Source organism: Dufourea novaeangliae, unplaced genomic scaffold, assembly GCF_001272555.1.
Source record: "Dufourea novaeangliae isolate 0120121106 unplaced genomic scaffold, ASM127255v1 scaffold21, whole genome shotgun sequence".
Taxonomy (NCBI): domain Eukaryota; kingdom Metazoa; phylum Arthropoda; class Insecta; order Hymenoptera; family Halictidae; genus Dufourea; species Dufourea novaeangliae.
In genome coordinates this window covers 85,329-157,417 of record NW_015373910.1, presented here as the reverse complement: position 1 = coordinate 157,417, position 72,089 = coordinate 85,329, and the positions used below count along the sequence as shown (strand labels likewise).

The 72,089-nt window shown below is 35.3% G+C and overlaps 2 protein-coding genes across 2 annotated transcripts in view; both read right to left on the bottom strand.

Moving 5' to 3' along the window:
- Nucleotides 1-44,269: 44,269 nt before the first annotated feature.
- LOC107194110 (allatostatin-A receptor-like) lies at nucleotides 44,270-55,821 on the bottom strand. Its single transcript, XM_015583677.1, has 4 exons — nucleotides 55,382-55,821; nucleotides 52,703-52,832; nucleotides 48,580-48,840; nucleotides 44,270-44,518 (listed from the first exon to the last, which is right to left on the bottom strand). The coding sequence occupies exons 1-4, from the start codon at nucleotides 55,819-55,821 to the stop codon at nucleotides 44,270-44,272; spliced, it is 1,080 nt and encodes a 359-aa protein (XP_015439163.1).
- Nucleotides 55,822-65,844: 10,023 nt separating this feature from the next.
- The window catches only part of LOC107193888 (calcium-binding protein P), a 19,341-nt gene continuing 13,096 nt past the window's right edge, over nucleotides 65,845-72,089 (bottom strand). The window contains exons 5-7 of the mRNA XM_015583424.1: nucleotides 71,280-71,862; nucleotides 68,629-68,891; nucleotides 65,845-66,970 (exon numbers count right to left, since the gene is read on the bottom strand). Coding sequence (XP_015438910.1) covers nucleotides 66,003-66,970; nucleotides 68,629-68,891; nucleotides 71,280-71,862 — 1,814 coding nt within the window. The 3' untranslated portion in view covers nucleotides 65,845-66,002. The remainder of the gene's footprint in view (nucleotides 66,971-68,628; nucleotides 68,892-71,279; nucleotides 71,863-72,089) is intronic.

Below are 72,089 nucleotides of genomic sequence, written 5' to 3'. Positions count from 1 at the left end.
CACTTATCTTTATTTCGAGGTACTTGATGTTTTGCACTTTATCGTAGTTAAAAATATCATTAATCGCTAATAAGCTTGATTAATGGTTTTAAGACTCCAGATATATTTAATTTTATCATGTGACTTTTTGTTAACTGTAAATGTACGCGTACCGCTTTCAAAAATAATGAATTGTCGAAAACGTGAATAATACCAAATTTTAATTTATACATCAAGTGCCGTAAACTTTTCTGAATTGTAAAATATAAGTAATAATAATTATAATAAAAACAATAAAAACATATTATTGAATATAAAAATATATTCCTTTGGTATACATTTTTGAGAATTTTACTATAATAGGTTCAATAAAAGAATAATCTGAAGAAAAATAAAAGTACAATCGTAAGGATAGATAATATTAATAACTTTTCCTATTATTTGGTTTGTGTTATTTCGGAGAATGTGTTTAATGAATTTAATCATTGTTACAAATGGACTCATACAAGTTTAAAAAAAAACATTGATGCAATTCTATTTAACAGCCAACATTTTTTTTTCTTAATTTATGAGAATATTGTACTGTATTAACTTTGTAAATATAAAAAGAAGCTATCCCATTTGTAGCTGAAACTAGGATTAACTTAGTTTTTTCATAAATGGACATACCACTTTTAAATAACGGCTCAGATGCAACTTCATAAATAGTTGAACGTGATATACGTACAGGACCGAGAGATTTTGCAAGATAAATATGTAATTACTTCGTGTAATCGCAATAAAATTTCGTTGCGAGCAACTCTGTTATCTGTTTAAATTACGGTGTACCCATAGTTCATACGTAAAGTAGACCGAAAATCGTGATGTAATCAGAAAATATAACTTAAAATAAACTGAAAAGAAAAAAGGTAAGGAAATGTGAAATTTCATATTAATAGAAAATGTTTTGAATTACCTTGAGCTGCGATTTGAAACAGCGAAACTACAAAGTTCAGTCTGAATAATCCGAGGATTGAAATATACATGTATTTATGGAATGAATGCTTTGTAATCTTCAATAGACTATGACGAAGCTGAACAAAATATTGCTTGAAATATAAATGGAATAAACTGTGCTTAATCCGTGATACTTTTCATTCGTCTAATACGAAGTTCCCAAGCCCAATTTAATTCAAAGAAAAACTAACAAACTGTCTTAAGCTTCTAGTTTATGTTACCTTTAAAAAATCAGCTCGTTGAAGTTAGTGTGCTGAGAACATTTTTGTTCTAGGAGAGCATTATTTGTGTAACTCTCCGTGCTAATTTTGGACGATTACTTGTTTATACAAGGTGCCCCACCTAACCTCAGCACCTTCAATATCCCACTTGTTTTTCAAGATACAAAAAAAATACAAGTGATAAACAAAATTTTTTCTGAACGTCATATTTTACGAAATTTCAAAGTCATTGTTGTTTTTTTAACGGGATTATGTATTTTTATCAGTGTGGCGTAATAATAATCTAATGACCTAAATAGTGTGACCTTCATGTGACCTTGAGTACGCAAAATCCACAAATATATGAGAGTAAATTTAAATAATAAAATCACTACGATAGGTGGATTAGTGCAAAAATGTATCAAAGTTGTTGGACATGATTATGAGCACTTATTAAAATAAATTTTCTGAAAATTCACTTAATAATAATACAAACGTCCTATACAATAACTTAATAACAATAATATAAACAAAATATAAAATAATAAATAATCATATAAGCAATAATAAGTAAGTAATTGGTGAACACATTACTACCTAACAAGCATTTTTGTGAAAATTGAATTGTATTTTTCTAATTAAGTACACTTAATAAAATTCTGTTAACTTATTTATTTGTATGATGTCTGACCTATCATAACATCCTTGACGCACTTTTAGAACATGTAAATATTAGCAGTTAACAGAAGAATTCTAAAATCATCACGTCCTTACCACAGATTCCCTTACATTTATTCAAAAAGCAAAATTGTATTCCATTCGTTATATTGTTCCAATTCAAAGTACTATTATAACTATACCGCGGATTTTTATGCAAACTAAAAGTTTCTAAAGTAATTTATAAAGACAGGAACAATCGTAGAAATGTATTTTTCCTATTAACTATCTTATTGGGTTCAGAATAAAATAGAAAACTCGTTAGATCCAATGAAAGTTTTGTTTTTACAAATGCATAAAATCCGCAGTCTAATTATAACAGAATTGATAAGATCGTTACCATATTTTCATGAATGAAACGTTCCTTTCTAGAAAAGGAGCACTCCTTTTCATCCCCAAACAGATTCTCCAGAAATTGAGAATACACGTGTTTTCGGCTATACTAAATTTTACGAGCAAACATAAAATTGCCTCTCAGAATCGTATTTGTCGCAGCATCGAGAAAAAAGTTTCTTCTGAATTATACCAAGGGGAACATTTTGCTTCGATACCAAACAATTTTAATCAAGCCGCGAATGGAGAGATCAGACCAGATCTGATTCAGACGGAACCTTAAAATTTTGCCGACATTTACGAGCAAAAAAAGGGTAGGAAAAAGTATAAAACAAGAATGTAGGCGGACTTCTCGTGTACAGCCAATTCATCGTTTCCAACAGGCGCGGAAAATCTGTCGTGGCATATCGGCGGTGGCGTTAATATTCAGTGGCCGTGATGCATACTCAATCGTACATTATGTTTTCCTCGCTATGACTGTACAAAGCACAGCGACCAGCAATAACTTGGCTTAACTGTCTGGGTGGCGATCGAACCGCTATCCCACCCCGTTCACGTGCCGAACAATGGACTGAAAAGCTGGGACGCTGAGGATTAACCGACTAATGACGTTTTTCTGAACACGTATTTGCTTGATTAAGGTGATTATTCGAAGATCGTACTTAATACCAGACCTGGGCACTTTTCAAATGATATTATTTGAATATTATTTCAAATAACATGTTATTTTATTTTCTAATAATTTGAAATAATTGTTAGAAATAATTGTGAAATTGTTTTTGGAAATTGTATCAGATGACTAGGTCTCAGTTTGATTTATTGACATTTTTTTGAAAAGCAGCCCCCTCTTCCATCTTTCACATCAATGGAACAATTATTTCCTTTCACGGCAATGTTAGATGGACCCAAGCAAAAATCTCTCACGGATGAGCTTTTTGAAGAGCAGGTTCTGCTTAAAGCAAATTGCTATAAAGGTTTCTTAACAGAAAAGCTTTCTGTTGCATGTGATTTTGAATATTAATTCTTTTGTCAAAGATGAAATACAACAATAAGAAAATAATTCATTATTTGAAATTGCTATTATTTCAAATGAATCGATAATAGTTTTATTTGCAAATAACAGTATTGAAGATGAAGGTCCGAAATAAATCACTTCAAATAATTATTTCTTATTTTCATTTCAAATAAAATTTGACCAGGTCTGCTTAAGACCTGTCTGGAAGTAATTCTACATATGGAAAATATAGAATAAAATGTTTTCCAAATTATGCTTTGGTTTTGAGAAGTTAAAGTAAAAACTTCTCGAGGACATGTGTTTTCGCGTACGGCTGATTAATGTGTCTGTTTACTACTTACTGATTCTACTTACAACCAAATGCAAATGTTATTGACTCTGTCTCAATGATCCATTAATCTTCTGTCAACTTATATCAATGTATTATTAAAAGTTAATACCACTATTCCTATAGAAAGTATTATAAACATTAAGATTGAAGCTGAATTAAATTTTTACAAAAATAAAGTTTCATGCGAAAAACTTTTCTGCCACCTTCTCGATTTATTTTGTCGTGTAAAATGTCCTTTGTCTGACTGTGCTGTTCATCCTTCACCATCTTCAGAATTTCTGTATAATTCAGTTTTATCTACAAGAAAAACTCATTTTAATAATTATTTAACATACGAGAGGAGATTCAAAATTTTTACTTTCACGAAAATTGAATTCATGAAATAAATACGAAATTAAATATGGAATATATGAAATAATGTTTTCACGAAATCAAAGTATTGTAAAAAATATTATTAATAAAAGTAATGTATCTGTATTTAATATAGATTAAAATAAATCAAAAGTTCCCACCGAAAATTCTCTGTAAAATCCTGAGCATTTTTGCAAATAATAATAATTTAACGGTAAGTTCCACGTGCAATAATGAATCGTGTGCAGTTGTAAAAAAAAGTCCCCCTGCAATATTAAGTTAAAACGACAATGCTATTCCTTGAACCGCGCTGAAATGAAGGTGTCGTTCGTAGTTAAGAGTCCATTTCGCTGACCTCACTGGTGCAACTATGATGTGCAATAAAACGTACCTCTCATGCTTTATTCCAGTCGCTTCTCCGGTGAACTCCCTTGATATGTAAATTCTGAAATTAAAAGTGTCTTTCCTGTTAAAAGTTTACAGTGTCATTTACTGACAACGAAAGACCGACATTCTGATGAAATCCTGCAACACAAAAGGAAATATGTATTTCCATTTGTCTTTAAATTAATCGATTACGCATTCAATGAAAGAAATAAAACAGTTTCTCTAATATGAAACAGATAAAAAATCAGCGAATTAAATAAAACTGAATTATCACTGAAATAGTTACGCCCATTTACAATATTTTTTATTTTTATCATAAACGATTATGAAGTAAGTAAATGTCAGTTAGTATATTTTACTGTAAAATAAACGCAAGCATGCTGTATCATATAAAGATCACAAGAAAGAAAACATGATAAGTCGCATTTTCCAAGTTTTATAGGAAAGCAATTTGAAAGTTTAGCCCTTTCGGTGCAGCAATACTTTTGACGAATGGCGCACGTGTGCGCGGAATATTCTACTGTTTATGGCGCTACTACTATTCGTGAAACATGTATATGTACATGTCCATAGCGCTCGTAGCGGCCAATCCATGGAACGTGTTCATACGCTCATAGCACCGAAAGGGTTAAAACGTTTTCAATCAATACCATATTACCAAAACTGTTTTTATTTCGTTTTCAATTAATCACCTTCTCGAACATGTCAACAATATTTTCATAATATTAATTACGCCCGTGGTTTTACAATTATTTTTTTAAACTAATCATTTTTAGGGTAACCTTAAATTGTCATTTAACTTTCTGTATTGAGTTTTTAATATTGATATTTAAATTCGATTTTTTCCAAATTATTCCTCAATTTCACTTGGACTTATCATGTTATTTCCTTATACAATAGGCAGTATACCTACTTTTAACCCTCAGATTCTACACTAGTGCGAATTTGCACTAGCGAAACATCGTTTTCTCTGTTCGTGTTAAAATTTACCATTTCTTCGTAACAAATTTTCATAGTTAAAAAATTATTTCTGAGCATATTTGACTTTGAGAAGTATGTTATGGATTCAATTTACTTTTATTCTTTTCAAGTTCTCGAGTATCAAACATTCAAGATTCCAATTCGCGCTAGTGCGGTATTAACTTATGCCGAGATAGGGTATGGATTCTGAGGGTTAAAACGTTTATACATACTTTTGAACCTGATGTTCCTCTTTACAACTGTCATATGAAACTACTCCGTTGCAGCTACCAGGCATAAAATTCAGAAAATCAACACAAATTGGACTTACCCTTTTCCGTCGTGGTCTTCATATAGTATACTAAAGTAGAAATTATAAATACAGGGTGTCCCACCTGACGTAAGCACCTTAAATATCTCACTTGTTTTTGATGGTAGACAAAAATGTGAAAGGAAACTATTATTTACATGAAAGGGGCCAATACTGTGATAACCAAACAAATTTTCTTGGAATCATATTTTTCGAAATTTAAAAGTCATCGATGTTTCTTTTTAAATGGAACTACATGTTATCATCATGGCGTAATAGTTGAGGTCAAGACTAATCCAATGACCTATAATAGTATGTGAACTTGAGTAAGAAAAATCTAGAAATACATTTGAGTAGATTTAAATAATGATACAACTACAATAGTGGGATTAGTGCAGAAAATTAATTTTAATAAATGCTTGTTGTGATGTCCATCAATTTCAATATATTTTTGTAGACGATAAATTAGTTTTCATACTCAATATAGAGATAATAATAATAGATGATAATGGATTTTGTGTACTCAAGGTTACGTGAAGGTCATATTATAGATCATTGGATTGGTCTTGGTCTGGACCATTACGATACAATGATAGAAACATGCAGTCCTATTAAAGAAAAAACCATCGATGACCTTGAAGTTTGGGAAAATATTGTAACCCGATAGATAGCACGTATTGTATAATGTTAAAGCGAGAGACTTCAGGTTAGACTCCTCTTTAAATAAATAATTTTTCTTTTAATAAACATTGCCTTTATTTATTGGAGATCACGCCGCGCTCATGCAACAATATAACCTTGTGCAAAATATTTTGTCATTATAATATTCGCCCCTCCTCAGATTTTCTTCCATCTTCAAAAACAATAGAAATATTGAAGATGCACATATTAAGTACAACACCCTGTACAGTAAAGAATTCAAAGTACTTTGAAATTAAACATTGTGGTGGAATTAAAGAACGAGTTAAAAATCGTTCAGAAACAAAAACAAGTTACAGAAATAATGCCGAGACACGAATCATATTAGCGTCTTTATTGACATACGTACTTTACAATTTACATTTGTACGATCCTCCAAGGAATCTCATAATTCGTTAGACCTTACAACCCTTAAACCTATGTCGATCCACCGGAGAAAAAAAAACAAACTCTTACCTCGCGAATAGAATTACTTTCGAAAACGTGTACATTTCCCCTATTCCAAACAGCCACGGAAAGCGCAGGGGCTCATCTGCCACGATCCGTGGAAACTCTCGGTGATCTCCGTCGAAATTACACTAGCGTCGGGGATGTAAATTGAAAGATTAAATCGTTTCTCGATCGGCGATAAGCTCTTTCGTTTCGTTTTACTTTACAATCGCTGAACAAACAATAAGCCGACTCTCGCTCGTACCTAAATGCCTAGATTAGTAACCACACTTTTCAACCTATCTAGTTGCTTTGGTTTAATCCTATGGTTGTAACATAAGTCCGTAGCGTTTTTTTAAAATAAAGTATTTCTTATAATGAAATTGTTTTTGCTTGAATTCTGTATACTGTATTGGTATACAGAATCAAACTAATCTGACAGCTCATTTCTTCCTTTACAAAATTATTTTCTTACAATTACATTTATTAATTTATATGAAAATTTCGGTTAAACGACTAAAGAACACCTTCAATTTGGAATTCTGAGTTTTGAATTTTGAATTCTGAATTTTAAATTTTTAATTTGGAGTTTTGAATTGTAAATTTTGAATACTGGATTCTGAATTTTAAATTTTGCAGTTTTAATGTTGAATTCTCAATTTTCAATTTTCAATTTTCAATTTCATTTCAGACCTTCGCTTTCAGTCAAGGTTTAAACGCTGCTAAAGCCGCTGTGAATTGAAGCAATGAAATTCAAAGACGTTCTATGTTGGTACACACCTTGGCGAATGACGTTCGAGTAGCGAAGCTAAGGCAGTGATACGTTGAATTTTGTTATTGGCGCTCATAGTTAATGGAGCATCCAAGATCCGAGTTTTTGCATCTTCTTTACCGAGTCTAAGTGTTGTCAGGCGATTGTCACGTAACTCATATGAATTTTATCAGCGAAATCACGAGTATCATACAGGTCAAAGTAGCCTTTTTTTTTCAATCATTTCTATAGACCGCCCGAATATTCGCAAGTATATTTACCAGCGTTTAAACGTTGATTCGACGCAAAGAGCAGAAGGTGTCGGGAATGTTCGTTTTTGTTCAACTTTGCATTCCACCCTTCTTTCCGTCATTTAACCGAACGTTTAACAAAAATTAATAAACCGAAAGAAATAATTTTGTAAAGAAAGAAACGAATTATCAAATGGTACATATCAATTAAACATAAACACAATGCCATTGTAAGAAAAACTTTAGATGTTACAACCTAATATTTCGTCGGTTTCCGGATATTCTTATTTCCGCCATACACGCGTTATGTACATACACACACAGCCTTTCTCTTTACAGTGTAAGTCCCACCACGACTGTACAAAAATTCACACAGCACACTTTTACAATTAACACCATTCTGATTCATTCGAGCACTTCGTCGCGTCCGATTGCTCCGAAAATCGTGCGATTCCACCGGTCGAATTAATTACCGTGGCCCGCATTTGTTAATTAGGAAGATGAAACGCGCGTCACCATAAACGTTTCGAGAAACGATGGCCACGCTCATTATCGAATGGCAAAGGTAGATATACGTTCGAGATTGCTGTCGAACCGTCTCGTTGTACGGTTGACTACCCAAGATAAGGGAGACCGAGATAGACAGTAACAGTATTTGGTTTTCATGAAATAAAAAAGTCTATATTTTAGCTCGAGATTTAATGTTAATTCATACAGGTAGGTTGGAGATTCAAAATTAGTTATATAGCAATGAAATGTTTATAAATTAATTGTTGAAAATATTAGGACCGTGAAAATTGACCGATCCGGATTGTTACTTTTTGCCCCACCTTGGAGGTAAAAATAACAACGCTGGGGTACAGTTATACCTCAAATAGATTAAGCAGAATTATGCATAGTGAAAGACAAGAAATAATTAAAACTATCTAATAATTACAAAGAATCAACATTGCATTATAGTTTTCTCTTTAATTGGCTTAATATGTACAATATTATTTCTTAATCAATAGGTACTCAACATAACATAAATTGTCTTTTAATTAATAATTATCATAATTCATTGATTATTTATTATCATAGCGCTGTATCTTTTATTTAAAAAGTTACAAGCCCTGTTACTTTCAACTCCGGTCTCCTCTACCCTTTAATTTACTCCGTGAAATTAGCACGACGTGATTTATTTGGACGAATTTTGCCGTCGAAGGATTCGTAACCTGAAACAATAAACAGATGACAACCAATGGGGGAAGTGAACCAACCCAGAAACGACACGATTTTATTTTCACGAAATATTTTAATGTCCTGTGAATCGTTAATTCTTGCGACTAAACGATGAATAGAAATGTTTATGAACTCTCGTTGCCATTAAGAGTTCATACACTATTTTATAAATTACGAGAACGACGAAAATTCGATGTTTCTAGGTTTAGTGAAGTGTTTTTGATGCGAATATTTTCTGGGTTCGATAGTGGCTGCGCGGTGTCGTTTTAGGGTCAATATTCGAATATCCAACATTCAAACGATTCTATTATTAATCTTATTTTAGCGTCACATGCATGCAACAGAATTGTTAATAATCACTATGATTTACGGACATTACAGGCTTCTGTTTTCAGAGAACTGAAATAAATTAAATTATAAATAATTCTTGTATATCACTACGAACTGTGCATAATCTTTCCTACTAACATTTCGATTTAAATATTAACAACAGGAATATTTATGCATTATACAAAGTTTTTGAAAAGTATATTGAAAAGTAGGTTGTGTAAAAGTCTCATTTTCAGTGCCCGTATTTGAGGTTTAACGAGGAATGTGATTTCACTTGAATGACTCATCTGAATGCAAAATCCTGATAAATGAGCACTCTCTCTCAAAATCTACAAGGTGAAATTCGCTCATAAAGATCGCAGAACTCTGAAAAATTTGATTATATATTAGAGAATTATTTCAAAAAAATGTACAGAGATGATATTTGTTATATAACTTCGCCAATTTTTATTAAAACTTTTCACTAAAATTTCGCCCTGTAAAGTTTGAATCAGAAAATACTCATTTGCAACGACTTTGTTTTCTGTCATTCAACTGGAATTATATTCACCACTTGAACACGGACATGGTATATTTCACTTAATTTTTAATATTTTGAAGGTTTTTTAATTATAAGATACGCGTCATATTCGCGGTATAGAGTTGTAAAGCGTGCAAATGCTTTGAATTATTAGTCGCTCTTCAATCTAACCCAAAAGAAATCGTTCATTTCAGCCATCTAATATCTATACATCCGTTTAATACAAAATTAGGACACGTTTGTGTGGCAGGAAATATAGGGCAAAAATATTGCAGAGCGACTCGTAAACCTGGAAAAAGCTTCACCTGCTTCTCTATTAACGGAAATTTCAGATTAATTACCGAATTCCGTAAACGTTTCCATTAAATTATTCTCGAGTGCGTCTCAGTTTAAAGAGTCGCTCCAATTTTCGAGTTTCGTCCAATTTAAATGGGAAATTCACGAAACAAGGAATCTCGAATTAAAAGGAAATTACGTAGTGACGCAAATTACTGAAACGCACCGCACATGTTGAATCTCCTTCCTCATGCGACAAAGTAGAACCTAATCTGCTCAGCTTTCACGTTCTTCGAGATCAGATAGGAATTGGAAAATAGTACCTCCATGAGTTACTACTGCAATGACAGAGACCACGAAAAGGGAATGAAAAATAATCTGAAAAGTAACTGTTAGGACGTAGCATAAATCTCTTTTGAATCACGGAGCTGTACTTCAAAGAATCATCATATAAAATGGTACACATTCGTTTCATGTACTACAAAGTGCTTGCGGATTTTATGCATTTATAGCAAATACGGTTGTTTAAAATTTAGTAGAGCAAAAGCTTTCCTTCGTATTACGTACGTTACTTAAACCTCGTATAACGAATGCAGGGTTATTTGGATAAATCTCTAGCTATTGTCGCATTTTCTGTAGTCACAGTAAATCTTCGATGAGTGTTCGAAGGCTCCCCGGCACTGACAAGGAGAGATCCCCAGATGTAACGCTAACTTTTTAATGAGATTCAGCGCAGTGGTAGAACTTATGAAATATTTAATATTCAGTGTCGAAGAGCCTTCGAACCCTCATTGGAGATTTTCTGTATATGTAAATATGATACACGATCTATCCCAAATGTTTTTAAACTGAAATTAAAACGGCACTTGTCTGCAAAATGACGATGTTATTCATCATCAAATATTAAAAACAGTATTCTTTTAAAGAAACACACAGTTCACAATAACTATACAAACTCTGTAAATGGGGTCCGATAATTCTTGTTCAAGTTGGTGGAAAGGACGACAGTCGAAACTTTAGGCTTCACAAGTCGTAAGTTTACATAAAATTTTGGTCTGAAACTGTTTCTCACAGTTTGAATATCTACTGTAATCGTCTAATCCAACCAGACCAAATTAATTCAATTCCTATCCAATTGGATACGAATACCCAAATTGGAAACGAAGTAAAAAAAAGAGAGAATCTAAAATCATTCTGACATTCTCAGGGCTTTGATGACTCCTTTATCGGCCATCTTGAAAAAGACTTACCAGATTTTGAATGTTTTCAGTGTATATATAATTATCATGACAGTTGGAAACTACTTTCAATAATTACTCTTTTAAATCCAATTCGGAAACTTTTACGACAAACCGTGTATTATGAGTTTGAAAATGCACATGAATAAAACGTAATGCACAATTCGTTCTTGAAGCTGCGTACAATGGAAATTCTACTACGGATTAAAATGATCCCCCATTCGTCTGCTGCGGCCGACCCGGAGTATCCGCTTTCCGAGGGTTAATTACATAGACATCTAACAGAAACCCAACAGTGGAGTAAACGAATCCATGTTAAATTCTAAATTCTGTAAATTAGTCGAAGGCCTGAGATAAATTTACTTGCTGAAATTTCATCTAAAAAACACAAATGAAAATTTTGCATCCTTCTATACACCTAGCGGCAGACATTGTTGACAACGCGCTTCATGGCGAACGCATGCAGCGACAAAAACGCGACGCTGAAACGTATGTGGACGCACGTCCATTCTTTAACATTGGTCGCTACATGGAAGCGTTCTGGAAGCGTCAAATATCTATAAAGCGTCTATGATGAAACGCTTTAGTAGACAGTAGGTCTTACTGACGAGTCCACTAGCAGGCCCTATCACTTCCTTTTCACATTTCCAGTCATCAGATTTTCGCCAAACTACTATGAAGTAATAAATGTCGCCTAAAATATATAATTTTTATGAAACATATTTTTTTCATACAGACCAGATGTTCTATACTTAGGTGTGCGTCACCCACTGTGCAAGCGGAAAATAATTCTGACCAACAGGATACCCATGAGTACAGCTATTACGACGAGAAAGAGTTAATAAGGTACGGTGTCAGGCAACCCTGCTAGATTTCGGGCCTTTTCCCACCGACAATCGCGACGCCGCCCGAAATAAGGATTGCTACAAGACCCAGGGTGTCACGTTGCCTATACCGACCCTTCTTCGCCACTCAAGATAAGGGTTCCCGCCAGACTTCGGATACAAGGATGTCCAGCCAAAGTTTCAGTTATGTGACGCAAGAAAATCGACATCTGGTTCCCGCCAACATCTGGACAGCATCAAGGGTATAAAACCCTAACGCAAGGGCAAATTTGCGTCCGAAACACGACCAAATACAAGTCCGTATAGTAGGTTATAATTCCGTGAACTCATTTGTACGTATCTTCACTCTCACTTTGTCATAGTTTACCCCATTTTCAACATGTTAGCGCCCATTGTCACTAACACAAGGACAACCGAGAGAACTTGCGTCCAAACCACGACCAAATACAAGTCCCTATAGTAGGTTATAATTCCGTGAACTCATTTGTACGTATCTTCACTCACACTTTGTGATACTCTACTCCATTTTCAACATGTTAGCGCCCATTGTCGCACATCTGTATCACAAACGGGAACTTAAGCTATGGGTTTCTCTATGTGTAAAGGTGTGGATCGAAGGTGATTCATTGAGAAGAGACGTCGTTACTTCCTCAGAAAAATCCTAGAATGTCGCGATATGAAATAATCAATCACAGACAGAGTTACCCCAGTTCCGTTCCTAGGGCCTGCGCACCAGACACAACCAGGGGTATCAAGCCAAAATAAAAAAATCGAGCGCTGGTAACCTATATCGGTCGTATGTCACCTCTGACGTGACGTTGCAATTTTACCGTGTGAGTCGTATGTTACGTGGCAGGTGATAAGACTGAGTAAAAGTTGTAACTCCGATCCAGCGGCAAGTTACGAAACGAACAGGTAACCTCCGATGAGGGTTAATAAACTTTGTCGCTCCGGAAGAACACGAGTGTTTTCTTCACCGCGTAACAAAGGCAACTGATGGAAATTTTTCAAAGGCCATCACGAAAGTAGTCGGTAAGTGCCGGGGAAAGTAGGTAGGCCCAATGATGGGTACACAGATCGATGGCCGGAAAGCGCTAGAAAGATAACCCCAACCAAGAGGGACTAAAGACTCGAGAAGAGTGAAAGCCGTGGATACGATGCGACAGACACGAGGGGGATAGAAAGGGGGTGCGCGCGGCCCTTTTACTCACTGAGCGAACTTTTCTGCCGGTTTCACGGCTCGGCCCACTTCGATGAGCCACCTAACCCAGAACCACACAATGGTGAAAAACGTCGTGAATCGATGATGACGACACGACGGTGCGCGTACGAGGCCTTCAGCATAGCCATTTCTAAATTGATTCGGGACGCGGGGACATTTCGGTGAAACGATCGCGCCGTGAAATAAAGACGTCGGGGTATGCTTCAATTTTAAGTCAGTCTCGAATACACACGATACAGCCAACGTACACGGTAGGGAAAATTGAAGAGCCATTCGGGGAACGCTTTGGCCTCCCGTCTGTTGATATACGGCGTTGTTCGGGCAAATATTTTAAGGGTAAATGAAGGGTGTGTAATTAAAGCGGTCAAGTAGTTTCGCCCCCTATCGACGGATATAAACGTGGTGCACGTAAGCCGTAGAACATTTAATATTGCCGCGTATCGAACGGTAATTTGGTGCGGTAATACGCTTGAAATACGAGGATTTAAATACAGTGGAGGACAAAAATATTCGTACAACCTTTAAAACGGAACAACTTTTTTCAAATTGCTCCGAGTGACTTGAGGTCTTCTGTGAAGTTAGGATCATTAGTTTAATAAATGATGTGTGAAAAAAATTTGAAAAAGTTGCAATTGGTCAGAATTGCAAAGGAAATAGTAAAGGTTGCTTTTTATAACTTTCTTATTCGAGGCTGTAAGGAAAATTCAATACATATCGAAGGTTTATGTTAGTTATGTACATGTTGAAAATTTCATCAAAATTGGTTAACGTTTTTCGCGACTTTCAACCTATAACTGTGGTAAATTTAACAATTCTTACATTTTTTTATGCCTGTCGCTCGTTTCTGTATCAACCGATTTCAATGAAAGTTTCAGTATGTATATAACTAACATAAATCTTCGACATGTATTTATTAATATTTCATTACAGTCTCAAATAAAAACGTTGTAAAAAGCAACCTTTACTATTTTCTTCGTGATTCGGAACAATTGCAACTTTTTCAATCTATTTTTTACACATCATTTAGTAAACTAATGTCCCTAACTTCACAAAAGAACTCAAGTCATTTGGATCAATTTTAAAAAAGTACTTTTTAAACATTATTTTTTAACGCAATCATTCAAGATGACCTGCCTTTTTATATGACCTAATATGACGAACACCTTAGCTTAAATTTGATTTACAAATTGATGAATTAAATGAAGCCTCTAAAAACTCGGGTCCAAATGGACCCAGGAATCGCCGTTCGAGAGTTAAATACATATACAGGGTGTCTTAACTAACTTGATCACCTCGAATAATGACGTAACGGTGCACTTTATGAAAATTTTGCGACGTGGAACTTAAATAGCATCAAGGGACACATCTTATAAGGTACGTGCTTATTTTGTGGGTGAAGGCATTTCAGAGACTTTTAAGTCACCTTGATTTTTGTTAACGAAATGACCTATTTTTTGTACCATAGATCGATCGAGTATCAAATTCTGAATAAAAACGTGTCGACATTCATACGTCTTAAACCTATGGAAACCTATACGTAATAAAGCCTACAATAAGGAAAATGAATTTCTCTTCGATGGATCTTCCTGAAACTTTACGTTTGAAAATGTAAATTTTGTGGTAGCCTAGCTATCACAAAATTAAACGAACCATTTTCAAGGATTTATTGTAATTAATGACGAATTATTACGTTTATAGATATAGAACGTGATGAAAACTGCCCGCTGAGACTATAATTGAATAGGAGATTGAGTTTTATAAAAATAAAGAATAAACCGAGGTTCTGGAGCTAATTCGACTGGAACTTACAAAAAACAAACCAAGGCGAACGTCTAATCTATCTTTAGTTATGGCCGATGACTCATTCCATATCCGAGCGAAGTACAAGCACTTTCCATTAAGCGTCACCCTGCTTTTCCCATTCGGCGTTAATTCCTTCTGAATTCGTTTACTATTTCCAAGAGGGCCGCCATCTAAGTTCCGCTCCCTTTCGGCTGACTCTGTTCAACCCCACCCAGAGTCGCTTTCACGGATGAAATCGTACGCTGATTAAGGAGCAACACGACGGAATTCGAGACGATTCAATATTGGAACGGTGTCAGATTTTAGCACTCCTACGTCCTGCTCTGAAACGGCACTGCTCATATGTTCACTTCCTTTCCAAAATTCGGGGAATGCCAGTTCTCTACCCCAACCCCCTCTTTTATGTAAAACAAATTTACTTGGGATCTTGAGAACAATGTCAATGATCGCTGAGTGTACTTTATGGAACAAGAAACCATTGTACAACTTTTTACATTACATTTTTATTGTGTCTAGAACAAATTATATAACGTGAAACTAGCAAATATTAATCTTCGGATATGAACTGATGATTAATCTACGATTTTTAAACATTTAATTCTATTATGTTTTATTATTAGTATTATTGCTATATAATAAATTTCCAGAATATGGAGAAATAGTACAACAATAAGATGCTACACCACCTGGTAGCGGAAAAATGAAATACGACATAAAAAGCACGGATATACGTGTGTGTGATTACGTTTCTCTACTTAAAATTTCGTTTACGTTAAATTTACTTAAATTTTTGCTTACGTTAAATGTACATAAAATGTCAAACTTCAATCTGTACTAGTTTACAGTCGAGAAAAAATGAGAACTTTTTATATCGAATTTAGAGTAGTAATTGTTATATTAAAGTTGTTTTCAGTTTCTAGTAGCATAGTTTTGCATAACATTAAAAATTCAAGCTCATAATATGAATTACAAATGCTAAGATAATGATTTCAAAGGAAATCCTACGGTCGGAAAGGGCCAATAAAATTGACTAACTCTAAATATTCTGTTAAACTGAAGAGATGTATTAATACTGCAAGCAAAATTTTCTTTGACTCTAGTCCTTACAAAGTAGACAGTCTAATAATGACGAACAACAAACAGTGAGAGTGTATTATTTTCTCAAATTTTCAGCTTGAATATTGGTTTCCAGGGTACGATCTGACAAACCTTGTAAATCGTTCCCACTGGTTTGAAAGAGCGAATGGGTACGTGAAGAGTGGAAAAAAAGTTTTAAAATCGAAGTTTCGTAATCACTCCATTAACATTCAACATATTTTCAATCGCGCCCGGAACGTTTTCTCAGAAATCACCAAGTAAACTATTCCCGAGAATAAATTAAATGTAATTTGAGACGATTTAAAGGGACCATTTTCCCTTCTTTTCACGGTGGCCCCACTCGTTCCATTTACCGAAAGTGGTCTCTTTCGAATGCAAATAGCACCTCCTGCGTTTCGAATTGTACCTTCTAAAACGTGCCAAATCTGCGACCATTGTGAATCACGGCGTTTGTAAACAACGTGACGAGAAACTGCTTCTCGAGCACTCGTTCGAAATTATAATGACAGGCAAACAACTCGAAAACGGTCCATTGACGAACAATTGTGTGGATTTGTGTTTCTTAAATATTCACAGATAACATGTACGAAATTATTGTTAAAACTGTAATATTTGGATAACTATTTGATTATTTATTAATTCGGTGCAACGTCGTACTCTGGATAATAATTAGATGAATTGTATGACAAATAATATTAAATTTCGACCGTAGAACAAATGGTCATTTTGGACCAATAATCAATATCTTAACCCTTACTTGTCACACTAAGTCGTAATGATCAAATAATTTGACTTTGAAGTAAAATATCTTTGAGGCATCATTGAAAATGATACTACTTGCCGTATTTGTAAATAATAATTGCAAGTATTTTAAAAACACTTTGTTCAGAATTCTTTTGTTTTTAACATGATGATACTAAATATTAATTTTTTACAATGAAAATATATTCTACAATGCTCAAATTTTATCTCAGAATTTTTGTGATTTAATAGATAGTTTTTAAACAGCAACTGCTTGAAAATTGTAAGTGACACCTACGATTGAAAAAATAAATGTGACAACCGAGGGTTAAGGTACCGAGTGCTTTTATGTTTGCTTTAATACTTCATCACTACTACCTTTGATATCATAAATGTAAATGTTTCAGTTGTAAAAGATCATCAACTACAAGTATTTTATGTATACAATGATACTCAAATATGATAAACAACAGTATGTAATAAACAAAAATATTTGATATGGTTCAATATGATCCTTCATTTGTTTTCTGAAAATGAATAAAATTGTATCATGGGATCAATATATTAATCGGGAAACCTTTCTGGATTTAATTAAAAAATATTTTCTATCACAGAATACGAACGTAACCTGAATTGCATCGGCGAAATAACTCGAAAAACAATTCTCCCGATAGTATTATTTCAACAAATTGCACAACGAAATTGTTTCGATCGCGAAATTACCGATCCCGTAACGATGTGAGAACTTCTCCGAGCGAGAAATGAAAATCTATGTAAACTCGACGGTTTACCGCGAACCAATCATATCACGTTAATGAACTGTCGTTAATGTAATTACCCTGGTGGCATTTTAATTGAATAAACACACTTGCTCTTCAACTAACAATTAAAAGTTACGATTACCTTTCCAGTTTATCGATCAAAAACTACACAATTACTTACTATTTAAATAAAAAATAACGACAAATGTATGCGTTATAAGACCCCTTTTTAAGACCCCTTTTTTGGTAACGCGGTTTGCTGTGCCAATCAGCATTTTCCGTTAAAAATCATTTCCTTAAAATATACGAGTAAATCTAGTCCTTTAAGATGGATTTTTTTATCTGAAACCTAGTTTTTTTTTAAAGCAAAAACCCGAGTGATCTTTTAACCAAAAAACCGGTCTTTTAACTACAAACAGCCATCATATTGTTAGAAATCAATCTATCAACAAACGGCTACGGTGAAGACTAGATTTACTCGTATATTTTAACCCCTTCGCGTCCACGCGAAACGTCCAATTGCTGGGCCTAAGTAGCCGAGCTAATTTTGCTTATAAATCCGTACTTGAAAGAATACATGAATAAATTAATTCTATTGCTCAATAAGAGATTTATTCGTATAAAATATTTAGAATATAGTAGTATATCTTGTTTTCTTTTAAATGTATTGCAATCATCCTCACTATCTGATTCATCTCTACCAACCATTTCGACATCGCTTTCGTACAACAAATTTTCACTCATAACATCGAGTCAGACACGTAATGACGATTTCAAACAGCATTTAATAAACATGTATACCATTCATTTCCTTTGAGTCGAAGTGAAATTCTTTGGTATTAATATTTATGAATTCCATTGGTATTAATATTTAAGATTTAGAGTAAATAATACACTTGCCCTAAGAATAAAATTCCTTTTGTATCTAGGAAATTATTAACAAAAAAGGAATGCTTAAAAGTACAGCCGTGAAAAAAATCGTAAGGCAAGGGGTTAAATATTAAAGTATCACATTGAAATCACAAACAAACGGCGAAAAAGACTCTCGATTTGAACAGTCTTGCTCAAATAAGTCATTACACACCGGTTAAACGAGAATTTCGTTTCCAAGGCGAGTAAGGACGCGGGGCACATTCCAGTTTTCCTTCCCAGTGTGTATGCAGGCATAGAGTAAATCGATCGTGACTCGGAACTAAAAAGCAACCTAACACCGACGTTGACATCACGGTACATATCCTGAAACGAGTATCTACATCACCGAAGAATAGTTAATTGAATTCCCGTCTGCGTCAATCTTCGCAGAATACATCGACCTGATTAAGGTTTGCCCGCAAGGGAGTACAGATACCTTACCACCCCCGGTGGTAATGATCGTCCCTGAATGTTCACCAACAATATTTCTGACCGTGACATGGACGCTTGTTAGTGGAGCCTTTAACAATAATATACGACATCAGGCTGTATTTCTTTTCGCGTGTTGTGAGAGAAACAGTAAGCAAGTGCCTACCGGGTCTCGTGAGACTGCGACGGAGGTGTAAATGTACGACCAACTGAAAAGTTCCAGAACCGACAAAATAAAATGGAGTAAAAATATTGAAAGTTTGTTTGAAAAATGGGTTCTTCTATTTTTGATCTGGTGAACTTACTAGGAAAATCGAATATCACGTTACTTCTCGTTTTTTGAACGAATATAAATTCTATTTATTCATGGTCTACCAACAATGTTAAATCATTTATTTAATGCTTAGAGTGATCAAATTTTAGGGCAAGCACTTTTGTGATGAATTAGTAGTCGCTCTAATTGTTACTACACTCATATATGTATGGAAAATAGGGTTGTAACGTTGTATTAATGTTATATTAAATTTTATTATTCCACTGTGTATATGTATTGACTGAGCGAATATGAGATACGAAGTGAATATAAATTACGAGTAATGAGAATAACAGATAATTATTAAATTAAATGTTATTATTTCACTGTGTTTATTGACTGAACGAATATAAGTTACGAATTTAATATAAATTACGAGTAATGAAAGTAACAAAAAAATGAACAGATTATAATAGTTTCAACTGTAAGAGAGCAAAGATGCGTGAGACGTTTACGTTTAATAGTATAATTTAACACGTTATATCGTCGTTCAAAATATCGTTAGATAACTCGTTATTTCTCTGCAGAGAATCAATAAATACACAAATCAATTCTCCTCGTCACATAAAAATCAATTAACAATGTGAGCACACGAGAAGGGATAATCGCCAAAGAAGTGTCTACCCTGTTAGTAAAAGGAAAATAGTCATTCATTCAATCAAACATTCACCAAGTAATGGTCGAATATTTTGCACCCCAGTAATTCCTTCTTTCTTTCGTAACACAATGTTTCAACCCTTTTTCGCGTCGAAAAATTTGAATGTCGGTCGAGATTTTTTATCAAATCGTCGAGAAATAAAGTCATTTTATCGGCGTAGCTCCCTGAATACGTCACCGTGTACGCACGTACTTATGTAACACGAGTAAACCTTATCAAACCGTACAACGTAATCTAAACCCTGTAGACGACAAACACTTTTCCCAGCGTGAAATTTATCCCAGGACGTCGGTCGCCCCCCGATTTCTGGTATGCGTAATACATTCACGAGTCGACTACACGACAAATCAAATCCGACGTAAACTCGATATCCGAAAAGAATTCAGCGAGGGGATACAATAATACCGTCACTCATTTGTCAGCCGAAACGTTGCACGTGGTACCTCAGGCCAATATTTAATTCGAGCGTTCGATAAGGCTTAGTAGCGCGTGCTAACGACCTCCTGTCGATCGACAGTTCAGCCCGTATTGTAAATGATACGGGTTTGAACGGGGATTAACATGCGTATCGATCGCTCATCGATTTGACAAAATAGTCAAATTCACGCAGGATAGTTTGTTCTTTTTTTTTAGAAGAAAATCAAGGGACTGTTAATCGACAGTACGGCGTCCATAAGCAGTTGATCATGGACTGATCAATGAATGGCTCTTCGTGATATCACGTTTTTGTTACTTCTCTATCTATTAACGCATTCATGGTCGATACTAAATTATTAAGTCAAAGCACAAAGTTTTGATGGATTTTCCACAGATGACACAGCTTATTTGCTGCAACAATGACATAAATAAAAAGTTGCTGTTTTCGAGTTATTAGTGTAAACAAAGCGGCTGCTGCCTGTACTTATTATCGGTCGAATCCTGTAAACGTAACTTCCAAAACTTAGCATGTCAGGAAAGTCACTTTAACATGATGTTTGTACAAGATTATAGCGATTAAAACATTCAAACTCGTTTTCTCTGAAATTATGATTTTTGAGTTATGTTGTTATTGCAGTAAATGAGCGATATGAGCGTCATGAATTTGTGGAAACAAGAAACAGTTGAGGTAATACTTTATGTGTCGATGTCAATGTAATATAGCAGTGGTAGCCAAACCTTGTCAAAATTCGAGCCATATATGCATGGCCTATCAGAAATACTCAAGAGCCACATACTGTATCGAAACAGTATTAAATTGTGAGTTTTGTTTACAATTTGTGTGTATATCACAGTGCATAGTCAAGTCAACAAACTTTCCCAAACATCACATTGTATACGTGTATGTAGCATGTCTACTAGTCACAGATGATCAATAGTATGATACTTTTAACACATTGAGTGCCACAGTGAAAATGGCCGTACGTACCCAGACACAATTTATCTCGTTTCTTAAGTCATAAATCATCGAAAATATATGCGTATAGTTAATAGATGCTGTTGGTCATGTTTTAAACTATACTGCGATCTTAATTTCACGCACAAATTTTATAACAATATTTAAATAATTCAGATTATATGCAATGTACGTGTCACCCATATTTGGGTGACGTGGCAGTCAAAGTGTTAAAAGAGATTGTTTTCTACTTGTTATAAAAATAGCTTCAAACTCTAAATATTGGACGCAACTCCTACGTTCATGTCTTCTCTATAATTGAGAGTATTTAGCATTAATTGAAAATATATTAATTCAGAGTATTTTAGCTGTATAAAACAGCCCCTCTATAAAACATCTTAACAAGGCGCAGGCCATCGATAGGGTCCGCAGAATGCACGATCGGCGAACTACAGATTCAGTAGAGAAATCCTGGATGGTGCTCGGTTTCGACTGAACAGTTTAACCGACGCAAAGTCGATCGAGCGAATGTTTCAACTGGAAACGTGATTTGAACATTGGAACTGATTTTATCGACTGTCAGATAATAATTAAATAACCGCACATTTCACTGCCTGACATTTAATTCTGCGAGACAAGGAATTTCTATCCCTGCGTAAAATTGTTCATTTCCATCGTTCCTCGATTCAGTATATCAACCGTTGAATTAATCGAGCGAGAAAAATGATTTCGATTTTCCAGTAATTCAACAAACATTACCTACTGTATCCCAGCGCAGAAAACATTCGAATGGATCCGCGGACGATGAAATAGAAAATAACGTCTTCCTTTACGCCGAAATTCGCCGGAACCTCATTTTGTTTACGGCCAAACAACTGAGCGACCAACAGCCGTAATATCTTTAGTGTCTCGCATTAGAAACCGTAGAAAATGGTCCGGACAATCTACATCTGTAACTGCGGCTCCTCCGCGGTGCCCCATCACAATCTGAAATGAATTGATGCATTCGCGGAGCGCCGACGGGGCGCATTTGCATTGTAACGAAGTACTTGTACCAACAATTTACATTTTCATGACTGCCTATATTACGGGACGAGCTTTTTCGCGATCACGACAGTCAGAACAATTGTTTAGGCTGTTAGACTTGTATCTAATTGTCCGCGATTACTACGAGGGATACGAATTTCTTTGTTTTTTTACATTCTAAACAGATGGATTACAGTCATTAAATGTAAAGGAGGTTCTATAAAACATTAAACACTGAATACATAACATTAATTAATTTGTTTATATTTTCAATTTTCCTAATATTCATGTTTTTTAATATTTATATATTTTTAAATAAAACCATATCTATTGATGAAATTCAAGTTCATTTCATTCGTACATGTCAACGAAGACAATCTGAAAAAAATATACATACAAACAATGTAATTTGCATTGTTTAATATATAGAAATTAAATCATTTTTAAGGCGTGCTATCTTTTCGTCCCTGAATATAATTCTGTATGAATTTTGTACAGGAACAAACATTGCAAACTTTGTAGAAAAATATTTATGTCCTGTTTACAGAAACTGCCATGTTAACCTTTAATATGCGATAAACTATAAATTCATTGATATAATTTAATTATATAAATTCAATAATAATAATGATATTCATAAAATTTAGCACAATACAAATTTCTATTGAAAAAACATACATGTTGTAAAAAACTGATTATGTACTGTATTACATTATTGTTGAATTATAATTAAAAAGTGTTTTTAGTCTACTCTTTTATGTCAAACGCCATAAAAACTTTTACACCGATCCAATATGTTTAAAGGAGCCAAGCCAGAGCCGGGTTCATCTATGTAATTGTAAGAAACGAATTATCTGCTCTGCAGAGCATATACGAGACCCTCCACAATTTTCTCCAATGAATTTATGCGCACACATGCAACCAGCCTAAGCAGAAAACACAGTTGCAGTACAATACACAACGTGCCACGCCTTGTTTTCGCTTCACTCAAACTTTTATGAAATGTATACGATCCTGTAAACATGAAACCTGCAGCAGCACGAGATACTTCTTTTCATCTCCCTTAAATGCCGAAACGTACACTACCGTCTATAAGTGTTTAGACACAGTGCATTGTCGATATTAGAATGCTAGTATTTTGCAATAAATAAGACTATCATTTCTGTTGCTATTTACCAAATGGAATAGTTTTTTTTTTGGCTAATTTTATAATAGTACCAAGCACTCTTATCGTTAATTCTTCTCTAGAGCTCGTGTTTGCAATCTCTTACACTTAAACTAATTATAAACAAATGCCTGCATCGACCTACTGACATGCTTTTTCGTTTTACATGACTGGTATTTGTCTAAACACATAAAAGTACAACAGAAGTTAGAAAAGGGCCATTAAAACTTCTTTCTTCTTAATACCTTTTTATAGGGAATGACGAGTTATATCGATTAATGTATTACAAAATAGATGATTTTGTTTAAAAAAATGTTGACCTTCATATGTCCTCTATGCCTCTACCTACGATGAAACTGATCATGTCAAATTATACTCTCCTCGGAACGAATCAACTTCTATCTGAAACATTTTTTAATATTATCAATGACAATTAAGATACTCTCGATGATAAAGTCAGGTGGATCACCTCGCATATTCTACGTATGTATAATACGTATACTTTTCATTCAATTTTGGTCATACTACTTTTATCAATATTATTTGTTAATAAATATCACTTGCGTTCTTCTATAACAATTTAATATATTCACGTTTGATAATATGAAGTTATAAAAATCAATAATGACAATGCGTATAGAAAATATTGAGAAATATTTGAAAAATATTTCACAGATTCTCATCATCATACAAGTTTCATCATAAGTTTTGTAACCTGTGCTTGCGAAATGAAGATCAAAAGTGTAAATGTTCCTTTCTGATTGCAGCTTATCGTGTGAACTGGATAACTTCTGTTGATAAAACTTTTCGCAGAATATACGATAAAAGCAAATGAAAATTTCATGTAGCATTTTATCATTCCGGAAGGTAGACTAATATTCGCTCAGAAATATTCGTCACGTACAAAATGATCGTATTTCCATGGAAAGAAGAAATCGTGATTCGCCGTTACAACCAGATGATGCAAATTTTTTTTAAATTAATTCCCTCTTTTCGCTAAAATATGAAGAGAACATAGTTACATATTCAAATAGTACTACAATTTCCTTTTATATGAAGCAGAGTTAGGCAAAATTTTATTCGAATAATACACAGTGAAAAGCAGCACTATCTAAGGGTGTTAACCCTTAACCACTCTTTAAGCAGTTAATGAGATTAAATAATTGTTCGACAAATGTCGATTGATTCTTAAAAAAGTATTATTTTATTATAAAAATTGAAATTTCCACGTTTAAACAATTAAAAATGACGAAATACATTTTTTTTATCTTTTATTCGTTATTCGAAACTTTTTATCTAGATAATGAGTTTGCCAGTACACCAGATTTTTTATATTGCAAACATTCCACTTAATTCAACGTGGCTTCTTTTCAGGAAGTATAATAACAGTAAATTTAGTGAAATTTGATGAACCTACCCTTTGCTTTAATGAAGGAAATTCCGGGAACTTTCATGTTATATCTGCCATAATGTTAATTCTGGAAGATATTTATAAATTAGTACTTTAAATGTGGCTCCAAATATTTTTGAAATACACAATAAAACAGAAAACGAATCCAATAAAAAAATATCTAACAATAAGTTAAACAGAAGTACAATTACAATAAAATTGTAGGCTATTTACGTTGCAAATAAAAATCACTGCTGTTATAATAACACCACAGTCTCCTAGATAATTGGACGATTAAAAGAAAATTCGTCGATAAATGAAAATAAATATAAGTTCGCATATAAAAGTTTCTCTACTTTTTCCTCGTTAGTGGGTTTCTTTAGACGAGATCATTTGACGACATGAAAACACCATTGGATAAGAACTAATACCGCGGCGCTGAACGCGTCCAAAGATTAATGGCCGCGTGATAAAAAACAGACAGTGTTAATCGTCCCCGCGTGTGCTATTCCTTCCGCGACTCCATCCACCACCCCCCTTCCCACGGTTCCTTTATTAATGAAAACATCCACCGGATTGAAATTGATATCAAACCATTTTCTCACGTTACACCGTAATACCTGCAACTTAGAAGACAAACGCCTCCGCCCTGCTCCCTATGTACATGCTCTATTCGTCGTGAAATTAGAAAATTCATTCTCCGGCAAGAAAGTTTGACAGTGTGATCGATGTTATATAATAGGGCTCTCGGTGTGTCTGCTGCGAAGACTGACGGGTCTTGAATCGCTTGGGAACGAGGGGTGTCGATGAAATATAATGGCGATAATCTATGCATCGCATAGTAATGCACAGCTATAGAGAAGTTATAATAGAATCTATAGTTGACACATTTGTTGCTCACGCAATCTTAGGCATTAAAGGCCCTTTTTGTTTGTACAGTGCAATTTTCGATCAACACGAATATTGAAACAAATTGTTTTTATTTACTTGAATGTATAATAGATAAAGGCCAGGAGGTTTTTTTACCATATCTTCTGTGCATTCTTTAAAAAAGATTCCTAAATATCACCATTTTTTCGGGTCGCTAAAGAGAAAAGGGCCTTCAACAAAATTTGGCGTGGAATTATAAGTAGGTTTGCAAATAAAACACTATATTAAAACCTATTTTTAATGAAAATTTATTGCAAATTAAACTAACAAATTGGATTTGATATATGTAGTCTTTTATTTGCAAACCTACTTGCTGCAATTCCACACAAAACTCGCTTAATGCTTAAAGTGGACAAATAGTTTTATGATTAACTGTATCGACTTAAAAATATTGTCTCAGAATTTTACCTAATAATAAAATAGTTGATATTTGAAGTATTAAACGACGGGCGGCGATGACTGAGCCACTTTGACTCAAGTTTTCAAGAATTATATTAAAATTATATTGTCCTGAATGATTTAAATAACATAAATATTAAGTTTCTATAGGAAATAAAAAGAAAATTATGAAAATTCATATTAAACTTTATAGTGCATTATTATCATTAAAAACTCAGAACATTGCAGCCGTTACATCGAAAAATGTAATTATTCAACTATCAAAATCCCATTGCCAGCAAAACAAAAAGTCAACTTATATAGCCAACATCGCATTCTTTACGAGTTCCATACCGTGGAATATTTTCTCTGATTTCTCGCCAAGCACGCTCTATATTTTAACAATGTGCGCCATTGTCCGAACCGACGTAATTCATTTCATGACTGACTACTAGATATTTATACCTTCCATCACTCAAACAATAGCCTGATCCTCAATAGTCAGAGATTATGCTGGTATCGGTTTCAATCCATTTAGGTTTGACATCACGCAAAGGTTCAGAAGATCTATTAGAAACCGGTTCGACAAATAAACTTTTGCTTGAACGCTCGATGCCACCAAAAATCCATTATCCCACGAAACACGATTCTCGACAAAAACTAGACTAATCAACAGTTATATTTGGATAAAATTACCAATTCATTCTCTAAAAGCTTCTGCCGCAGTTCACCAAATACTACGTATTATGATACTTAAATACAATGTATTAACTTACTACGATCGAATTTCATTATTTTTTCACATTTCACGAAATTCATGTTATACAATACCGTTATAATTATTACATATACAACGTGTCCCACGATAAGTGCCGATTAATGTACCTACTAAATGATGGTAGAACAAAAATGTAAGGAGACTCTTACTATCATTTGTCAATGAAGAAAAATCCAACGTAAATTTTATACGATATTAATCAAAATCAAATGATAAGCAGAAACTGTTCTGATGAACAGTTTCGAAGTCAGTCGAAAGCAATGCAGAGATATGCACGTACGATTTCGACACGGAAGAGACCCGGGAAGTACGAATCGGTACAACGTACGGGAAGAAAGGTTAGTTTACAGACAAGTATGCAATGAAACATCCGCGAGACGGTTTGTTATTGCAGCTCCATTCAGCGAATGCACCGCGGTCGTAGTGAAAATAAACCATAAAAAGTCAGACATTTGTTATCGAAGACGCAACTTCTAGTGTTTCTGCGTAATACGTTTCCTACACGTGAACCAACGCAACCATTTCCTTTTCACGAGGTGTGACAATAAAGTTTCCAGAATAATTAATTTGAAAATTTTATTCCGACAATTAAACAGACGTGAACCCATCGCCCTCGAAGCAGTCCTCCCTTGAGACTGTTCAGATGTATTCTAGCGTTGGATCCATTGATCGTAACATTTCTGGTACTCACTGGTTTTAATACCTGTGTTACATCACGAGATATGGCAATAAAGTTTTGAGAATAAGTTTGTCCCTGTCAAAGTATACGCAACTGTTTAAATTGTTGCCAGATCTGGGGTTGTGCAATGAGGGTATTAAAACAGATACTGTATATAAAATATAATTTATAAACTTGTAGACTTCCGTCGCAAAAATATTTTTTACAATCTTTCAAGTTACAAGTTAAATGGTTAATATTAGTACATTTTACAGGTATTCGGTTCACAATGAATGTGATTTTACAAGATATAGGGATTGTATTTAATTGCAAATTATACAACTTGTAAAATTTTGACAAGTCTTGGGACACTGATAATTTTAATTACAGCTTAATGTTCCTGACTTATTGATTATTGAATTGTTATCGTTTGTGTTAATTTGAGATATTTTAGTCATGATCGATAATTTTATTTTTTCATTATTTATTTCTAAATTGTTCAAATAATAAACTTTTGTGTTATTTAATGTTCATAAGCACGCACAATAGATATATTAATCAATAATTCACTTCTATCAAGATGCTCATAATCTCAAATCGTGAAATAATACAGTCAGTTGATTTGTAATTTTTAAAGTTTACTTGTAAAACTGTAGGTACTTGTTTTATTAACCCTTTCATTACCACTGTTGTCATATGGCTACGTATTTTAAATTACAAAATAAAATATTAGTGTCATGTATTTTTTTATATCTGCGAGTATATGTATAATAGTTTTTTCTAGACTTGCATAGATGGTATGGCACAGATTTGAATGTGCATTTAAAAGTTTATCGGCAAAACTCGGTCAGCAGACTCGCGCTCTGATTGATCTGAGTTTTTCGTTAATAACTCGTTAATAAAGCCTCGGATAACATTTTTGCTAAGGAAAAATTTGTTTCAAATCACCTCACAAGTCTCCCATTTCCGGGTCCTCCAAAATTTTTGTTACACCCTGTATACAAGAAGACCCAAAAAGTGAGTACCAGGAATATTACGATGAATGGATCCAACTCTTAAATGCGTGTGTACAACCTCAATGGGATTATTTTGAAGGCAATGGCCTTACGTCTGTTTAATGTTCAAAATGAATTTGTTAAACAAATTACTACTTACGACAAGCCAGTTACCTGAGGCTGACAGGCGCGACGAAAAACTCGTTGACTGCGAATATACATAAATGAATATGAGCGTCTGACGCTGGAAAGTGAGCTGTACAATTGAATTTCTGGTAATTGGAAAATCGGCAAGGCAACGGTGAAATGTTAATTCCATAACCGGCCGGACAGCTAATTAGCAAACTTCTGAAGGATACGATGAAGTTAGGAGGAAGAGGTTGAGCTAAGCGAAAGCGATAATGGGTATTCTCTAACTCTTGTATTTTCTGTCTATGAGTTTCCTCGGTTAATGGTTACTAGACTGAGAAATTTAAGCATTCGTAGCAAATACGAACACTTTGATTTATGCAAAAAAAAATGTTTTTTGAATTTGTTACACTAAAATCCCTCCTTAAACAAAATTTACGGTTAATTATTATTTTGTAATCTTCGTTAACACATTGACGGGCACACTAAAAAAGGCCATACGTAGCCAGACACAATTTATTTCATTTTTAAAGTCATAAATCGTCGAAAATATACGAATTTAGTACACTTTGCTTGTCGTGTATTAGTAGTAAGTAAGAATAAAAAATGAGTAATCAGTGGAAACACTTTGTTTTGTTTTATCCACATCATCATCAATGTTTTTAAACACAGTCACCGCAGTAGTGGAATACACGACAAGCAAGTTGTACTAAATCGTCTACAAGTTGAACAAACTTTCAAGACGATTTTCTCGAAAACGGAGCCCCGAATGAGAAAATGTTATACCAAAATATTTTCTTCTTCTTTAACGTAGAATCCCCCCCTGCTCGGTTGTACTACGATTTCCGGCCCACCCTGTATAACAGTACGTTAGAATTATTAATGAATGGTAGTGTACAAATACGTTTGTCCCGATGAAATCTTATCATTCTACAAATTTTTAATTCTTGTACATTACAGGCTACTCTAATTAACTTTTGTTTATTTATATTCGTAACTACTAATGTTACTGTATAACGTTAAATCATATATCCGTCAGTATAATTAATAATGTAGAAAATACAGATCTTTTTCTTTTCACATCCTTACTGTACGAATACTTTTGTCTTTCACTGTACTTACAAATACAGTAGTTTTGACTCTCATTATACACACCAGTTTAGCATTCAGTGACCAAAAAATGCTACAAAATTAATAAAAACAAACCAAGTGTTATATTCACCTTTCTGGGTAGATGGAATAACTTCGAACGACAGATGATTGAACAGTAGACGGCCAGTCATTTAAGAAAGTATCGCGAAACTTTTATCTGTACAGCGGACGAACTATGCGATAACGACACTCATAAAACTGGTAGCGTGAAGCACAAGCGCCGCGGTCGGAATGCTTTGTTACGCGGAAAGTTATTTCCAGAGGGGGACGATAAATTTCGGGCGACCGAAGAAGGTAAACAGACGCGAGTATAGGAACTTCCTAGATTTTTCGATGATTTATACGGTCGTACTGTCACAACCGTGACAGTTGAGAAGAAAGGCCGTATACTTGAAGGGATCGTGACATAAAACTTTCCGACTTCGCTATCTCAATTTTCTGCTCGTTCTGTTTACATTACATATTGAAGTATTTCACTTGGAAATTCTTTAGAGCTGACGATGTGAAGAACGGAAACATTTGAACAGTGAAACACGAATTACTTTTGTGCAGAACGTTGCGTGGAAGAAGCATAAAATTGATTGTTACAAACTGCTGTCAGGAAAGAATTTCAGATTAATGTGCAAAATAAGGTAATCTCGATATAAATCAACCAAGAGACATGTGAACGACAAAGGTGTCCCCAGAACGTAATAGAATCGGAAACAATCGATACGGTAACAGGTAAATACGACCTACCAATCGTGATCAGATTCTGTCAGCCAATATTATCGGTTGCGCAGCACGTGGCACCACCAACTCTCTTTTATACAATATGACCGAAAAATAACAGAATCGACGATATATTAGTTCAAACTCTGATCATATTTCTAATATCGTTCATTTTATTCAATGTATGTTCCGTCGACATTAATTCAAACCTTGGACACGGTCAGCTAACGTTTGGATAGATTTCTGGAGATCTACCTTTCTAATCGCCTTGAATATCCTTGTTACGAATGCTGGTACTTACACATATAAATGATAATGCACCTATCCATCCTCAAGAAAATAGTAGAAATTATTAGCGATATAAAGTAAATGTTTCTCTAGATGACTTGCCCACTTACTCATATTAAATATTTAAATCATTTCGTCTGATATTTTGAACACATTTCCTGAGTTTACTTACGAAACAAAGTTTATCAAACGTACCCACCAAAACTTAAAGCAGGTGATTCTTTCACTTACAACGTGAACACTACTTGTACTAGTACAAGTTTCTAATGTAACACGAATTAAATGGTGGCTGGATCATTTAAAGTTCCAAGGAATCTTTGTATGGTTCGTCATGGTTGGAATGTCGTCGTAGTGAGTCCCCTTCATTGGAATTTTGAGTTTTAGAAATAGGAAGTAATCACAAGGGGAAAAATTATATAAATTATATAAATTGTTATTATATTATAGACATCTAGATCGTAGTTAAATTTTTTCGTAGACCCTCTGATTGTCGAATAAATTGAAGAATATCAGCAAAAATTGGTACGTTTTCGGTGTCGTTTTCACTTTGATCATTATTTAAACATATTTCTATGTCTATAATATTATAACAATTTTCATCATTTCGTTCGGCAGAGTTCAGAGAATTGTTTCGTGTCAAAAGCAATTAAAGAGCTATTACTATAAAAGCACAACATACCGTTATTTTTCAGACATGCTGTGGTAATTCCACATTACTAGGACTCAAATGTATGTTGCCCGTCATCTCACCATAATGCAGTAAACACGTTAAGTAGAAACAAGCTACTTGCGCATCCATTGCCTCTACCGAATTCAACATTCCAGGAAGTTTCAGAATTATTTAGCTGAAAACGCAACGTCGGAGAACCGGTATGCCCAGTGGTTTATCGGAGGAAGGAGAACGGCGCCATTATCTGTGTTAGTCGAAGTTCGGTAATGGATCCATAACGCAGGAAGTTTATGTTTCGTGGTATCGGTAAAGCATGTCAAGGGAAATCCACGAATAAAGAGGAGAGTGGGAGGGATTTTTCCGACGATTTATCGATATTGTGATACACTCTATCGAGCCATCGTGCCCGAAAATGTCATCCGCTCGATACTATATGTATACTATATTTACATCGTTATGGACATCACGAGAACCATCGATAATATTTTAGATCCTTAACTAACAAGGAAAACTGTTGACAAACAATATTTAACATGTCTGTTTTCATCGGTCATTGTCGATGTTAAAGCGGTGATAACAAACACCAAATTTGAGAAATAAACATATATTTTTTTAAATATGTCGGAAACTAAAGGAAGTTGGAAAAAATGTGGTGCCGTTAAAATTACAATAAGAAAAAAATATTTTTCATTATTTCTTAACGTTTTTGATTTTTCACAACTCAGATAATCAACTAAAAAATCACAAAAAAAATCTCCAACACGTGCCCTAATAAATACTATCTACCAGGTTTGTGTACAGAATTTTTGCGCGTCATTAAACAGGGAAAACAGAAGAAAAACCAACAATCCGAATTTTCCTCATTAGTACCCACTTGATCGAGGTAGAGCGTTGAAACTTGGTACAGACTGTTCTTTCTTGACAAACTATAGAATGGTATATTACTAGTCCAAATAGGTCTAAGGGTACCTTTGACCCCCTTATCCTGCTATACCTTTTCTGATCCGTCTTTGATCGAGCACGATGAATTAAGAAATCCACTCATTTCCTCATTTCATCTTCGTCTACGGTAAATCTCATTTCTGCAACGGAGAAACGGGTTCGCGACTCAAGATTAATACGATTATAAGAGGGTATGTATTAAATTCTCATAAACCTGCAATCCCCTTCCCAAATCGTTCCGAGCTCTCCCCCGTGTCTAAACCGAGCGAATTTTCGCCCTATGCCTCGGTAATGTGACAAACGAACGGTACCCGGAGAGCCAGGAAATTATATCAAGGGAGAATCGACGCAATTAATTATAGTTGACATTTGAAGCATGACAGCCGTGTGATCTATGGCGCGAAGTTAAAAGTGCTTTGTCCAAGTTCAAGAACCGCTGGAAAAAAGGGAAATGCTAGATAAGGTAACCAAAGACTCTGTTCCTCGGTGTCGTCTAACTAAACTTCGAGCCAAATCCTTACTGTCTCGCCACTTCTTGTGACAAAATTTTCTCCAAGCAGATAAAAATAACGATACTGCACCTCGAACGTCCGCATGCAACGCGATAGCAACGCCGAAATTACTTCCTTTCTACCTGGTGCAACAATAATTTACGGGCATTGAAGTATTTATAGACTTCCGGTTGCTTGCTGAAACTCATCACACAAAGCTGCGATTTTTGGAACAACAAAGGGATAATAACAAGACCGACAGGATGAAAATAAATGGACCTTCTGAGGAAGATTTATTCTCAGATAATAGTAAATGGTAGGAACAATTTACTTTGCTTTCTTCGAAATAATAAATTGGGCATTGTATCCTCATCTTTGATTTGACAAATATTGAAATACCTATGTTACAATTCCTTTTTGAGGAAACTGAGGGGCTCGTAACAAAAACGACCCTAACCACATTTTGTTTTTCTGTTTTCGGGAGAATGAAAAATACTCTAGCATCTTGAATCTCAAGAATCGATCAATTTCTTTTTCCGAATAAATCAGGGCACAGGTCGTTTTTGGTAATATAAGTTCCAACATGTGACTCTAGCTACTGACTACTAAAATTTGTTATTATCACAAAAACCGAAACATTTGACAATGGTCGTTTTTGTTATGAGTTCCTCAATTATGGAAACGAACTCGTGCAGTTATTGTTAGTAACAAAATTGATAGATTATGGATATAAGAAATTAAAAAAATTATTGTTTTTATTCTACTCATAATTGTACTGATTTTTTTAATATAACCTATGAAAATGAAGGTGGGTAACGCAAATTTTTAAACAGAACATTCTTAAAAGCTTCAACTTTCGATTGCTTTAAAAAAATTGCAAGGTCAACGATAAAATTATTGACAAAGAAACGTTATAAAAATATCTTTTTAACACGAGCCTTATGGAACTGTAGTTGATACAAAGAAGTTAATCACTTCTTATTTAGTTACAAAAAATGACATTATAATAAAAAAATTACGTGGTTATAGATTTTTTATAGAGTACTTTAAAATGTTAATCATTCAAATTAAATTGATGAAATTGTTAAAAAGTATAAAGCGCCATATGGAGTCCCAGCTAGATATGACACCAAACGAGTGAGCTACCTTAAAAGTCTTCAGCAGGTTTCGCAATAAGTCCTTAACTAAAACAGCTTATATTTAGATCACCTCCTCTTCTTAAATCACAATTATCTGCACTTGTAGGTTAACCCCTTACCATACGATTTCTTTTACGACTTCACTATTAAATATTACTTTCTCGTTAATATTTTCCCAGACATAAAAGGAATTCTATTGTTATGACAAATGTTACATTTCTTCTAAACCTTAAATGTTAATACCAGCGAAACAGTATTTCACGTCGATCCAAAGAAAACGAATAATATATATGTTTACTAAATTCAGTTTGAAATCGTTATGACGTGTCTGACTCGATGTTGTAAGGCAACGGGTTAACACGTAGTGGCCAAGTCTTTAACATGGTACCCCCTCATACATGTCCCGCGAAACGATAATACGTTAAGTTTAAACATCCGTGCATCAAACGTGACGCACGGGACGTGGCAGCAATGAACATTGTGCACCACATATCTATGATACACCGGGGACAGTGAACATGGTAATGGTAATTCTGTATGTTAATAGAACCATCGAGAATCCGCATATGAGCAAACGGTTGATTCGCCCGCTTTTGTTGCATAGACGAAAGCGCCAACCGACTATCAAATGAAACAAACGTAGAATTCATGCATAATACGCGCGGGAGTAATATTCGAGCGAAGCGCCTGCCTAGGATACAAGAGCGGCGGAAACACTTGTCCACCGATTTCTCACGAAATGGCGGTCGTTCCCAACGATTAGACTGGGAACGAAACAACGTTGTAATGAACCGCAAAAAATCCCGTGGCTTATCTCGAGCGAAAAAATCCGCGGCACAAAGCAGATAAGACGCGAATAGACGCGTTTCTCTCTTTTCTACAGCGATCTTTTCGTGAAAAATCCGAGCCACCAGCGAACAGTAGCAGCTACTTCTAAAATTAGCACCATTCTCTTCCCGGCTTCATCGCTCCTCGCCCAGGCTTATTATTTCCTAGCCGTGGATTGCGAGAGCTGGACTGAAGAGTTTGACCTGGTATTCCGCAAAATGTTCCTTCCATCGTTCGTAAGAACTGACACACCCGTTTCGCATTCCTCTTATCGTACACAGTCAATTACATATTCCGATTCTGCTTCCTTAAGGGGACTAGGCAATCGTTTTTCGTGAAAAAGAACCTTTCTTTTGAATTTATTTATATGATAATGAAAGGAAGTCCAGATGTATCCTTTTACACACTGTTTACTACTAGTCTCATTTCTACAGGGCCTTTGGATGCAGGTTATTTATGGCGTGTATCAATTTCAGGGGTCGAAGGAAATCGATTTAGGACCCCGGAAATCAAAAAATTACGTATTCATAGTACGCGAATCTGTTCGATAAGTCTCCCTCCTGGACGATATTTCTTGCGAGCTTTTCAATGTTTCGACGATATTTAAGCAAGGTTCATTTTTCTCTCAACGTAACCTAATTTCAGCGAATTAATTCCTCGTGAAAATTCTGATTCTTTCTAGTTGCAATTTTTAAAGACCATAGGAGATTTTAAATGATCAGAGTGAAGATTGAATAAGGGAACATTTGGAACAATCAAACAAGGAAATAAGCCATAGTAAAGCGACATGATTGTATTTAAAATTATAAAGTGGCTAATTTAGAAGGAAAGAAATGGCTTGAAGTGAGTGTTACATTCAAATTCGTCCCTAAATTTTGTATAATCCATTCGAAGCTGGAGTCACACTTGTTTAATCTATCTGGCGGCAGCCGCAGCGACATGGGGGAATCATGATTTCCTGCAAGAAAACTTTCCTGCAAAGTAGAATTGATTTCTTAGAAAGACTTCTCTCCTGCAGAGAATTCTTCATGCCCATATATGGAACTGGAGCAACAACCCCACCACTTTTCCATCCTAATTTTTGGTTATAAAAAGGACTACTGAACCAGGCTCCGTAAGTTAATCTTGAGCAAAGTCTACACGAGTTGAGGCAACGACATCAAGAACAATTTAACAGAGAGAATTCGAGTAAGATCGGGTACGAGTCCTCTTCACACAATTATCAAACCGTACAGTATTTTAGTCTATGCTTAGGCATTTTTGTACGTCTCCATAAAACTGGCCCCCGTATTTCTCAATGCCTCAAAACCGAGTACAATACAAAACGATTTCAATTTAATATTAGAGTCAAACTAGGTTCTAACTTCTCGATACTTACACACACAAAACAATTCTAATGTCCTTTTAATTATTTTGAATACATACTTATTATAAGGTTCATTTGTAATTTGGTGTCGTTTCATTCAAACCTTAACACACAGGTTAAATCGGCAACTAGCAATACAACTCACCAAGGTACATCTTTACCGCTCGAGGTACACTGAATTTAAATTAAAGTTACGAGGCCAACTAACATTTCTGGTGATACTCCGGTGATGAAATAAGCATCAGCCTACCCACGACTAACAACAACTCAAACAACCGGATACTCGGCTGTAATAACAGCCGGAAGTCTCTTTAGCCCTCGGCTCGTAACATGAGAATGACATTTTTCTGAGAATATACATGATTTTGCAACAGTATCTACTGAGTTTTACAGGTGATTTGAATAGAATAAATTTTTATTTAAAACCATCGAAAAGAAACCAAGTGAAAAGTAATTAGTATGGTACACAAAAAGAGCCTTGAAAATGGAAAAAGTTTGAATTTTGTCGAGAAACATTTTTAATTCCATATCAATGACAATGGCAAACAAAGATCGACAAAAAAACCTGCAGAGTACAAAATGCTGGGACAAATGTTCACGTCAACTTGACTATTTGTCAGACTTTATCGAAACACGAAAGGACGATCCATGAGAAATGATCCAAGAAGCGACAGTATTGTACCTTAAGAATAAACGGGAGACCGATTTTTCTATCTGAACTCCTCACTGTCCGACAAGTCACCTCGAATCGTTCTGTCTTCGTGCCGCATTTCCATTCCTTCTTTTTTATGTATATCTGAGCTGGCTTGCTGTTTTTATCCGACATAGAGTAAATCTCACGTCCATCACAGCGAAACGAAATTGGGAGGTGGAACTGCTCTTTGGTAAATCCTATTACACCGCTCAGACCGTTCTGATAAAAATCGTTTCTCAGTGTGCAAGTACAACATCGTACAAACCGGATAATTATATAAGCACGAAGAAAGTATTGCGTTGAAAATAATTGTTTGAAATCTCGTTCGTATAAAAAACTACGGAAAGTTCTTGAAATTTAAAGGGACACCTACTGCTATTATCTCCTTTTTCGTTTGAAAATATATCGAATGTATATGTGTATGCGTTATAAATTAAAAATTCCACGAGATATATAACCTTTCGTTTATGTTATACCAAATAAAACTCCCCGTAAAAAAACATAAAATCCTTTTTCCCAGTCCTTTTCGTAAATTAATCTATGAATTTTTCATAAACAGCCAGTCTCTGCACAGAGCGTAAAACCAAAGTTTACGATTAATCAGATTAGCATTTAAATTTGATTACTTTGCAAACAAGACACGGTGCCAACCACGGTTGCGTTAAGACCTCATCACTGTCTTGTCTACCTATTATCCTCCTTAGTGCATACTAAACGCTAATCCTCTTCTCACACACACATGGAAAAGAAGAGTGTATCGATCTTGGCCCGATAGTTCGAGAAAAGCTCATTAATCACAATTTAAAGAAACTGAGCGTTGAACTAATTCATCTTAACCCATTAACAATAGAATTAGCGAATTCGTCATAATGACGAATTGCAGATTTCTTCTTTTACGATTATTGAAATTATAATGGTGCTTTCGGTGGACTTCATAGTGTTATTTAATTACCTCTAGATTTTTTGTTATAACTATATTATACTAAACGGTACTGTGAATTATGTATATTACTATATTTTGCAATTTAATTTAGTATACATTCAATGCTGATAATACTAGTGTCAAGGACCAAACTGTGAAATCATACGGTTTTTACGCATAAGATTTTTCTGAGAAAGCGCTGATAGCAGATAACGTCCTTTACCTCGACCGTGAAGTTATACGAGAGATAATATGTCGATTTTCCAGAAATAGGAGATCGAACAAAACATAAGGTCCACCGAGCAATTTTCAAATACGATCCGTAATCGCGGAGACATATGTCTACGCGCGCTACTATCTATCTTACGAAATAACCAGTAAATGACCCACTGTTTCATAATAAAATCAGAATTCGATTCTCTCATAAAACCAAGAATCTCTACTATTTCATTTACATTCATGATAATTTTCTAACATTCAACATGATTTTTAGTCAGCAAGAGATCGGAAAAAAATATCATTTAAAGTATATCACTTCATAAATTTAAAAAATAGTGAATTACTTATTAGTACACCTAATAATATTAACCCTTAATATTGTCCCTAATAATGTCTCATTAAAACTATCATTACCCCATTTTTTTCCAAAAATGGACTTATACCACTTTTAAAAACGGTTCAAATATTACATGACTTTCATGGGTGAAATATCATTTTAATACTATTAAAAAACGTAACAACTGGTAACACTAATTTTTTTAGGTATTTATTTACATTATTAATATTAATAATATTGTTATAAAACAAATCAGTTTTCTCTCATATTTTATAATAAAACATAACAAACGAAGTTAGTTTGAGGTTATTTTTCTTGTAGCTTTCAAGGGTTTATACTTCAAACTATCACTTAAAACCAAGTATTCCATATTAATCATTAATGAAGTACAAACTATTCTACATTCTGAAACGAAAACCTTCTCGTTTAAATTAACTTGTTAGTTCTCCCAGTCTCGTTAATCCCTACTCCTTTTAAATCCCGTATTTTCATCAATATGCAGAGAAAATCCACATTTTGATTGCGGACACGTTAATTGAGTCAGCATACTCTCGGCGGTTCTTCTCTTTCGTTCAAAGTCGGACGCCCTTTAAGCAGTCGCATATGGACTAATGAAAAAAGTTTCGAAGCTGGTCTCGGAAACTGCATTATGATCAACACTCAGACGCGACGCGATCGAGAAATCTACACACGTTTCGAACAATATTGTTTATTAAAACCGTAAATTGATATAGACATACACCTGTTCATTAACAAAATTAACTAACAGTAAGGAGTTAAAAATCAATTATTTGAAGCATTACTATCCAATCGACTTGATAAAAAATAGTACACGTATTTCGAGCTAAAGCCGCACTATCGTCACACAGAAAAAACATTCAATTTACTAATTGGTACGTTCGACGATTCCCAGAAAATCTGAAGCGCATACCAAATAGTGGATGCAAATATTAAGTTAGACCATTTGAAACTGCCGTTCCTATAGGCCGAAAAACAACCGCTGGTATCTGATATATTCCATTTTTATAAAATCTTGCATTTTCTGATTGTATGAATTCTTCAAATGCAGCAACCATGAACTCTCGATTATTAAATGTTCTGTTTCTTAAGCCTGCCGTGACTTAATTTACATTCATATTGAGAAAGTATTCGAAACTATTCCTTTCGTACCATATTATTTATTTACGTAGGATAGTTAAACAATCAGAAGAATAATTACAGGGTGTCAGTTTGCCAGATGGCAAGTAAACCCTTAAACATTAGACAATATATTAAAAACAATAATGACCTTTTAGTAGCTTGAAAATGAAAAAGAAGTTCCATATTCTCACTGTACGCAATTGAAATTTACACTTTCTTACTATTTTGAAAAAAATATAATATAACCATTTTGCAAGGATTTTTGAAAATTTTTTAAATTGTTTATTCTACAGCTGGTTGAAATTTAGGGTCAACCTTTTTTCACTAAATCATAACTATTGAACTAACAAACTGAGTATCAAATAAAAATTATTTCAGTTAAAAAAAAATATTTTTTAACCATCTATTTTCCAATTGTTTTAAATAAATGCCCTGTTTTTATACCGGGGAACTATTTAAAAATTTGAAAAAAATGAGGACGTAGCCCTATTTACCCTCTTTATGGACATATGTTCAAAAATATGGACACTTTAAAATTGGCCGTATGAAAATTAATTGGCTAATTTTTATTTGGTACTCTTATGTCTCCACTGTAAGTTCCCGCAAAGCTCAGTTTGATCAGTTTGTTAGTTCAATAGTTATGATTTATTGAAAAAAGGTTAACCCTAAATTTCAAACAGCTGTAAAATCAACAATTTTTTAAATTTTCACAAGTCTTTCGAGATACGTTTATATATCCCTAAAGAGTACAACATCCAAATACGAAGAAAATCCGAAATGGTGTTCCAACAAGTATCCGATTTCGCGTGGAATGACATGTAAGTGAGCCCTCCTTTGTCTCGTGAGAATCAATATTTTTGGACCCAGTCCGTCATTGGATAGAAAAGCACAGTAATGATACAACTTTCGACTATCATAACAAATAATGTAGACCATATTTAATTTACTAATCGCGTTTAATCGCATTAATTATTCGAATATCGGCGATTTCGTGAGATCAAACCTAAATACATCGCTTCATCGATCAAGATTTCCCATAATATAGAGCTAAGAAGATAAGTAGAAACCATTGGAAACAGGGTAAGGAAACTCTTAAAAGACAGACCACTATCACAAGAAGGCCACAGAAGCTAGAATCAAATGATTGTAATGCCACAATAACTTGTGTCAGAAGACGAATGTTTCGACCGTTTTACAGGTGTTTCCTGGGCCTCGAAGTGCCCGTCCTATTCCCTTTCAATTTCGTCGGTCCACGTACGTACCAACCGCCCCTTTCTTATCCCACAAAACCACCGGGAGCAGTTCACCCTGATGTTGCGAGCGCTTGTGATTTATGCCCTATTCCACAGTCCCCGAGCATTCAAGCCGCCGCAATGTAAGTTATACCACGGCGCAGCGCCACTGAGGGTGAAGACGACGAGAGCGAAGGAGCTGGACAGTGAATGAAAAACAACAGCGGCGGACAAAAAAAAACGAAGAGAACGGGGGTGTCGTTTGAGTTTATTCCTCCGGTGGGGTAGAACAAAGCACCAGTGCACGGTTCCTAGATCCAAGCGGGCGGCAGAGAAGCTTTTGATGTTCGCCAGCAGTGCGTGGAAATCTCGGGGCGGGGGATCGATATCGCGAGAGCCACCAAAGGAGGAGTTCTAGTTCGTAAAAATTGCAATTACAGAATGTGTCGTGCGTGTCGAAGACGGGAAACTGTCCCACCGTTGGCTGATAATTGGTAACTTTTAGTTGGAACTGAAAACTCGAACGCTTTTTTTTGTCTTTCATTTTTTTAAAGAAGCTCTCGACCGCGTCGTAAGACTGCATAAAACGTAATGCGCTAGCGAGATAAGGGAATGAGAAGCATGAGGCAGAATAAGACGGCAAACATACGAGAGAATGGAAAGAAACTAGTTCACTCGAGTTTGTTGTCCGTGCTCCGCGGAGTGATGCATGAAATATAGTAGTGACAATTGTCTGCTGAATGAACGGTGCGACGTTTATAATTAAAAAATATGGCAGTGGGGAATGATGATTAAGTAATTCAGAGGATAATACAGAACGGTTGGATGAACTAAAGTTTCGCGAATATTATTTTAGTAGGCTATAGGTGCTGAAATATACTCATATTTTTTATAAATTGATTTATACACATGGGAATAAAACAAGCATATAAGTCGATTTTTGTTAAAGTGGTATAGGTCCACATTTCTTAATATTTTATGTTTTACATTTTATTTTCTTGAAAAATATTGTTAAATGCGATTACACTTGTTCTACGCTTTGAAAATTCCAGACATGTTTAATTTTATTACGTGACTATTTTTACAAGTATTCTTTAAGTGAAACAGTCTATTTGTTAAACGAATATACTTATGCCATTTTCAAAAATAATAAATTATTAAAAACGTGATTAATACCAAATTTAAATTTATATTTCAATCGAAGTAGAGTTTTCTAAAATGTAATTCTAACATATAAATAATAAGAATTATAGTCAAAATAATAAAATCCTATTATTGAACGTAAAAATATATTCTCTTCATATATATTTGTTTGAGTATTTTATTAGACTAACTTTAATAAATGGACAATTGCATAGATAATTGAAATTACTAACGTTTATTGTTATTTCACTCATTTTCCTTTGTAAAAAATTTCTTAAAATATTCGTGGTGAACAGGTGGCAGCTAAAGCAATAAGCTCAAATAGGTCTTGAATTTGTATAATGGTAAAATGTTTGCATAAAATTAAAGGTAAAAAATCCGTAGAACTTAATTAACGACCTGAACTACTCCAATCGGAGATCGTTATCTCACGGAGCTATTCGGAACGGGCACACGGATTGGGATTATGGCGAGACAAAATGACCCTCTAGTCAACTATAGTGTCTCGCCGATATTGTTTATCTGTACCTCGATTACAAAAGATCATCGACGAAACTCCCAGCGGCAATCGTCCGACGCACAAGCGCTACGCTCGTTTGCGACACGGGATGGGAAATATAGGAAATTGCATTTGGAGCGAAACGAGGAGTGTAATTTACAGCGGCCGGGGGAAGACCGAGGCCACTGTAGCCTAGACTCTAGACGATCCTACGAACGTAGGCAGCCTTATGGCCTTGGATTTTCAACTTGAGAATCTACGCCTACAGCGACACAAGTAGCGCCCTGGAGAAGCGAAAAAGAAAGAGTGAGAGAGCCAGATAGAGAAAGAAATGTGTTTTCAAAGGCCCCCTGGCTCGTCCAGGAAACAAAGGAAGTTTTTTCGGAGGTCGAAGAGCGAATACGGTAAAGGATGTGTTTTACTCTGTCGCCATTATGAACGGGCTAATTGCCTTCGAAGTAATTAATCCTATCCTAAAATTTCAGTTTAAGACAGCCACTCTCGTCAGAAAATCTAAGGAAAAATGTGTGACGATCCAGAAAGTAGAAGCAGGAACTGGTGTCGCAATCGACTCCAAATAGATCGATTTGCATTTCAATTCTATTAGCTGGTTGAAAAAAGAAACGACCGAATCTGGAATCCGATTACGTTTGTTGAAACGTTAATGAAATTCTATGGTGTCCTGCAGCCTGTCTAAGAAATTGTTGTCCATGAAATGTTAATTACAATATTTTAGCTAGGATTGACGAGCGGTTTCAAAGTGTCGACTTCTAATTGTCTCTTAAAGTGAGTAGGTGGGTCTGTTCTTAATTATAATATTCTACTTTTATAATTTGCCGTGCAGATCTGTATAGATATTTACTATTCGTTATATACAAGTTCAAAATCCTCTGGCCATGCTGTAAGTGTTAGGACTGTTAATTCTTCGAAATATCTTTTGTACCAAAAACCACGAAAGGTTCTTCGATCTTAAAGAGTCACTACTATTGAATCAGTGCAAAAGTTTCGATGGATTTTCTACAGCTGATGTAATCAGCACTGTTTTGTTGAAATAATACAGTGAGTTGTTGTTTAAAACAAAAATTTACGCGATTGAGTGTGTTTTATTGCTCAAAATAAAATTCAAATTGAGCTCCTAAAAAGGAATTAAAAAATGGAAGACATAAACGTTACAAATACCGAAAAAATCATTTTTGATCTGTTTGAAGAAGCTGTAATGTCAATCCCACTCTATGGTAAATTATAAATTTATTAATATAATTTAATTATACAAATTCACTGAATAATCCAACAATTCGTTTATTAGAATAAAAATTTTTATTGCAAATGCATAGTTGGAAAACAATCATTATGTATGTCATTAAATTATTAGTCAATTATAATTAAATTTATTAGTCTACTCTTTTAGAGTGAAACCCATCAAAACTTTTGCACTGACCCAATAATTTGTAACATACGTACTTAGATGTAATTTTTAAAAACACTGGAAACTACAACAATTACATTCTATACATTCCCATAAATCGACAAAGTATGACTTACATTTAGTAATTTCTTTGATATTTCACGTATGCGGAGAGCAAAACAAAAATGACTCACCTAAAGTATGTCACCAGTACTGGAAGCTCTCGTAGTTCTCGTCAATGGTCCCAGTTGTCTGTTGTGGTCCGACCGTGGTTTGCAGTATATAATTTTCCGAAAGGCTTTCCGAAAACTGTCACTGAGGAAAGCGTAGAGAATGGGATTGACACAGCTGTTCGTGTACGCCAGAATGTGGCTCGCTATTTGCAACATTATCGTCGTCGATGACAATGGATACACGTGTAACGACTTCGTCACAAGGATCACCTTTCGTAAAACAGATACAAAATATCAAATTACTTAACCAGACAACTAAATATTGCTTAATGACAAAAAAATATTTAGATGGAAATGTAAGATTTGTAACAATGGAACATGTTTTGCTGTTATACCAGAAAATGAAAAATCTTGTGTGCGTTTTGTAGTCTATCTAGGTCTTATTAAAAGTGAAAACCCGTAGGTGCCCGTTTGTTTGTTTAGCCAAAATACAGAGTATCAAAGTTGATAAAAATTTTAAGAGATGTAAACCTTAAAAATTTGGATTACGTAGTTCAGTATTGTTGTAATAATGTAAGTAATATTTATTTCAAGCAAAAAAAATAGTTATACTTCTGATTACAACAAATATTTTACAATTGTTCTACTCCTTCAGCTATTCGATGCGACGATCCGTCAGCGACTTGCTTTTTACGCTCATGTGAATCTGGGAAACAACAAATGTCACTTCTAGTATATTGAATCGTAAGAATATTCACAAAATACAGTTTTTTGGCAGAAAAAATTGATTTTTGTAGGGAACTTGTAATAAAAAAAAATCAAATAAAAGTTATTTTTATTCTATTTTAATTCGTCATTTTCGTTTTATTGTAAATCGTCGTTTTATACAGTATCGCCCATTTTACCAATTTTTATACCCTGTATCTTGGCTAAATCACAAAAAGTACACCTATGGTCTTTCACTTTTCATAAGGGCTAGGTAGACTACAAGACACAATATTTTTCATGTTCTGGTGTAAGAGCAACAAACGTTCCCTTGTAAGTTTTTTAAAGCACTTAAATGGAATTTTAAAAAAACTCTGTTCAATGATGAAGGATACGCATTGGATCAATATTCAGAGCATAGACCAAGTAAACATTCAGCTTACATGTACGAAATGACTTCATTCAATCAAGGCAGCAATTCTTCGTCTAAGCAATTCCTATAAATGTCCCCTACATCATCCTATAACCTTGTTAACCGCTAAATTGCTACCGGAATTCTGGAAAAACGTTCTACTCAGCAATATCCGCAATATCGTCCTTCGTTTCCTATTAAATCGTTCGCCTTTGATCGGCAGGATTAATATTAATAAAATACCGAGAACCGAATCGTAATGGAAAAAATTTTAGTTCCACGAAATTCCGTTCTAATAGGGTAAGCGATCCAATGACGGACAGATAATTAGCCCGATGAGCTTGTTTTTGTTAAGAAATAATAAGAAATTATTGGTCATTGTTTTTTCTCAAGCTTCCTAGGAAGTTCCATTTTTCTGGAACCTCCCAAAAAGAATTTTTTATGGAATAGTTGACATTTAGTACAATACCGAACGAACGAAGAAAAGTTTCTTTGCATCCATTATGGAATGTCTTATTAAAAGTATAATATTTAGTATGTATAAGTTTCTTTTTATTTTATTCCATGCAAGTATATTATTTATCTTTACTTTCGTGCATGTGAGACTTGTTAGCACTTTCGCTTAGACTGTTTGAAGAATCACAATGAAATTGTTAGAATACGATTTAATAAATTAAAGAGTTTCAATAGAAAATGTTTTAATTCACCCGAATAAAAGGGGAACTGAGCTTCATTAAAAAATTATTTCAGATGTTGTGTAAATACAGTGTTTTTAATTTATAGAAATATAGTTAACTCCATAATACGGAGACCATTCGTAATTGGGTCACTTACCCTATGTCCACGTAGCTTCCTGTCTCGTTTTCAAAGGTAAATATTTAAAAAAAAAAAAACACACAATAAACGCAGATTTCCGGAAATTTGGTTGTTCTTTGAATACTATACACTCACTTTGATATAGAAAAGACACGAAGCACCGAAAAAATTCGCCAGTATTTCATTTCTGGACACAAAAGGTTAAAAAGTTGTGCAAATCGAAACGATCTACATACTGTGTTGCATGAGTGAACATGTTTTTTGCGTCCCGATTCGATTGTTTTCATGAATAAAATATTTACACCCTGGAGTTTAATATCGTTTGTCGAATATTTTCTAGTGCTTTTTTAAATATTGGCGTCGATAAAATTCATGACTTTTCATGTCATGTTGTAAGTAATATTATCTGTAACGTTCAATTTAAATGTTAAAACAATTATATTTATGGTTCAATCATCGGTACAATGACAATTCCTTTGTATGATCGTATTCAAATTATATTTAGATGATTTCTTCAAATTTTTAACAGGCTTCTTTCTTTATTTACAGTGAAACAAGAAAAGATCTTAGTTACGCGATGATTTAATATTGTTTTTTACAAACTGTACCTGATATTATAAAATGCTAATTTTCAAAATTTGTATGAAAATATAAATTTATGAAGTGAAAAGTCCTTTGCTGTTTTGTAATCTGAAGCTCCATTTCCGAAATATTAACAGTTAAACGAACTGACACGTACGTGCAGACACAGTCAAGAAGCGCACGACCCACACGTCGCTGACCTCTGCTTCTTGACTGTGTCTGCGCGTACGTGTAGTCTACCACTCAACTGATTGGAGTTGATTTAACTGTTAATATCTCGGAAATACTACTTCAGGTTACAAAACGGTAAAGAACTTTTCGATTTGTCTTTGCATGAGGAATATGCATGTTGCGGATGGTCCCATCTTTTTCGGACACCCAGTATATTCAACATATACGTTTTCATTCAATTTTGGGCATAGTACTTTTACCGATATTATTCATTAATAAACATCACTTACGTCCTTCTATAACAATTTCATATAAGCAGTTTTGATAATATTATAAAAATCAATATAGATATGTAGTATAAAAATATTTATAAATAATTGTGGAATATTTCACAGATTTGCATCATGTTATAAGTGTCCAAACACTAATGGACGGTATTGTACATTTGTTTAGCTTCGATGTTCACCGCTTCAATATTTAGACAATTAATCGTCGGTCGATAAACCCCTACCTACCATATTCCCAATTAACCATGGAACGCAGCAAATTACCGAAACCTACCAAATAATCTCCTTTCGCGATTTATCTTCCATCTCCATTAGCGCGAACAGCGTTGCAGTTAATTACATTTCGTTCGTATCGGCCATAAATTTTTCCCACGAAGTGTCTTTCCCGAAATGTCGGTTCACATACACGAGTACGTTTCAATCCCTAGGCAACAATACTCAATGGGTACTAGAGCGGTTTGCGTGGCACCGATACTGCGACAACTCCGACAGATTACTGTGTACATCGTCGAGGACTCAATTCCGTTCAGGTGGCACCATGCAATGAAAATGTCTCATGAATTTCTTGCAATTCAAACGAACTAATAGAATCCGACGGAAAAAGATGCTACGTGAAAATCAATCGAAATGATTTAAATAATAATAACTTTTTATCGGTTTACAGAATTATGCAGGCAATGATTATGATATGTTTTATACGGTTGTCGTATTGGTACTTATGACCACAGTTATTAGCCCATTATACAGCAATTTAATATTAATTCGTTACAACCGCGTAGCACAGCCTCCGATGTACTATTTATTTACATATTTGTTAATGATGCCAGTACTTATCCTCGACTTTGTGAAATATTAATTCTCATCATGATCCATCTACGTCGCTAAAGGTTTCACACACTATTTATATTTCATTATACAAATCAGGATTTCGTAAAACTAATCCAATCAATAACATTTACGACACTACCGGTAAAATTTGATTTCTTTTATATTCCACTTTCATCGTTTGAAAGAAAATTATGTTCGTGTAAAAACTACAATTAACATATCGGCGTTTATTTACTACAATGTATACTCCCGTACACTAAAACGAAATTTATCTCATCCATTGAATAAACTTCACCTCCTCAAAAATAAATCATACGCAAATTACGAAAATTTTGAATAGAAAAGAAACATTCGATACTTCATCCATGAAATTCTATACCTAAAGAATTAAAACTCAAAATTTACAGAAGAATTTCGAACAATCTATGCTCGTGTATAGCAAGGATGTTCGCAAAAGTTTCAGAGCAGTCGACCAGGCGTTGAGTGTTATCGCTTTCGTTGCTTGTTAAACAGCCCTGCGTAATACTAACCTGTATAGGACACCAACAAAACGCAAAAACGCCAACGACGACGAGCACCAGCCTCGTTACACGTCTTCTTCCCCGTCGACTCTCGGCGCTGACGCGGGAGCGGCGCCAGAGCCTGACGAGCATGCAAATGTAAAAGAAGCATATCAGCATCAGTGGCAGCAGGTAGCTCATCAGGAAAAACGACATTTGGAAGAACGGCCAATCATATTGTGGTAGGATTCGACAAGCCGTCAGGTTCTCCGACGACGAGCCATCCATGTCCTGAAACTAAAGCGAATCTACATATACAGGCTGTCTCCGAATTGGTGGTACAACACGACAACAAGGTGACTTCACGTGTAAAAATAAATCAAAATCGTAGGATAACAATTTTTCGGATGACGCATACTTTTGGAGGTAATACAAGCTTTTACCATTTATGCTTGTAAATGAAACGTCCAAATACCTTTGTCCAGGTAAATATAGATATAACTTATTTTATATTTTGTACTATGTAGGTATCTATGTGTAACTTTTATGAAAGCTAGCGTCGAACTAAGAGTAAACACTCCACAGAGCGGAACTTTTGTAACATCGCCATAACAACAAACAAAACGAAAAATGTGTTCGAGTTCATTTGCCCGGTACTGTACATGTTAGATGAATGCTAGAATAAAATTTATTTCGCATAATGCTTCATTTCCAGGATAATGAAATTTCAACATTTATTTAACTCTTATATTCGTACTGATAATAAGGAGAAACGGAATGTAATGAAAAGACGTGTTAGCTACAAGTACTATCCAATTGCACGCGTATTCGGTAGATTTTCAAATTTGGATTATCTCGAAAACGAAGCATTGTACCAAAAAATGTTATTCTAAATTTTCGATTTATTTTTGCATGTAAAATCACTTCCTTTCAGGTTGTACCTCTAGTTTGGCGACACCCTGTACAAAGGGGCGGTATTTGGCTGTATTCTCGTTGAGAAATAGATAGTCGGGTGAACGTGCATTTCACGATCGTGATCGAATCAGTTGCGCTATGGAAAATATTCTCCGCGGAACGTAAGAAAACTTAGAATTGCATGAACAACACGATGTTCGAAACCAATATTTAAATGTTTCGTAGAAGAATGTTATAGAATATGTTTATATAAGAATTATTTATTATTTTTAAGAAACCGTCAAATAAAAAAACCAAACAAACATTAAATTACAAGATGTTTCTCACGAGAAAAGTTACCCAGATATTGAATTAATTATGAGAAAATAGTGGGTTGAAATTATGAGACATTACACTCAAGAAGTGAGATAAGCGTCATTCCTCTGGTAAATTCAGTATTGGCCAGAAAAATGGCGTCAAAGTCTATTATAAGTAGCTCTCAAAATGGCCTAAATTAATTTCTTTATATAATTTAGTTGACTCTTTAGGTTCTTTTGGATACATGTAGATACAATAATTCAAAAAGAAACAAAATACACCAACATGGCCTTTTTGTTCACCTTCATCAAAATGTCCACGCCGTTGATCGAACGACCTTTTAGAATTTTCTGCGCCGCCAAACAAAAAATTCAGAGGAACATTCTATTTTGTTTCTATTTGAATTTATATATGTATATCTACATATGGTATATGTATATCTATTGCAGAGTTGCTTACGACGAACTTTAACGTCATTTTTCTGGCCGATGCTGAATTTTCCGGACGAGTGATGCTTACTTCAGTTTTTAGGAGGTCGAGTCCTATAACTTCCAAACATTATTTTTTCAAAACTAATTTAACATCTCGATAACTTTCGTTGTCAGTGTTTAGTAAAGCCGAATCAAAGGATAAAAGTAAAAATAAAAGAAACTGCAGAATGAAATCGGAACACGGAACGAGTGGACAAAGATGATATTTTTTCATCTATTTTTTTTTTTTATATACGTTGTTTTATATACTATATTATTGTATTCATTGCGTTAATATTTTGGTATTACGGAACAATATGCTTTGCCTTTGGTTTATATTTCTTTGAATAATTTAACTAATTTGAGAAACTTTATTGTGTTTCGATGGTTTTTGTCGACAGTGAGCGCTTTTAAGATCCGGGGGGATATTACAATTTTTGCTTTCTTGTTCGTATCATCTATTTTTATTGATATATTAAATTGTGAATCTTCTAGACCAAAACTAGCCGAAAGTACCATTTATCAGAATGGTTTTGTCTCCATATTAGTTCGCATAATCAAGGTTCTATTGTACCCAGCTGTCTGGAGGTTTTTGCATATTTGGTACCAGGATTTCTATATTACGGAGCACGTATTGACCAATATTTCGTTTATGACACATCGCACATTCAATAGATTTACAAATTGCAAATCGTTGTTCGCAAATCTGCGTGGATGTGACAAATGACACGCGTTACATACACAGACCTGAAATACAATCGTAATTCAGTATGAATAGATTATTGTACCCTTCTCGTTTACTGGATCCGTTGAAATCGTATAATATGAAATAATGAGTTCTGTGTTTAGAGAGAATTCAACGATATTTGCAGAAGATACGCGAGAATGCGGCCATATGATCGCTAATATTTGTCATTTCACTGTCAACAACATAAACCGAAAATACCTTGATCAATTACTAATAAGTGGATATTCATTACAATTATCCTCATCAACACATCGATTGGGTTTTCCACAGTGCAAACAGAATGTAAATTACTATCTTATTCAAAAGTGACGATTGAAAGGTAAGGTCTGAGAATATAACAAAAACGATATCGTTACCAGGCTGTAAAATTGTTTAACCCTCTACTGGCTGGTGTAACTTTGAAATCACATAATAGTTTCACCGTTATTAAACATATGAAAATATTTTGTTCTTCACAATTGACTAATGCAATTTGAAAATTACACTTTGGCTACACATTTGCAGATTTACTACTGGTTAGCGTGATCTTGAGAAAAAACCAGTTTTAAAAAAAATTAAACCTTAAAAATTGAAAAGATTCACGTGTTCGAAAAACATTTTATACAAAAAAAATTATTTTGAATAATAAACATTAATTTAGGTTATAGAGGGTTAATCACGACCCGTGCAATCGGAAGAAGAACCATTGAGACGTATTACTTGTACCTTTACGGGGCTTTATATCAAACGTCGAGTATGAACGATTAGAGTTGCTTGGATGGCTCCGTTCGTTTCATTCGAAAGTAATTACCGTGAGAAACGTCATTGGGGAATTACGGGATAGACGGTATCGGTGGGTCTTCCTCCCATCGACTTCAATTTGAGCTAGTTTTGCAGCAACTTGGCGATCACTTTCTTCCCCGACATTTCCAAGTATTAATTAGAGCGAAGTATTGAATAAGTGATTTTTGCGATCCTCGTTTCCCCCGTACAAATGAAACGGACCGTACGCTTCTGTTCCCAGTGCAGTTTTCATTTCGGTATTTCTTTTTTTTTCACAGGTTCCCGTCGAGTCCAAACGAAAAGCGGAATGTCGAATACCGCGCTCTTCGGGCTATTGAGTTCTTAAATCATTTTATAGTATCGAAATCCACTCGTTGCGCGTATCAATACGATCCATAACGAGTAATCGAATTGAACCGGACAGAATTTTTTACATTCATGCGATTCAGAGCAAACTGTGACTGGCTGCGTGTGGAACAATAAAATGCTGAAAATATTTATTCTGATTCGAATGTCCTTTAATGGAAGACGAAAGAAAGTGAAAAAATTTGTGTTTACCATAAAAACAATAAAAGCGTGAATAAATAACGTATTCAAATGGGCAGAACGAATATTAATCGTTGTACTGATCGAAAGTATAAATACATGTACTACATACAAATCGTTGTAATGATATCTAATTTGAAAGAAATTTACAGTACTCCCTTTGTATAGTTACACCGTTTGGCACTAGCAACGCAATTATAAAGAGCAGTGGCTATGATTCTACGACAGTTTTCTTGACCGATGTTAATTTTCTTTATTGTTTTCTCCGAATTGTCATTGTCTTTTTCTCTTACAGTTGACTGGGCGTAAGTAAGCCCATTTCTTTTCAGTTAGCAGCATGACGATGAAAAGGTCAATAAAGTGCAGTTATAAGAAGAGAATACCGTACTTGGAAAAACTTATATAAATCACATACCTCTCCGTGAACAACAAGAGCAGGCGTAGAGATCGCGAAGATCATCGCCCAGGCGATGCAAATGGCGAGGATCGCACGATTCTCGGTTCTCCAAGACATTGAGGTGACTGGATGAACTACTGCTAAATACCTGCAACAGTAAAATGCATGTTTCTATAAGATTGATACCTAAGAGTGAACCACGAATCGTGATCAGTAGAGATTACTCTGTTATTAGCAGTCCGATCGAAAATGTTTTTATTAGGTATAGCATGGTTTCAAGAGAGCTTTAACGTGATTATAGCAAATTTTTTGTCAACTCTTTTTTTTCATGATTTTTCAAGGTCACCTTTAATTTTTTGCAAATGCACCTATACTTTTTTTACGCCTATCTGTTAGAGGATTTCAAGACGAATTCGGTAAGTATCTTTATATATAAGAAATATTCGAACTGTAATATTAAAAAAAATGCTACATAATTCATTTAAAGCGTTTTCTGATACAATCAATAGGTAACGCGTTATTTTGAGATAATATTGTAGTTCTTATTGACTCACGCTGTATACAAAAGGAAAAAGTTTTAGTTGTCTTTTCCTAGCTTCCGTTGTACTTTCATGCGTTTAGACGAATATCAGTCATATGAAACAAAAAAGCATGTCAGGAAGACAATGCAGGCGTTCGATTAGAATTAATAAAAGTTTAACAGTGGCAGAGATTGCGAATTCAAGTTCTAAAGAAAAATTAACAATAAGAGGTCCTGATGCTATTGTAAAATTACCCAAAGAAGTTATTCAATTCTGTAAATAGCAGACGAAATGATAGTCTTATTTACTGAAAAATAGCAACGTACTAACTAACATCGACATTGTATGTACTGTGACCAGGCACTTGTGAATGGTAATGTATACTCTTCTGGTTATAATTATATTACATAAAACGATAGACGCGTATAGTTCCTAAAATGACAAGAACAGCATCGAATATTTTGATGTAACGTTTACCTGTCAATATTATTCATAATTTTCCGATCAGGTGTGACGAACATGTTTATTTCCAAAATGTTCCACGAATTATATACCCAGCGCAATGAACGGACAATCATTCATGGTAATTGAGTTGGATAAAAGCCAACAGATTGAATTATGCAGGTTACTGAGGACTCGCGATTAACCTAGTTGTTAATTGTAAGCTCATGGACACGGAAACTATACCAAGGCTGAAACAGGTACGTATGATTTATTAACTAATTCGAGAATAAGTTTTTAACTGTACGATACACCTTATGTACTTCAAATTGAACCTCAGACTTGACTCCCTCAGGGGACGTACTTTTACCAAAAAGTCCTTCTATTATTCACACTTTCTATGCAGAAGTAAACGTGGAAACGACGGAATAAATAAAAACTGCTGAAATCCCAAAGCTTCTGTCGTCTGTAATGGAAGAACAACTGACAGAACAATCATTGCGTCCCTGCAATAGGCAGTAAAATCTCTAGATAGGCAATAAAATCGAAGACAAGGAACGCAATACGACCCGAAGAAAATTCTGCCACGAAATAGAAAATAAACGTATCACACGTTTCGAAAAAGAGTCAAGATTTCTTCCGTACGTGTGACATTTACAAGCGCAGCACGTGATTCTGTAGCCGGTATTACCTACTACGGCACGCGGGTAACCTGGAAATGTAACCGGAAATACTGCTGATATTTATGGGGCAGGAATGGGTTGCATCCCCGCGTGTTACATTGAGAATCGAGTTTTGTTATACAGCAGCTTTCGCTGAGTACGTTTCATCATATTGCCGACGATCAAAGGATTACTGAATATCCATCTCGTTTGCTTATGTACGTGGAATGCGAATTTTATGTATTTATACTGTTTGCAGCCGTGGAATACAGAGACGAAGAAGAACTTTAGCGAACTTCGCACATTATTCGTAACAGTATGAGAGTTAGAAAAACGAGAATTTCCATAAATATGCACCGTCTACTTAGAAGTTTATTTCAACTACGTTTCTTAAAGAGAAATACTTTTCCCGTATCATGAAATTTGCACATTGACAGTACATGCACTCGGTTTATTTCTCAGTGCATGTAAGATTCATAAGCAGAACTGATTCATTCGAATATTACGAACTATTGAATAATTTCTTGCACCACGTCTGTTACACTGTTCAACGCGTTAAATACCATATAACTCTTAAGAGACGTTTCTGATAGATATGTATGAGCTGAATACAAATCTGGAAGAAACCGTTTCTTTCCAGCACGTCCGGGTCTTTAAAAAATCCATTTTATTTAAATTGCAATTTTTCAACTTTGGAAGAGTGTTCTGATTTTACGGTAATAGTTATTCAGTTAGTTTTGACGTAAAATATTTCTCTGGACTCTCGCGAACAAAACAATGTAAATTGTTATTATATTATAGACATATAAATATGTTTAAATAATGATGAAAGTGAAAAGGGCACTGGTACTCTTCAATTTATTTCAAAAACTAAGGGTCTAGGAGAAAATCTAACCATAGCATTCGTAACAAAATTGAGGGAGGGTTGTATTGATAAACAACACATATTGAACATTTCGTTCACTGAACAAAAATTCCCAAAGAATGACAGTTTTCAGGGCTTCACAGTGGCAAAACCCCTGAATGCATCGCGGGCAGGATAAAAGGGAATCTTCTATGAAACATAAACTCACCTGTCTAGGCTCATGAGGACTAAAGTGTAAACACTGGCGTAGGCAGTGACGATGATAAGGTACTGAACGATCTTGCACCAGATGTTGCCAAACGGCCAGAACGGTAGCACGAAGTCGGTCGCGGTGAACGGAATACAGAAAATGACGAACAGCAGATCGGCCACCGCAAGATTGATGATCAGAATGTTCGTCGTCGATCTCATCCCCGGATTCGCCGCGACAACGGTGACCACCAAGCAATTACCGACGAATCCAAGGATACCGATCATCCCGAAAAATATTGGCACCACCACCACTACGATCCTCTCCACTTGCTGACGATCGAAACTATAATCCCAGTCTTCGACGGATTTCTGCGTGACGTTGTTCTGCAACGAGCTCGAGGTTGTCGTGAAGTTTGTTAGAACGTTGTCCCAGGCGGTCTCCATCTCTTGAAGCATCATGTATCACAACGAGGAACGATTTGATTTGACGCTGAATCGCAACGACACTGTTCTTTCCCGCGGATTTTCGAACAATTTCACCGACGCATTCGAGATGTTGCTGTTGTACTGAATAGTACTCTTAAATTGGTATCTCAGTCTGTTACAAAAATTCTAGCTGGAGCCTGGTCTGTTTAACGAGGCTATTTTTAGAACGAGAGGCAACCTTCGTTCCAGTTGTCTCGTACGATTTATGTCGGATTTATGTAGCAATTTGTATTTTATTATCTGATCTGAGATTTTTTATTCAGTTCTACGACACGTTTCTACTGGTCGTGACATTGTTAACAATTCCTCGTTGTTGACATTCGATTTGTTTTGGGATTGTGTAATTCTATCGTACGTTCTTTTCCATTAATGTTCTGTTACTCGCATGATTTTCAAAAATGAATAAATCTTCCCATTTCTATATGCTCGAGTTTATGCTGACTTTCCTCGTTCCGGTAGATGTTGATTTTAATTTTTTATTCGTTGTATATACGCCTGTAATGAATACATTTCCAGCTGAAGCTAATATAACATAAATGTAATTACGTTTCGTATAACGAACTATTTCCCCCGGTTTCTCGTAATGTAAAACACAAATTGAGTTGATGAGTAAAGAGCAGCCTTTTTAGCATTCTTTAATAAGAACAATAATTCAACGAATGGAATATATTAACAGTACTAACACTCGAACACATAAATACTGTTTAAATTGGTCCCAATATTTCAATAAACAAAACTGCTTTGCCTCGTTTAATTATAAGAGAATTCCAAAATTGTTCAGAAACTCCTCCAGTTTATTTAAGAACCAGAATATTGTTCAATTTAATTAATCAATTTATTTTACTCGCGATTACACGACGAAAGATTCACCAAAAATATTAACGATATAAATTGCATGCTATGCTTAAGGGGTTATATCTACCTATACATATGTATATAAATTTGGAGAAAATCGATTTTTGGGCTTTTAATATTTTCTTACAGTACATCATTTTAGAAATATTGTGTGAAAGTTTGAAGTTGATCCGACCAAAATTGACGGCTTTACGTCCGTTTAAAGTATATGGCCGTGGAAGTTTCGGAACAGATATAAAGTGTCAGCTGTATCGTGCACGAAAGGAATCCCTTTCTACGGATGCGTGAGTCATAAATACTGCCCAATGCAATTTATGTAATACATACGTACTAAGAATAATGGACCTTTTAGTAATATAATAGTTGACACCAAGCTTTCAAGCAGTACAGTCGAACTTTCTATCGCAGTCTCTATCGCTTTGCAATCTTCTGAGTTTTAAACCACCATGGGTCGATCAGATAAAAACGGATCTCGAGAGTTAAGAAAGTTTGGTAATGTGCGTAAGTCGAGGTCACTAAAAGGAAAACCTGTGAGTCCAATATTGTTTGTGTGTGATGTAGTTTTAGGACATCGGGAAAAAATATTAAAATGCAAGAGAAGATAATTGTGCCTCAAGATAATTCTGTTGAGTATAGAATTTTAAATTATATAAATGTCTTTGTTACACTTTCCGCCTTTGTCAATTGTAAACAGTGTAAAGGGCTAGGATTCAAAATTGTAGTCCTGTGTGATTCATGCCCGGCTTGCAATATTCTTTCGTGCTCTGTTATAGGTAATACGTACGAAATAAATAGACGTTTTACATTTACAATGAGAGTTCTAGGCCTAGGATTGAAAGGTGCACAGAAGTTTCGCTGGCTTACGGATATGTCACATTTTCTATTTCATAGTATACATATATGATATAGCAGTAGGTTACGAGAATGTAAACAGCAAAACAAATGTCTCGACGGCAAGGGAAAATTAACGGGAAAAATGATCGATAAATTAACCGTTTACTACGATTGAGAAATACGATGAAATTGTGGATCCGTTGAAAATATGAGGTCTACGTATTACCATTACTGAAGCTGCATTCTGGTGCGCTTGACAGCACGCTAATGTGGGGGACACATTAAAATCGTTCACGCATAATTACAAGCTTTTACCGAAAGATGTTTTAACGGCAATCAAACCAATTTACGAAAACCTAAATTGTTAAAAAATAAAACTAAATTGTTAGAACGATGCGTTGGCGGTTTCGCGCAGAATAATAATGAAAATTTCACCCAACTCATATGGAAGATTACCCCAAAAATTACACCGAGTGGCAATACTCCCATCAAATTAGCTGCTTATATTGCTGTCGGTATATTTAACGAAGGCACTGTAGTATTATTGAAGATCATTCATGCTATAGAAGCATGCACTGGCCCGAATGCTCACCGATATGCTAAAAGGGAAGATGCTGCGCGCATCAAGATTTCGGATCGCCGTGCGCAACAGAGCACTCGAGAGGCAAAAACGCTTCGTAGGCAGGCACAAAGCGGAGTTTTGGAAGCTGCAAGTAGTGCTGAGGGCCTACTAAATGGGCCTGGAATAGACGATTCAGCTTTGGTAGACTCATTCTGTATATACAAATCTATAGCCTGATCGTGGCTTTTTTTAATTCGTTGCGCAGTTTTTTTCAGGATTATGAACGGTCGGGCACTAGATAATTTAATATATGTACTAACTAAATTTGCTCGAATTTTTTATTTCAGATAAACGAACTCGAAGTTACAGTGGTCACCGTAAACCGCCAAAAATGAAAACGCTGCCAGGAGATCGCTGATATTTCCCCTATTTATTCGTATTTTGCATTGAAGAAATTACTATAAGCACTTTAAAATGTAATGTTTCGAATAAAACGACGTGTGTTTGAAAAAGTCCTCAAGTTTTTTAAAAATAAATTCCGAAAGTACATGTCTTTGTTCGATCACGCAAGTAGGCATAACCCCTTAATACAGATATGCAAGAAACATCTAGCTTGTTAAACAACATTCGTAATCTAACTAAAAATGATGGAGGATAATAAATCACAATGCAATTCCTGTTTAATGGCGAAATCGTTTGATTATACTTAGCGACTCTTTAATTGCATCAAAGTAGAAAATATTCCAGTTTAATTCGATTACATCTGTATCGATTATTACATATAAAGGAAATACAATCTTTATTAAAACTCAGTCTTCATTATTATGCTTGTATAATGTCGGAAGAAACTTTACACTTGTAATTATATTCATGAACATCGTTAACACACCTGGACACTAAGAAGTTCGTTCTAATTAAATCACTCGCCGTCTGTTAGAACAGAAGCGTATTATTTAAGATGTCCTGCAGCGACTACGTGATTCTCTAACTGGTTGTATTAAAGTTTACAACATCATTAAGATTGAAATAAACCGTAACAAAATGTCTACATGATTTTAGTCGACGATCTCAGAAGCCTTTTTTAATTTCTGTTTTTCTATTAGGTATCGTTCCAAAATATTTTATACTTAATGAATTCAAAGGCGGTGTTTTCACAGATTATTTTATCATTTTTTTAACTGTATATATCTAACGGAACTCGAGATAAATGAAAATTTCCTAACAATTTAAAAGTATTTCTGACATAAAATGTACCTTACCGAGAGAAATATATTTAGCTACAATAAGAATAGAAAGCCCTCAGCTGGGTAACGAATGCATAGAACGTCGAGGGCCCTTTCTTATGCTAAATTGGAACGCCGTTTTCTGAAAAACCGACGGATACTGTCGCTACAAAACTTCAGCAATTTACAGTGTGCTGTATTTAATGTTTGACGTATTATAGTATATTTTTTTAAACAATTCTACCGTGCATCGTACCTTATGTAATTAACATTAACATAGTTCCGATTAATTATCACGGTAGTTTCGGAATTATATGCAACACCTCAAGGCGTAATGACTGTATCAATTGAAACTGAAATAAATAGAAATTGATCCGTTTTAGGTTGCGTTTGACTGGTCGCAGTGCCTTATAGAAATTCAAGTCACGTTAAGAGCACGTGTGCGATCCTCACTTCTACTACTCCGTTAAAAGAGTGCTCTATTTAATCCTTGTTCTCACTTATACAAATATAAATAATGAAAATTCACGACGAAACCACACACTTTGTATGCAACGCGTAACATCAAAAAAAAAAAAGAAAAAAAAAGAAAACTCCGACGGAGACATAAATGAGGTATTATTCATGGACACGAGCCTCGTAAAAAAATCTAATAAATCTCAACACGATTCTTCATATTCAACGAAGTATGAAAGCTCGGTTATTCAGAAGTTTCATAACAGCAAGGACTTTCAAAAGTTCATTCTTTAAGTCGACGTTAGTAGAATTCTATAACTCCGTTGTACATCTGGGCCACCATTTCAACGATCATTGAAACGTGAAGCATTCGTACCTCCCGACGAAATCGGGATCATTGTTGTCCATTGATATTTTTATCGAAAGTCGACGACACGAAAGATTGATAGTGTCCTTCGGTACAGAAAGGAAATCGCGTTCATTCGTACAATGGCTTCAAATCAGTGGACAATAAATTACGTATTCTAGGGTATTCTGGTTTAGACCTTTCGAAAAATCGATTTTTTTTTTATTTCATTCTCTAAAAGTATAGGTTGTGAAAAGAATCTGTACAGAAAGATTTGTACAAATTCGTAAACTTAATGAAATTACAAATGTTTTATAGAAGACGACACACAACTCGCAACGTGCAAATGTATAAAGCTTTAAACGCGTTTTTCTCGAAATCATATTTTTTTAAATGACTGACACGATACTTCAAGTTCTAATTGAAAAATCAACTTCATATTTCATGTACATACACTTTCGGTAAATGTACCGTTACCACATAAACTAGCTTTTCCAAAAATTAATTTTTTTCCTGATTCTTTTCAATAAAATCTATATTCAAACTTCAAAGTGCTATTTTTTTTTAAATTTTCCATAATTTTCTTGTATGCTGGATACGTAATATCCACATTTATACTGACCAAGAATCTTTTCAGTTTTTTCGTTTCCTTAAAAAATAAATAAATACCTATGTATACAAAAAACTCGATACTAAAGTGTCATGATTTGTTTGTAAAAAAAATCCCAAAAAGATTGCACTCTAATTAATTATTCCCTAGAGTAAAATCACTGAATTAAATAACACGATTTAGAACATTACGAAAATACTTGGAAAAGTACGCCATGGCGGCAAAACTAAGGAATTGCAACAACCGACGAATTCCTCAAGAAATATCTTCAAACTTTTTTTCGACACACCACTCTCAGGTCTTGATATTCGGCTTTAAACTGAATGTAACTCCTCGCCATACGAGGCTCTTTCGTTGTCCAGCAGACTTTCAAACCGTTTGCATCTGCGTATTTCATTTCTCGAAACTGGCAGACGTCTCGTCGACAACACGAAACAGGATTACGATTCAGTTTTCAATTTCTCGTACGTTCCATTGCTCGCCATATTTCCATGACACCGTACCCACGTAAGAAACAAACTATATTGTACACGTCAAAGAACACATTTCAATCCTTCGCGGCACAAAAGTTATCCACTCCTCCTATACGTGTAACGAACTAAACTGGAATAGAAAAAACGTACACCCCTTTACTCAATTATTTTCGTGCGATTAATCTTTTCACGCCAGTTTCCCTCTCTGCTCTAAATTTTTCACGGGTCGCTCTGTCATTATTACGTTCTACATGGTGCGAAAGAAAAAAGAAAGATTACCATTGTTCCAGCTCACTGGACTAATCCACGGGGGCCATACTTTTTTCAAAAAAAAAGCTAGAATCCAACACTCGAAACGTTGAAAGATTGCCGCGACACGTGACTTCGCCAGGCGGCGTGTGTCGCCGAATCTCGCGTGTTCATTAACGAAATTTCTAACGATCTTCGTTTAATTACCTTGGCCCTCACGTGTCGACATCGAGAGGAGGGCGACGGAGGAGGGGTAGTTGGGGGCTTTAACGATTCTCCACCCTTCCTTTTAGCGGATTAAGGCTGATAAACCGTAACTGATGCACCTAGATCGATTCATGATTGGTGACCGAACCCCGTTATTAATTGATGCAAGACTCGCACCTTGAAATATGTTCATTACGAATATCGCTGGAGCACACTTTTCCTGCCAACGACATGACGAAACGAAAACATTCAGCCCCGCACGAATATCCTTCTTTGTTTTTTTCTCACGCCAAACCGATGCACGCTGTTTTCACCCCCGAATTATGCACTCGATCGCACCCTTCCATCACGGGGAGGTGGAGGGTGGATACTTTAGAAACACTGGATCGCAATTACCATAATTAATTACTACGTCATCTCGCGATTCTACCGATTCAATTATCCTGGTATGTAACGTGCGAGGTATTTATACGAATGGAGACCGAGATTATAATTTAAACAAGATATCGGCTCTTCCCAGTAGCTTACTTTCTTCTTTTCTTTTTTGAAAAAGAAAACCTCGATTTAATGAGCGAATTAAACACAGGAATATCAAGCAGTTTGCCGTTAGTCCCGCACTTTTTATAAGTCACCCTCGCTTGACCGTTCTTGCGTTACAAACGACCGAATAGTTAACTCGAAGGCAAAAAGCTTATGACGGGAAGTGTTTCTCGAAGTAATTATTAAGGTATTCTCGCACTTTGCGCACAACCGTCACCACTCGCCCGTTTCAACGTCATACTTTTCACCCGAACTTCCTCTGGGGAAACGTTCCCCCTTACATCCTATGGACAAAGTAGCTTTTAACAACGCCTGAATGCGTTCTCGATTATGTTGCGTTAACGTCAATACGATCGCGATTCGTTTCACACTTCGGGGAAACTTAAGCCCAGGGAACTTCGAGACATTAATTGCTCGTTACAGAATTTCTCGGGCGCTCGTTTAATTCCGTTAAATCAAACGAAACTTTAAAAAAGAAAACAATGCAACAAAACTTTACTAAACAGCATTTAACTGAAAGCAATTAAAAATGATTCAAGCGGCGAGTGTACACGTGTTCACCCAACATCGAATTTTCGATTGATCATGGATGCATAATTGAATTATTGTTTCAGTTCATATTCGACGATGTTTTCGAGGATCACAAAATATCACTGAAACTGATCTGTGATTTTTACGGTTAATCAGCGTAATTGATCGCTCCGATAAATTAGTCTTTTTATTTCAATTCGATTTCGTTTATCACCATCGAAGACACGCAACAGATGTTTTCACGTGTTCCCATCACTCAGCGATAAATTGCAGGCTACCCTCGCCGTAACATGTATGTTTCGGACAAAGCGTCTCGAGGACCGCGATGTAGGTGCGCAACCGGCGGTGGATGCGGCGCGACTGTGAGGATCGCAGAAACAGAGTCGAAGAAGTATCCACGCCGCGAGTTTACCCGAAATTGGGATACGGGATTATTCTCGGTTGGAGGGTGCAAGTGGCATCTACCACCCTTCCCGGAGCCCGACGAGCGTATCGATCCGTTCCTCTCGGTCGCTAAAATGGAGACGCGACTGTACCGTCGACTAGTAAAACAATGACCTGACTGTTTACATTTGAATATAATAATATGGAAATTGTCAGACCAATTATTGTCAGGTCAACGATTTCATAAATAATAGTATGATTATTGTATATTACACCAGCACATGTACAGCAAATCGCCATTTAACCCTCTCCGACCTGAATTATTTCTTTCAAATCAAAAAAGTATTTTGTTTTTGGATATCAGAAGATCAGGAATATTAAAAAAAGAAACAAACAAAATTGTTTATAAAAAAAAAACGAATATACACTAAACAATTCCGAAATATTATTTTCGAGAATGTAACGGCAAAAAATTGAACTACACGGTACAATGCATATTGAATCTTCAGGCTCGTAGTATACGTTGTAAATGCTAAGTTAATGATTTCAAATGGAATCCTACGGTCGGAAAGGTTAATAGAAACTTCACATGAACGCCAGTTCTAATGACAATGCAATATTTTGGGGGATATTCTACAAAAAGTATATACAACGTAGATGTAACAATAAAAAACATAAAATAGACATGTTTAATTTAAGGACATGATTTGATTAGACAGTTTTGATTAGACGGTAACTTTAAAATGTTAGTAAATTTACTGAATGTGTTTACGATGTTAATACAAACGATTCCTTTCTCTGTAATTTTGAGAAAAAATGATAACTGTTTAATTGCTGTCCACTACAGATGTCTTCAATTTAACCACTCGCTGTTAAAGTTCATGTTCTATTATTGCAGTGGTTGATAATCGATCGGAAGTTACTTACCTGAGTAGTTCTTTTTATCATTTGTAGAAAATTCATGAGAATGTTGTAACACCTGTGAGTAACACATAGTTTGTCACTTTATTATATTGTGAAATACATAACGTAGTAAAGCACAAAATCATTTATATACTGTAGACATGCTTTCACATTAATAAATACAAGTCGTAAATTTACACTATTATATGACATTCAATTCTATGTTTACTTACATTTTATCTTTCCCGCATGTACCAACGATGAGTAATAAATGTCTCTATCTAATTCTTCGTGTTTTACAATATGACCGTAAAATTCAGTGCTCTCATATCGAGCATTAATACCAGAATGCCTAACGAATCATATTCATCAAAATTTAATACCGTGTCATAATACTCTGACCTGGACCAAAAGATCAAAATACAATCACACGATTTATTATTTCGTCTTGGGAGAAGTATCTATGCTAAAATACAGAAATTGTTACCCACTTATTTTCCCATGATTACAATAGAACAGTGATGTATTCTAAATTGTTATTAAGTTGGGACTGCATTCTGCTAATGAGAATTGGAGATTAGCCCGTATTCACACGCACTTGCAATGCCATAGCCGCAATCGATCAGTTGTTAGACGCACCTAGAATAATTTGGTTAATTACACGGAGGCTCGTTCGCGAAGGATCTGTCACGAACACTCATTGCATGATAATTAACCGAGGGCAATGGGTCTATGGTTTTAACTACTACCTGTAATGAACACGTCAGGGAAGTCAGAGTTGACCAGCACATTCAATTGTTATCCTGGGTAAATGTTTCCTTATATGCCACAAACGGATTGCATTTTTTAGATTAGACTCAAATCAAAAGCTTGCACTGATGATATAAAAAATGTGTACAACATAATTTGAATACAGTAAATCCTCGATGAGGGTTCTAAGGCTCCTCGGCACTGATAAGGTAGTCCACTCAAATTAAACAAAAAGATAGGCGATCTGCGGAATAATTCCCACCAAGCTGCATTTTGGTATGGACCTTTATTTCGTTGTTTTAAACAATATGTCAAAAGTCCCCATCGATGCGACCCCTGTCAAATATTTTACAGACTGTCAAAGATAAAAAAAAAATAGTGTTTCGCAAATATATCGTTATCTGTCAATTCTAGGGCAAAAGTAGTTATTATCAAATTTGTAGCTTAGGAAATTCTCTAGAAAATAGGTTTTCTAAGTTTTTTTTCGTAAGAGTTACCATTTTCATGTATGACGGCTCACAAAGTTGCAACTTTCATACTTCTGAGAAATAATGTATTCCTTTCTGTACCACCTGGGAGGTAGTGAGTACGTAATATGTATCATGTGAATTTGTAAATAATCGTGTACATACATTAATAACTATTTTTTCCCTAGAACTGACAACGAGATATCTGCGAAAACTATTTTTCTTATCTTTGACCCTTTGTAAAACTTTTAGCAGAAGTCCCATCGATAAGGACTTTTGACATATTGTTTAAAACAACGAAATAAAGGTCCATACTAAAATGCAGCTTGATGGGTTAGGATATTCCGCAGAACAATCCTAATTTGACTGGACTAATAGAGAGGTCCGTGGCCTTCTTTGAGCTTGACAAACCTGTATCTGTTGAAGATTGTAAGTTATAACTGAAAACAATAACACACCACCATCAATTCGTAAACTTTGTATTCATTTCATACCATAAATCGATATCACCTGCTAATAATAAAAATACATCTGCTTGAATGAAACAACAAATTACAGAATAAACATAAAATGTAGAAAATAAATGGCATTAAATTTGCAGTACGTAAATGGCGAGCTTTATTTAAGAATATACATGTGTAACGATAGAATAATAACAGTGTAGATAGTGAACAACACAGGAAAGCAATATTATTTAAATATGCTATAATTATCGAATTCTCCTACAATTCTCTGACTTAACAGATATTGATCTAATTGAATTAGTGTTTCCCAGTAATTTTATCTAGAATAGCTTGAGTTAGGACTCGACTAGTAAGATCCTTGGCAATATTAGTTAATTGATCACCGAAACTTGGTTTCTTAGTAGTAGGAGGTGGCGGATAATATCCTCCTTGTGGTGGTCCTTGTGGTGATCCTTGTGGATATCCCTGAGGATATCCTTGTGGGTACCCCTGAGGATAATTTCCTTGGGGATAACCTTGTGGATACCAGCCTTGGTTGTATCCAGGATTCTGATTACCGTAGGGATTGGATTGTCCAGGATATCCAGAGGGCGCGGGATATCCTGAATTTTGGCCCTGATAGCCGTTTCTAGAAGACTGACTAGGATATCCAGCATTAACCGTGCTTGCATCCATGCGCCTAACGCTTTCTTCGTTTGTCGACGAACTACCGGGGTAACCAGAATTCGATGGATATCCTCGAGAGGAAGGATAAGAACTAGCAGGATAGCCGCTTGAACTTGAAGGATAACCAGAGGAACTACCGCGCGACGGATAATCGGTTCTTGATCGATATCCTGAATTCGATGGGTAACCGGAAGAACTCCTCGAGGGATATCCGGATCCTGAAGGATAGCCAGAGCTACTCGATGGGTAACCAGAACTACTTTGCGGCGGACTTCCGGACTCCGATGGGTAACCAGAACTTCTCGGTGGGTATCCTGATGAGGGATTATCTCTAGAGGGATAACCGTCGCTTGCTGGTAGGGCAGGGTATAGGGAGCTAGGGTACCCAGAACTTGACGGGTAACCAGATGAGCTGCTCCTGGAAGGTGAGCCAGAACTAGACGGATAACTAGAGGCTTTAGACGATTCACTGGGATATCCACTTCCAGAAGGGTATCCTGATTTAGGTGACGGTGAGCTCGACGATTCCGGTGCCGATGATTGAACGTCACTGCTGCTCTGCCGTCTTGCTATTATCTTGTTGTCTCCATCGTTGAACTCTGCGAACAATTCGTTATCTACCTCCTAATTGTCTAGATCAGTTCACGTTTTGGGCTCCGCCCCATGCCATGCCGAGTCCAACATAGTTTTCTTTATAACTTCCCATTTTCTTTTTGCGTATATTTATTTCGTCCCATAGCCAATGTTGCTTTGAGAAGCCAGGCTGACGCAATTGTGCAAATTGTCAATGGTATGTTGATTATCGTATTATATCGATTAGTGTGTTATTAAGCTAATCGTATATTAAAATTGTTTTCGCACGTTAATTGTATGTGTTATTATTGTTGTTGAATTCTCTCTGTTAATGTGTTTGCGCTTGAAAATGCAAAGTACATAGCGTGTCACAATTGTATCATGCAATTTAGAATTTGTATATTTGTTACAATTGATGTTATTGAATAATGTTCACTTATTAAGAAGTAGCTGATGTTTTAGACACATGCACGCACTTCAGTATGTGATTATTCATTAGTAATTTTATGTTTGGATCATGGGAATAATATCTTACGATCTAACGATGTTTTATAGGGAATCTAGGAGATTATGAGGAACATAGCCAGTATACTGAGAGTTTAATGTATTTAATATTCTTGTTCGCTACATATGGCATCGTTTTAAGTACTCATTAAGTACCACTTCCTTAATATATCTACATATATGTAATAGCAACGGTACACAAGTATGTCATATAATCTGTAATTATGGCACTATAAAGAACCCACAGTTATCAGTACATAAATAAGTCACCTATACGATTGCATTCATCGTAAGTCATTGAATTGCAGTATTTGAAAATTAGAAACGTGAAATGAGAGATAACAAGAAACTGTCATCAGTCAGGTAATTGCTAGACTCACTTTCTGTAACATTCACTATCGCCCTGTTTGTCCACAGTACCAGATGAATGTTTTCGGACAAACCACTGATGTTACATTAAGTAATCAACGCCTGCCGTGTCTAATTGCTGTTTTCTTAAGTCGACCACATTTCGATATATTTTCTAAGTGACGACGTTGAACACATTATTCTTTTCTTATTGAATATACCGTCTATTTCGGGATGTTCACACATAAAGAAAATATAAATATTAACACTGCATTAAACCGTCTATGATTTTTTGTTTGAAAATGTATGGCAAACTTTTGCCTCGTACCAGCCAAGAATTGATGAAGTAAAGATATATTATGCTGTTCTCGTAAAACTCATATTTCAGATTACAATTTATGCTTGTAAACGAAACATCACAATACTTTTGTCCAACAAAACATACATAAAACTTATTTTATATTTTGTAATATGTAGATATCTCCATGTAACTTTCATAAAAGTTAGCATTGCACTCATAGTAAACACACCACAAGGCAGAACTTTTCTAACATCCCCATAACAACAAAGAAAAATATCTGTGTCCGAATTCATTTGTCCGGCACTGTATATGTATTAATGTAAAAGTGACAATTCGTAATTTTCTACTAAAAACATAAGTACACTTCGTGTCAAATAAGCGATCCTAATTATTCGAATGGCCGTGTGTAATTGTACGTTCCTTTATGTTTCACAATAACTGCAGTTTTCAGCCTGTAAAAAAAAGACTTGGTCCCAAAGAGAAAGTTAAACATAAGCAATGTATTAAAATGGTTGTGGTTCAACGATTAGCCGGAAAATCTCCAGATTCGATTCCCCTGGTTATCGACGGACGTGTGGGTGTCGTAATAGCCGCTACCACCTGGTTGCATTCGGCTTCTAGGAGTAGTTGCACCACGGGTTCCATAAATACGATCATTCCCGAACAAGCGATTAAAAATAGAACCGTCCCCAATAGTGTTCCTTGATCCCGAGTTACCGCTGATTCTTCCACCATACCCATTGGACGAAGACCTTGGCGGCGGAGTGGGTGGTGTTGGTCTGACTCTTCCCGGTCTTCGAGTCGGGTATACTGTTAAATTGGAGAGTGGTAGTCAAAAGGTAACATACACAAACGCGAAATGAACGTGATAAATAGTACGTGACTTGTCCAAGAGAATAAATTACTTAAGAGCAATATAAAAAATTAAAATCTTTCCACGTACCATTAGATAGGTCAAATTAATGGAGTACATTGTTAGTCGATATTTCATGCCAATATTATATTAACTATACTTTGTTTGCGCTCTTGAAGCATGCACAATGATTATTGTTAGTTTTTTCGTATATGTAAGTATACAGGGGTCTTTTTATGCAATTATATGTTCCATTTTGTACTTCCACTCTTCAATTTGAATGTTAACACGATACAGTTCCTCCGAACTTTTTATTACCAAAATATAAATGATGTACGACCGAGCATGTATATAATTATATTATAATATTATTTGTAGGTAAGAAATTATAGTCATTAAGATAATAAAAAAATAGTACTTATCCTACAAAGTAGAAAGGAGAACGTAATGAGAGAGTATTATCACAGACGAGATATAAGAATAGACTTAGTGTCCCACGAAAATCACGCTGGTTCGAGCGCACTCCAGATAAAAGTTTCTGACTTCAGGAACTACGTTCGACACCGTGATGACGCACAGCAGACACACACACACACACACTCGTGACTGCATACAGCGATTCATACATACAGTATTGCTCTGGTTTCGCTAGCATGGATTGGAATACTGAAATGGCACGGGGGCTTCTGATGCCCTCGAAACATGGGACAGAAAATTACATTGCATGTGAGGTCTATTCTTCTATCTGATCTGTGGTATTATATTAATGGAGAACTGTAAAAAAGATATAACATTATGAAAATTGACCAACAATGAAGACCTATTTAAGGAAAGTTTGAAGAGTCGCTGTTAAAATGAGAACGATATTATTCATCACATACTTAAGCAACGTGACCTACAAATTACTTCTACGCCGTTGACTGACGTTGATAAGAAGTGTCAGGGTTCGACACGATAACAAGATCAGTTCGGTGTTCGTCGAATACGCCTCTGACAAGTTAATCCGAAATTAATTCTTAGGAATACTAATGGACTGATTAATTCAAGAATTTTCTACCCAAAACAAGTGGCAGGTATCAGAGTAAGTTTATGAATTCGTAGAAACATTTTTTATTCCGAGTCAACAATTTGTATAATGGTATCGACTACATTTATCGCATATGTACGCCAGTGCAGAAATATATTATATTGCTATATAAATAAATTTATATGCATGCACATAGATATTTGGACGATATTTCATTAATTCTAGCAAAAATTATTTATCGGACGGCAAAATGTGTTTCGTTCGCAACGAAAACATATTATCGAGGTACACAGTTGCACACTTGCTAAAATAGAAAGTAAGACAATAGTTCTTCCATAAATCGTACCCACAGTATCAGGTACCAAAACAGACAGTTTATGGGAATCGCTTCGTTCGACTAATCAACCATCTTGGATGTTTAACTACGTACTTTGTTCCTTTCATTCTGATTATGCTCTTTTGAAGAGCTACTTCTTCGACAAAAGATCACGATTTTAACATTTTCCTTCCACAACATTTTGTAAAATCTTGCTTGATTAATAAACACATGATTGTTCACGATTAATAACTGTAAACGCGTTGCGCAAAAATAACTGACATTTCTAAAGGACGCAATGTGATGTAAATATGTTATAATTTTCACACTGAATTAGTGTACGTATGAACAATAACATTGTTCCATTGTTCTGTCATCGTTAAACAACCAAACTTTTCATATAAGAGAGCATAATGTTCATGAATAATACTACCGTTATAAATTAGACAAATCCGCAATGTCCGTGTAAAAACTTTTTACAATTACATCTTAACCCTTTGCACTCGACTGTGTAAAATGAATGGAAAATTAAAAATTCCGAGTACAAAGGGTTAATATTAACGAGTATATTTGAAATCTAAAAGACAAAAAATCAGTAAATAATCAAATTCGATGAGAACTCCTTCGTTTTACCCCTTCGATTCAATTAACCCACGTACCGTTCGGACAAATAAAATACAAAAATAAATTAGTAGAAACGATAGAAACTGAATGAAATCATTCGTAATATCACCGAAACAATTCCAAAACCGGAATTTTAATGTACGGAATATACGTATAATAGTTGTTGCACTCGATGGAATAATATTTTCTCGTTACAGTCATGGGACAATATAACGATATCGCTAAAATGCCTGCGTTTTTTCGTGTTCAGGGAGTTCCTATGTACGACGATCGAGGGATATCGCGGGAAGTTCACCCATTATTGGAACGCGTCGAACAACGAGATAATAAAGAATCCGGACATCGACGCTTCCGATCACGACCTGTTTGCGACTACGATCATAATAAAGCTGGTCAGACAAACGGCCAATAAAGACGCGGACTGGGCGACAGCGTTGTTCCTGCGATAACCGGAGTACACCTTCTTGTGATTTATGGGACCCTGAGGATAATTAGAGTACGGATAATTAGGATACGGTTGCTGCGGAACACCTGGATACTGGTGCGGATAACCAGGTTGCGGAGGGTACGCAGGATTGTTCGCTGCTGGATATCCAGGCATGGGCATCCGGTTTTGCGTCGGATACGGCGGATATCCCAGGTCGTGTTGTCGATTTCCTTGATTCGTCGAAGGATAAGGTGGATATCCACTGTTCGAGCCACTGTTGCTCTGAGAAGGTGGATATCCGCTGTTCGAACCGCTGTTACCAGGATACGCCGGATAACCTAAATTGCTTCCGGAATTCACTTGACGATATCCACCTCCAGCTGGTTCGGGAGGGGCGGGTGGCGCATTAGCATTCGCGTAAGGATTCGAATTGCTGGCGCTGTTGCTGGTCTTATCGTGGCCGTCATCGGTGTTGGTTCGATGCCCGTTCACGTACGAAACTCCAGCCGAATCGTATCCTGAAAAGATTGTCCTCTTCTACGTCGTATTTCACATTTCGATCGGGTTACGTTGGATAATTAAACGGAAAAGGGGGTCAGACTAACAGGGAATACGTCTGGAGAAGTACTATAAAATGGCACTCTGCTAAAATGGATATCCTTACTAATACCTGGGTCAGAGTAAAATGCACTGGTCGCTATTGGCTACTTTCACGATTTTTAATTTTGTCATGTATGATTCTGAG

Bases quoted from the DNA above. Each gene is read 5' to 3' on its own strand.
- LOC107194110 (XM_015583677.1), bottom strand. From the start codon at position 55,821: ATGCTTCAAGAGATGGAGACCGCCTGGGACAACGTTCTAACAAACTTC. The intron at 52,833-55,381 runs GTGAGTTTATGT...TTACTGTTGCAG, and splicing joins GTCCTCATGAGCCTAGACAG to GTATTTAGCAGTAGTTCATC. The intron at 48,841-52,702 runs GTATGTGATTTA...CTTTAGTTTCAG, and splicing joins CTCTTGTTGTTCACGGAGAG to GACATGGATGGCTCGTCGTC.